This window comes from Microcebus murinus, chromosome X (assembly GCF_040939455.1).
Source record: "Microcebus murinus isolate Inina chromosome X, M.murinus_Inina_mat1.0, whole genome shotgun sequence".
Classification (NCBI taxonomy): domain Eukaryota; kingdom Metazoa; phylum Chordata; class Mammalia; order Primates; family Cheirogaleidae; genus Microcebus; species Microcebus murinus.
Genome location: NC_134136.1, coordinates 118,007,379 through 118,079,467, shown reverse-complemented (window position 1 = coordinate 118,079,467; position 72,089 = coordinate 118,007,379). Strand labels below are relative to the sequence as shown.

The 72,089-nt window shown below is 39.4% G+C and overlaps 1 protein-coding gene and 1 long non-coding RNA gene across 2 annotated transcripts; one reads left to right on the top strand and one right to left on the bottom strand.

The window, feature by feature from the left end:
* The first annotated feature begins 40,354 nt into the window (after nt 1-40,354).
* On the top strand, nt 40,355-66,692 carry NDP (norrin cystine knot growth factor NDP). Its single transcript, XM_012754059.2, has 3 exons — nt 40,355-40,721; nt 55,719-56,099; nt 64,601-66,692. Exons 2-3 carry the CDS (start codon nt 55,926-55,928, stop codon nt 64,826-64,828), a joined length of 402 nt encoding a protein of 133 aa, XP_012609513.1. The 5' UTR covers nt 40,355-40,721; nt 55,719-55,925; the 3' UTR covers nt 64,829-66,692.
* Nucleotides 42,465-64,895, bottom strand: LOC142865914 (uncharacterized). The gene is made up of 6 exons (XR_012916003.1): nt 64,547-64,895; nt 61,153-61,239; nt 59,981-60,013; nt 53,475-53,584; nt 44,356-44,516; nt 42,465-42,570 (listed from the first exon to the last, which is right to left on the bottom strand). It is a non-coding gene; the product is annotated as an uncharacterized LOC142865914 (long non-coding RNA).
* Nucleotides 66,693-72,089: the final 5,397 nt, after the last annotated feature.

Sequence of the window (72,089 nt, the reverse complement as noted above, 5' to 3'; positions counted from 1 at the left end):
CCTTACTAGATGCCCGCACCATGCTCTTGGACTTCCAGCCTCCAGAACCATAAGTCAAATAAATTTCTATTATTTATAAATTACCCAGACTGGGCTATTCTGTTATAGCAACAGAAAATAGACTAAGACAGACCTTAATAATATCATGTCTGTTGATTTATTGGCTTATTTTCTGTCTATCCTGCTAGAGTGTAAGGTGCAGGGGGCCTTGTCTGTACAGGCTGTCACTGTATAGCTCTATAACAGTGCCTGGTACAGCCATAACAGGTACTCAGTATATATTTGCTAGATTTGAAGTTGGCCTACCAAAGAAGTAATTTATTTATGTGCCTGGGCAAAGACTTTGTAAGCTTTATAATAGAAGCTGTGAGAAATTATTTTTGACAGAAAGTTTTAGACACAGGTAGATAAAGAAATTTGAGTCCTTCTCAGAAGTTTCCTGAAAGAGGTAGCTGGGCCTGGTTGGATTATCTATCTTCCATATACCTTACTGATCTGAGACCACCTAGAAAACAACATTTATTTCCGATGGCCACATTTGGTAAAGAAAAGGAGTCCATTGTCTTGTGGCTAAGTGTAGTTAGCCAATAGGCTGCAGTTACTGCATCTTGGGGATCCAATGCTGAATTCATGCTCTGCAATGACTGAGCTTACGTGGCTGCTAGAACTAAGCCATTTTGGCCTAACATAGAACTTCTCTTATGGGCAATCTTTATTCTAGTGCTTTCCACCTGCTGAGACTTCCTCAGAGCTACACTGTGGTCTGAGGCTCCTTCTACCCAATCCTCCTTTCCTTCCTCTCTACCTTCTTAGGTGTCAAACCTGCATCTTGGCCTAAGTCTCTCCCCACCTACTCTTGTTCCCTTTTCTCTTTCTCCTTCACACAAATTTTCCTCAAAAAATATCTTACACGTTGAATCCTACCTACAGAAACATCTGTTTCCTGGAGTACTCAAACTGACATTAAAAGCACAACTCTTATCTTATCTAAAGAATATATTGATATTGAGTATGGAATCATCTGTAGAGTTGAAAACATCCACTCACTTTCTTTTTCTGGGTCAGGAAAAGTACACTAATATTAAAATCCTTGAAAACTGAGTCCTGGAATCCATTTATTTTCCTCCTATCTGGGATCCAAATAAAGTAGAATTGTTGTATAGTAATTCAATGGGGATTGATGGTTGTTTGGCTCATAGAAAAAGTTAGTTCAATCTGGGAGTCATAAAAATGATTCATACAGTTCTTAAACATTTAATTATAACTCAAAATATGTTAATTTGCATTAATCTTCCAATCCTTTGATGAAGAGCCAAGGTTTTTCTTTGAGTATGTTTTTCTTGAGCATTTTTTGTGGGTGAAATAGAGAACATTGGTTAGTCTGGCCAGTCTGTTAAGGAGTGATTGGTCAAGAGGACTTTTACTATATGATACTTGAAAATGCTTTAAATTATTAAGAATATTACTTCTGTAGTTCCTTTGGCTCTCCAAGCTGCCTCCACCAGTGGACAGCAATAATTGATGTTGACTCTCTAGCAATGGAACATTCTTCTATTCTAGTTGGTTTTATCCTTTTTTGGCTCATGGATTCTGTTGAAAATCTGATATAGTATAGACCCTCCTATCAGAAAGATGTATACTCACATACACACAAACAAAACTGTAGGTTCTTTTTAAATCCATGAATCTCATTTGTAGATTCCTTATCCACAAACCTCATGTTACATTATTAAAGTGTACAGAGTAAAATGTAAATAAGCAGTACACTAGCTTGTCATTTTCTAACCAAGAAAATAAAGTGAAGCATGGACTATATTTGTCTAATAAAATTGATCATAAATGCCACTATCTGATTCTTGGGAAAAGAAACACCCTCAAAGACACAACCACACTCATACTCACATTTGCTTAGTTCCTTGCAGAGAATGGCAAGAATCATGTCAGTCTGATTCATCTTTCAGGAAGGAAGAGGGAAGTGCAGCATAAAACCACAACCCAGGCCACAGAGAGGACTTGGTCCCAGAGTGCATCAGAGTTTGGGGCCATTCAAGGGCAGGGCAGTAGCTGAGTAAGGACTGTGTCACCAACCCCCAGATGGGCACAGCTTGATGGTGTCTTGGCCATCATCCAGGCCAACTCATTTCACTACTCAGTCCCATCAGATGTAAACTATTACAGAATAGTTTCAGAAGCAAGAGACCATTCTCTCATATCTATTCTCAACACTAGGAGGAGCAGGAATTGCCTTCCTGGCCTTGATTAGCAGGCAGGTGGTTGGCGCCAAGTGTCTTCCTCCTTGTCCTGAAGATGATAAAACTTGAACTCATCATGGTTAGTGCCTACAAGTTGACAATAATAGCTGGGTGGGAATTCAGCCCTTCTACTGCTCTTCCCATGTTCTTGCTACCAAATACCACTGCACCAGGCCTTGGTGATGTTTTTGCAGTTTGGCTAATTCTATTAAAATGATTTGAATATATAGACATTTCAAGAATATTGTCATTCTGCCCCAACTCTCCTCTCTTCTTCTCTTTAGGAACAGCTTTGAAGGCTCAGACATTAACTTCAAAAATTAATGGTATTAATATTAGTGCTTCTATTTCCCAGGTTTCACAAATCATTCTGAGTGAGGTTGAGTTCCCTTTCTTAAGAGCTGCTACTAAACTTTGTACAGAGTGTGCTAAGCCCAAAGTCAAGTGGTTAGAACTTGCAATCAAGTACAAGGCAGCTTAAAAGTATTGGTTAGGATTGCCTCCTTATTTTGCTAGCTTTTTGAGGGTACCAAATGGTGGCTCATTCATTTATAGAATAACTTAAAATAATCAGGTTACTATGTACAAAGTAAGGCGATAATGGTAGAAAGCTTTTCTCTCAAGTACCAATCCTTAAACTGGATAATGACCTGACTTGGAAGTAGGAGTGGAAAAAGTCCCAGAAGAAAAGGAAAAAGAGATTTTTATTTGTGCTTCTAGCCATAACAGAAGGAGAATAAAAATGGGGGTTATAGTAGACAGGATGATGCCCCGCAAGATGTCCATGTCCTAATCCCTGGAACCTGTGAATATATTATGTTACATGGCAAAGGGGAATAAAGTTTGCAGATGGAATTAAGGTTGCTGATCAGCTGCTAGGGAGATTGTCTTGGATTATCTGGTCAGCCCAATGTGATTACAAGTTTCCTTAAAAATGGAAGAGTGAAGCAGAAGAGGAGAGTCAGAGGGAGATGTGACTATGGAAGAGGTCAGAGTGAAGTGATATGACAAGGACTGGAACTGTTGTTGTTGGCTTTAAAGATGGAGAAAGGGGGTCCTGAGCCAAGGAATGTGGGTGGCTTCTACAAAGTGGAAAAGGCAAGGAAATATATTCTCTCCTACAGTCTCCAGAAGGAATGTGGGTTTGTAAATTTTAGCCCAGTGAGACCAGTGTCAGACTTCTAACCTGCAGAAATGTAAGATAATGCATTGGTGCTCTTTTAAACCTCTAAGTCTGTGATCATCTGTAATAGCAGCAAATAGAAAAGAAATGGTCAGGAATAATAAAAGTAAGGACTAAGGAGATGTTCCTGTTTTCGGTGTGTTTCAGGCCCGTTATTGCTGGCAAGGGAACTGAGGAAGACATATCAAGAATTGAGAACACACAGGAGAAGGTGGATGTGAAGCTGGAAAACTAGAAGCTGAGACACAAGAAAGGATTGAGAGAGGGAACAAAACCTAGAGATTCAAGGACCTTAATCACAAGTGACGTCAAATTAGCAAAGGACAGCTACACTGAGCTATGGAAACCAGCAGACGTGATGATTTTTATGTGTTGCTAGTTCATTCCTTTCTCTCTCTTTGATTAAGAATAGACACATAAAATAGAACTAGCCCTGGCCTTAATATTCTTTTTCCAAAGAACCACACAAGACAAAACCAATATACTTTTACAAGCATAAAAAACATGAATCAACATAAATGAGGAGTATCAGTTACACAGCATAGAAGACATGGCTAATTTTGCCTCCATATTTGTTTTCCTCTTCTACCATCCCAATAGAATTTTTAGGCTGGTAAGGGCTACCCAGCCTCATTTGCTTAGAGGTGTGGTCATATGAATAGGTCCCAGCCAATGGCGTATGAATTGGGATAACGTGTAGAAACTTTTAAAGGGAGGAGTTATACCTGTCACATTTCCTCCTGTCCACAGCCTGGAACGAGTATGTGGTGTGAGCTGTCTTGGCTCCAGCAATGAGGACACTACCTGGGAATCATGAGACAACAAGACAATGTTGCCTTGGGCTGCTGATGGCTTCTCAGGGAGACCCCCATATGTACTTAGGTTTTATATGAGAGAAAAATAAAATTGCTTCTTGTTGATTCCACTGTTATTGTGGGTCTCAATTTCCATGTCATAAACAATATTGACTATTTCCCCAGATAAGTGGGGTATAAGCTCTTTTAAGTAAAAATAATTGTGATTCTCCCTGCTTTGTCCAAAAGTGACTCAGGATTTTGTAGGCTTTGACTTGACAACAGGGTTTTTGTCATTGTGTTAGTTGTCTATGGATGTTGTAAGAAATCATCACAAACAGTGGCTTAAAACCATACACATTTATTACCTTAATGTAGGTGAGAAGTCCAACACACATCTCACTGGGCTCAAATGAAGATGTTGGCAGGGCTATATTATTTTCTGGAGGATCTAGAGGAAAATTTTATTTCTTGCCTTTCCAGCAGATAGAGGCCACCTGTTTTCTTTGGCTCATAGGACCCTTCCTCCATCTTCAAAGCCAGCAAGGCCAGGCCAAGTTCTTCTCATGCTGCCATCTCTCTTCTGTTTCCCTCTTCCACTTTTAAGGACCCTTGTGATTATACTGGGCCCACCTGCATAATCCAGAATCATCTCCCCATTTAAAAGTCAGTTGATTAGCAACCTTAATTCTATTTATAACCTTAATTTTCCTTTGCCATGTAATGTAATATAGTCACACTTTCTGAAGATTAGGACACGATGTTGGAGGCCATTATTCTGTTTACCTCAGTCACTTGTTTCCTTTTATCTTCTGTGCATTGTCCACACTCCCAAAATTGTGTTTTGTGCACATATATGCATGTGTGTATGTATATACATATATCTTTTTGCTATCTCTTTCCAATGAGAATACCTGGAAGCAATGACACCCTTGTAGCAATTAAGCACACTTAGGACCTTGATTTGGTTTCTATCTCCAAAAAAGAAACCCGAACTCCTTGGAGAAATGGGTGATTCAAGGGATTGGGCACGGAAAGTACAAAATGAGCCCGTAGCATCTCTTTATGCCAGAAAGTCAGGAAATGCTCAAAGAAGAATGAAGGCATTTCAAGAGGACACAAAAACCACCTTGAAAAGGCTAGCACTGGCTAATCTGAGATAATTTGAGGCTAAAATAAACAATGATAGTAAAGGATTATAACCCACTAAATAAAATAAGAATCCATATGTCCATGGTAATATAAATATATAAATAAATAAATGCAGGAGAAGAGAAGGTTCTTTTCTACAATAGAAATGTCACAAATAAAATTAGAAAAAATCACAGAAATGGAAAATCACCATTTGACATTATCACAATAATTGATTTAGGCAAGAATCACCAATGAATAAAACTAGTCAGAAGTATCCCATCCAGGCAGACCACAGTGGGACACCCCACATTGTTTTATGCATAAAGTAGCATGCATGACTCATTATTGTTCTTTATAAATAGCATCCAGATGCAATTGCTCTTTCCACCTTTGTGCAAGTACCTGTGAGGACATAGTTAATCCTCTCTGTGGATTATCAAGGTCAAGAGTTTAGCATCCAGCAAGACTTGGGACATAGAAGGTGTTCAAGGAATCTGTGTTAATTGCACAAGTTTGTGGTGTCAAAATATGTCTATTCTCATTTGTATTTCAAAGGAACAATCATTTCTTTTTCTTATTTTTAATTGATAAATCATAATTTATACATTTATGGGGTATAATGTGTTTTTATATATGTATGCAACGTGCAATTAAACCAAGCTAATTAATTATTCAGCACCTCACATATTTAACATTTTTGTGGTGTTACATTTGAAAAGTACTTTCTTAGTTATTTTGAAATGTACTATACATTATTATTGACTATAGTTACACTGCTGTGCAACAGATCTTAAAGCTTGTTCCTCTTGTCTAACAGAAATTTTGTACCTTCTGACCAACATCTCCCCACTTCCACCCTCTCCTTTCCCCCCTACTCCCTAGCTTCTGATAACCACCACTCTACTATTTCTGTGAGTTCTGCTTGTTTAGATTTCACATATGAATGAGATCATATGGTATTTGTCTTTCTGGGCCTAGCTTATTTCACTTAGCATGAGGTCCTCCAGATTCATCCACATTGTTGCAAATAATACAATTGCCTTCATTTTTAGGGCTGAGTAGTATTCCATTGTGTATATATGGCACATTTTCTTTATCCATTCATTTGTTGACGTATACTTAAGTTGATTTCATACTTTGACTAGTGTGAGTAATGCTGCAAAGAACGTGAGAGTGTAAATATGCCTTTGACATATTTATTTCAGTTCCTTTGAATAAATATCCAGAAATTGGATTGCTAGATCATATGTAGTTTTATTTTTAGTTTTTGCCAGGAACTTCCATACTGTTATTCATAATGGTTGTACCAATTTATATTCCCACCAACAGTATATAAGGGTTCCCTTTTCTCCACATCCTCACAAACACTTGTCTTTCATCTTTTTGATAATAGCCATTCTACTAGGTATGAGATGATGTCTCATTGTGGTTTTAATTTGCATTTCTCTAATGATAAGTGATGTTGAACATTTATTATAAACCTTTTGCCACTTGTGTGCCTTTCTTTGAGCAATATCTGTTCAGGTCTTAGTCCATTTTGTGTTACTATAACAGAATAACTTCAACTGGATAATTTATAAAGAACAAAAATTTATTGGCTCAAGGTTCTGAAGGCTGGAATGTCCAAGATGAAGGGGCTGCATCTGGTGAGGGCCTTCTTGCTGTGTCATCACATGGGTGAGAGAGAAAGTAAGAGAGGACTGAACTTACTTTTATAATAAACCCATTCCCAAGATAATAGCATTAAAATTCTCATGAAGACAGAACTCTCATGACCTAATCACCTCTTAAAGTTCACACCTCTCAACACTGTTGCATTGGAGTTTTAAGTTTCCAACACAGGAACTTTGGGAGACACGGTCAAACCATAACAAGGCCCTTTGCCCATTTTTAAATCGGGTTATTTGTTTTCTTATTATTGAGTTGTTTGAGTTCTTTATTTATTTTAGATATTAACCCCTTATCAGATGTATGGTTTGCAAATATTTTCTCCCACTCTGTGGGTTGTTTCTTTACTTTGTCATTTGTTTTCTTTGCTGTAAAGAAGCTTTTTAGTTTGGAGCAATCCCACTTATTTTTGCTTATTTTTTACCTGTGGTTTTGGGGTCATATCCAAAAATATTGTTGCCCAGACCAACATTGTGGAGCTTTCTCCCCATGATTTCTTCTAGTAGTTTTAGTTTCACGTCTTATATTTAAGTTTTTAATCCATTTTGAGTTGACTTTTGTATACAGTATAAGAAAAGGTTCCAATGCCATTCTTCTGCATGTGGAGATCCAGGTTTCCCAGCATCATTTATTAAAGAGACTATTCTTCCCCCTATATGTTTTTGACAACTTTGCCAAAAATCAATTGACAATAAATGTGTAGGTTTATTTCTGGGCTTTCTATTTTCTTCCATTGGTTGATGTGTCTGTTTTCATGCCAATACTGTGCTGTTTTGATTACAATAGCTTTATAATATATTTTGAAATCAGCTTTATTCTTTTTACTCAAGATTGTTTTGACTATTCTGAGTTTTTCATGGTTTCATATGAATTTGAGAATTTTTTTTATGTCTTTGAAAAATGACATTAGAATTTTGATAAAAATTGCATTGAATCTATAGATTGCTTTGGATAGAATGGGATATTTTAACAGTATTAATATTCTAATCCATGAACACAGGATCTTTTTCTATTTATTTGTGTTTTCTTTAATTTTTTCTCAGTATTTTATAGTTTTCAGTCTTTCACCTCCTCAGTTAAATTTATACCTAAGTATTTTATTTTATTTTTGTTGCAATTGTAAATGATGTAGTTTTCTTAAATTTCCTTTTTGATAGTTCATTATTAGTGCATAGAAATGTTACTGATTTTTGTATATTGATTTTGTATCCTGCAACTTTACTGAATTCATTTTTTAGTTTCACAATTTGGGGGGAAGTCCTCAGGGTTTTCTATATATACAATCTTATCATCAAGAAACAGAGACAATTTGAATCAGTAGATATTTTGTAATATTTACAATACTTCTGTCTTTGGTAATTTTGGACATTTGAGAATGATGTGCAAAGCTTATTGGAAGGAACATTCTCATTGTAATTACAGTAATTGTTCAACAGTGGCCTTGAACAATCCATACTTTCTTGTATTTTTGCTCTGTGTAGTCCATTTCCAGTGACCCTGGGCTGCATCATATGACTTGCATTGGCTAATGGGACATTGCCAAGCTCCACACAGAGGTTGATAAACGTTTGCATAGATGCTTCAAAAGTGCACAATAAGAAGCCAACCATGTAAGACTGCAGCCCCCAATCCCCGGGCCTCTGATGGGTACTGGTCTGCAGCCTGTTAGCAATTTGGCACAGAGCTCTGCTATGCCCCCACACCCGCAACCCAGTCGGTGGAAAAATTATCTTCCATGAAACTTAGGAAGGGGGAGTGGCCTACTCAGGAGGAGGTGAGCAGCAGGCAAGAGCAAAGCTCCATCCATATTTACAGCCACTCCCCTCCCCATTGCTAGCATCACTGTCTGAGCTCCACTTGCCTCTCCTCCTCCATCCGTGGAAAAATTGTCTTCCATGTAATGCCAAAAAGGTTGGGGACCTCTGAGTAAGAGACTTGACTATCCTGAGATCATCATATCAGGAAGCTAACAGGAGAAGAGGAGCAAGCCATAAGGATGAGAACCAAGATATTCCTGCTGTGTTAAACAGAATAATGGCCCACTGAGGACATCCACATCCTAATCCCTGGAACCTGTAAATATGTAATGATATATGTCACATTACATGTTATGTTACACATTAATTTTGTGCAGTGTTTCCACTTTTCTGGTAAGAACAAAATATGTATACATATAACAAGCTGTGAAATATGAATTGAATAATATTGGTGATTTCACATATTAGTTAAATGCTCTTATATGTGCATTTAAAACTGGTATTGCACAATGTAAATGGTAAATTTCATACAAATAACTGAAAATAATTTTTCTTTACTTACAATGACATTGAATAACAAATAAAAAACACCATGGCAACTCAAGAGAGAAACCACATAAGAAAGAAAACACTTCATTTTTTAGTAACTTTAATGACATACCCTCCCAACTTTTTGAACAAAGGGCCTCGCATTTTCATTTTGCACTTGGTCTTGCAAATTATGTAGCAGGTCCTGATATAACAGAATTAAGATTGAAGATGAAATTGAGGTTGCTAATTAGCCAACCTTGAGATGGAGAGGTGATCCTGGATTATTTAAGTAGACCCAAAGTAATTACGAGGATTGCTTTAAGGTAAAGAGAGAGGAAGGAGATTCTGTCAGAATCAGAGAGTGAGATGGCTTCATGAGAAAGACTTACCCAGCCATTGCTGGTTTGGAAGATGGAAAAGTGGCCATGAGCCAAGGAATACGAGCAGCGTCAAGAAACTGAAAAAGGCAAGAAAACAAATTCTTTCCTGAGAAGGGAAGGCCACCTTGCTGACACCTTGATTTCAGACCAGTGATACCTGTGTCAGACTTCTGACTTCCAGAACTGTAAGATGGTAATTTGTGTTGTTTTAAGCCACTAAGTTTATGGTAATTTGTTACAAGAGGATTGTAGAATTAATACAACAGTCAACAACCCCAGCCTAATCATGAGCTACAAGTAGTTGACATCACAGAACAGAAAACCACCCAGCTGATCCACAGAATCTTGAGAATTAATAAATTGGCATTATCATGGGGGAACTTATTTGATGAAAAACAAATGTATGTATATCTAAGCGACAGATCTTTTGACTGTAAGTAACAGAAAAACACATGAGCTATTTTAGGTTAAAACCAAAAATATTTTGGGAGGATTTATTATAATACCTAAGTGTCTCAGAAACTAGGAAATGAAGGGAGAATATAAAAAGGCATTGAACTAGGACCCGAAAAGCCATCAGACACACAAAGGGGCTTCTCTGCCTTTCTAGGGACACATGCTCTCTTGAAGCTGCCTTATTCTAAGAATGTTTAACTCTTCTCCCTCCACCTTCCTCTTCTTTCTGTCTAGGATGACTTTCTCTGCTTTTGGGGGCCTTCATGGTCAAACAGGATATTCCCAGACCAACCTTTCCTTAATTTGCAATCTAAGCTCCGAGCATATGACCATTGATTCGGAGACTCAATTCTAAATTCCTCGGAGAAAGAAAGTGGAAGCTGGCTAGCACAAACATAGCCAACAGAGCCTGTGTGTGTGTGTGTGTGTGTGTGTGTGTGTGTATGCAAGCATGTTGACATTTTGAAGCAGATAGACATACTAGCAATGTTCTTATAACCTGGCTCTTTGAGGCAATAATAACCTGTTTGTTCTGGGTGCCATAACTTTGAGGAAAGTCAAAAGAGCAGGACAGGTAGTTCCAGATGCCAAAAGCAGCAATTCTGGGAGTATAGAGCCAGATACTCCTCCAGGGAAAGCCTGAGTCAGAGCATGGGCTCCGAGGATGCTGCTTCTTGGAACTCTCACACCCTACCCACTCACACTCTCATCGGGGAAGTCCAGACTGTTGGGACATTTGGGGCATGGACATTCAGGAAACTGAATATGTGGTGTGGGTGGTGAAGAAATAGACAGCTTGTCTGGGTTTAATCTGTCTCTAGACAACATGCCTCTTCATGCTTCTCCACCTTTCCTGATGCATGTCACCGTTTGAGGAATGTAAAATCCCACGCCTGCTTCATTGTACATCTTCAAAGTGAATTAATTATTGTGACTGAAATCAAATCTCTAATTATAATATTGATAATTAATTTTCAAATAAACATGCCTCCAAAAGATTCTGATCATGTGATATATCTCTCTGGGAGAAGGGAGTGCGTTTTCCTCTGTTCCACACCTATTTTATCCCACTCCTGGTTGAGAATAACTTATTTCAATCCTAAAATCATCAATTCCTTTTTACACATATTCTTATTGGTATTAATTATTACTAAATCAAGACTTTAATATCTAAGAAAAGGCCCAAGTGAAGATTCATGAGGATACATTTACTTGCAATGAAGAAATAGCCTTGGACCATTTCATTTTATTAAATTGCCATTGTACTGGACATCTTTATATATGCTATTAAAAAGTCAGCTATTTTATATGTGCCCACATACTGTGCCATACTTTCTGAAGTCTATAGAAAATGCAATTTGTGCAAATGAATAAAATCTCAAACTCTATGGCTAGCTGATCTATGCATAGCTAAGATAATAAGTTTTCCTAGTGTGCTACTCCTGCCTCCAAACTAAGTGGTAGTCAAGAGATGTATTATGTTTTTATTACTCTAACATTTCATCATTCATTTAAAATTGGGCTCACTTAGGCCACCTATTGTCGTCTTGAACATTATCAAAGGACCTCATCAGAAATCATATTTCTACTTGAAGGATAAGTTGTTTTCGACAAATATCAAGAGAAAGTTGCTGTGTAAAAACCTTTTTCCTGGAACAGTTAAAATAAGATGGATTGGGGTTTTCTTTTCTTGGAAAAATCTAGAAGAGTATTTCCCAAAATGTGTTCTGTATGATGTTATCTGGTATGATGCAGAGGGTGGGTGGCAAGGACCTTTGTTTAAACAAAAGCAAAGAGCTTTACTGCACGACCACTGAATTAGTCAGAGTTCTCTAGAGAAACAGAACCAATAGGAGATATATAGAGATATATAGATATATAGATATATATATAGAGAGAGATTTACTATGAAGAATTGGCTCATGCAATTATGGAGGCTACGAAGTCCCATGATCTGCCATCTGCAAACTGGAGACCCCAGAAAAACCAGTGATGTAATCTCAATGAGTCTGAAGACCTGAGAAACAGGGGAGCCAATGGTGTAAATCCTAATCAGAGAGCAGGAGAAAATGAGATAAGATGTCCCAGCTCGTGCAATGAGACAGAAAAGGGGTGAATTCCTCCTTCTTCAGTCTTCTGTTCTATTCAGCCATTCAAGGGACTAAATAATGCCCAATCATACTGGAAAGGACCAGCTACTTCACTGAGTTCATGGATTTAAATACTAATTTCATCCTGAAACACCCTCACAGACACACCCAGAAACAATGTTTAATCTGGAACACCCAGTCAAGTTGACACATAAAATTAACTATCATAACCACTCAGAGCCTTTAGTCTACTAATGCAAAGAAAGTACATCCAAGAAGATACATCAGCACTGCTTCAAAACAAATTGGATCACAAGAGTCTTTTCTTGAGGACCACATTGGTAGACTATACTTCCTTATAATGTATTTTTGAAGAAGTTCACCTATTGTATGGTGGCTTTTTAAAAATTGACCATTTTAATGTCAACAATTAAGTGGCATATGGTGCAATGGTGTGCAACCACCCCCTCAATCTAGGTCCAAAACATATTCATAACTCCAAAATAAAACTCTGTTCCCATTAAGCAACCCCCATATGAATATCCCCCAAGTCCCTGGCAGCCACCAATCTGCTTTCTGTCTCTATGAATTTAGTATGTTTTTTTTTTTTAAATAGACTTTATTTTTTAAGCAGTACTAGATTCATAGAAAATTTGAGTGGAATGTACAGAGAATTCCCATATACCTCCTGCTCCTGCTCCCACATATGCACAGCCTCCCCCACTATCAACATCCAGCACCAGAGTGGTACATTTGTTCAAATCCTGTGTTGGCTTTTTAATGGGACCTTTTTAAAGGCTCTTCAAAAGCCTTGTTTTCATAACTGAGATAATTTATGTAGGCAGAGTATCCATGGCAAATTTCTAAAGAATTGTTCTTATAGTTTCATTTTTAGCTCTATTGTTCTCTATTCCCCAAAAGATTTCTACATGAACTTTTTCCCTTTCCCCCCAAGCCCTCTACTTCATAACGTTCTGCTTCATGACTGAATAGGTTTCTTCACAGGTGTTCAGATAACCCCTTTGGTGTTGGGTCCCTTCCTCTCTCCAAGATTTACATTATCACTTTCATGAAAGTAGAAGGCATTACTAAGCATACATTATATCTCTTTACCTCTTTGAAACACAAAATCTGTTTTTCGGGGATGAATAATGAATGTGTTGTGGGAAAAAGAGAGATTCCAGTTTTTAAATGTAACCCCCCATCTTTGAGTAAAATGTTTAACTTCAGGCCATTGTTTCTTTAATCTTAAATAAGCCACTAATATAAAGCTCCAAATTAATTAATTGATTGGTTGTTTGATCATAAAAAAGATAGCTGTCTTATGTCTTAGTGGGGAGATAAGGCATAATAGTGAGTAAAGTTCCTTAGGGTTAAAACATGCAACTTGTATTTATTTTCTAGTACAGTTTTCTAAAACTATTTCCCATAACTGGTTATCTCTCACTACCATCTTGCTTAGAAAGAAAAAAAGCTTAACTGTAGTTAGTTCCACATAAATTTACTTAATCCAAGGTTTTCTTAATCACTTCAAAGCTTCCTTTCTGCCCATGTCTCTGGGGTGGTAGCCAAGTTCCAACAGGCTCTGCATGAGGCAAGTTTTGGGGAAAGAGCTTCAGCAGAGGAGCCAGTGTGGACCTGCTCACACTGGTCTCTATATGACATTGGCATTTGTGCTCACTGGTATCTGCCCAGGTATTTCCATCTGATTTTTGACCATCGGCCTCTGCTGGTCACTTGTATCATCCTTATCTAAACTCAGAATTCTCAAGCTCCACCGTTGTTCTCTTGGCTACAGTTATGCTTGAGAAGGCCTTGGGTTGTTTCTTTTGCCATGCTGGAGCACAGGGAGGCTCTCAGAGTCTCCCCTTAGTTTCTTCTGCCTGGACATACCCAACTTTCACAAGCCACTGTCACTCATCTGTCCTCACTCCACAGAGAAAGGCACAGGGAGCTTGCTTGCTGTAGCTTACTCTACCTGGAAAGGGAGCACAGATTCCTGTCCTCATCTCACAACCCCTGAAGAAACCCTTCTCCACTCTCTCTCCTTCTCTCTGCCTAGCCAAGGTCATCGTTATCTCCTCCTCAAGCCAATCATACACCCATACCTCTTTTTTTTCTTTTAACATAAACTTTGTGCCTGTGTCTCTTTGGCTCTTAAAACTAAAAGAAGACTATACTCTTGGAACTTGAATCCTTTTGTTCTCAACCTATTGTATTGTCTTTGCCACAAGATTAAAAGCGGATTTTGAAGTCCATAAAGCAAAACTGAGTAGATATTTTCCCTTTACTCTGCTCTAACAATTCTCTCTTCCCTGAGTTGATGGTACCTGTGACTGGAAGCTGTAAAGAGCAGTATGTACAAGGAAGAGCTAGGATAAGGGCCCTTGAGATATGACTAACTCAAATTATTGACATCTCTTTCTCTCTCCCCCCCACACCCCGCCTCTCAGAAGAGTTAAGAAAAGTGTAAGAATTAACTAAAATATAAGGCTATATTACAAGAAATGTCACAGAGGAGTATTTGATTATTGCCCAAAATGGTACAAACACTGTCTAGTCAGTGGCAGATCAGTTTGAAATGAGATGATCTGAGGACTTTTCAAAGAGGAAGGGACATTGAATTTATTTGTAATATGTACATTGGTGGAAAGAAACATCTAGTGAATTCCATGTTGAACGACAGAAATAGGAATACACAAAGTGTGGCCATGGAGGGGATGTTCATGATTGTAGAAGGATGGCTGCAGTAACATGGTGTTATAGAAACTGGAGGAGGAAAGAGTTTCAAGGAGGAAATGGTCAACTGTATTAAATCTTAGAAGATGTTGGCAAAACCCTATCAGATATTGGTCTAGGCAAAGAATTTTTGAGGAAGACCCCTAAGGCAATCACTGCCGCATCAAAAATAAACACATGGGATCTGATCAAATTAAAAAGTTTCTGCACAGCCAAGGAAACTATCATTAGAGCAAATAGACAACCCACAGAGTGGTAGAAAATATTTGCTCTCTACACTTCTGATAAAGGTCTAATAACAAGAATCTATCTAGAACTTAAAAGAATAAACAAGAAAAAAATCAAACAACCCCATCAAGAAATGGGCAATGGAAATGAACAGAAACTTCTCCAAAGAAGACAGAATAATGGCCTGCAAATATATACAAAAATGCTCAACATCTCTAATCATTAGAGAAATCCAAATCAAAACCACAATGAGATACCACTTAACCCCAGTGAGAATGGCCTATATCAAGAAATCCCAAAACAACAAATGCTGGCGAGGATGTGGAGAGACAGGAACACTCTTACACTGCTGATGGGACTGCAAATTAGTGCAACCTTTGTGGAAAAGAATTTGGAGATACCTCAAACAGCTAGAAATAGAAATACCATTCCACCCAGCAATAGCATTGTTGGGCATCTACCCAGAAGAACACAAGACATTCTATTATAAAGACATCTGCACCTGAATGTTTATGGCAGCACAAATCACTATTGCACAGTCATGGAAACTACCCAAGTGCCCATCAATTCATGAGTGGATAACTAAAATTTGGTATATGCTCACAATGGAATATTACTCAATCCTAAGAAATGACAGTGAGCTAGCACCATTTATGCTATCCTGGATTAAGCTTAAGCCCATTATCCAAAGCGAGGCAACACAAGATCTGGAAAATGGGCTACACATCTACTTGCCATCAAATTGGTACTGACTGATTAAAACTATGGTGGTCAAATAGTGGTAGTGTTCACCAGGGATTCGGGGGCGGGGGGGCGGGAGACCCACATCTTAGGGATGTGGCAAGCATTGTGGGGAGGAAGGATTACCTCTAACCCTTTTTAGGGAGAGGCAAAGATATACAATGTAACCAAAGTGTCTAAGAAAAACCCTGTTATCAGGAGGTGGCAGGTGGGGGGGGAGGGAAAGGGTGTGTACTTACATAATGGGTGCAGTGGGCACCACCTGGGGGTTGGACACGCTTGAAGCTCTGGCATGGCGGGGTGGGGGAGTGGTGGCAGGGGCAAGATATGTAACCCTAACAATATTTGTACCCCCATAATATGAGGAAATAAAAGGAAAAATTATTTTTTTAAAAAAGCTATAGGGAAGTAAAAGCAAATAAATACCAATTGAGGAAAGGCTACTGTGTTAGTTGGAAAGTTCCTATGCTGTTGGTGTTGGGAGGCATCCACTAACACCCCTGCATATTTCAAACTTTATTGACTTCTTAAGAGAGCTGACTTATAGTACAATGGGGATTGTAGGAGTGGACAGAGAAAGGTAACACATGCCGGAGTCATGTTGGAAAATGTCACTGATCCAGAAAACTTCTGGAGAACACTTCCACCTCCCATGGTTACTGGTCCCCAACGCTCTGTGCCCATAACTATACCTGGAGGTGGGGAGCTATTGATTCTGAATAAGCATGCAAATGAGAAATAGTAATGATTGTACCATCCTATTACAAACTGGCAAGGTATCATGTTCAAAATCAACTTTACTTTAATCTACACTTATAACTGGTAGTTGTATCAGCTGTGCTTAACCATTATTTATTGGTATTTCCAGATGGGCTCTCAAGGCTATATGTCTATAGTAGAAATGCACAAAAGGATTAGCAGAGAATCTAGCTGCAATATTACATTTTAAATTGCATAGCATATTCATAATATTCTTAGATCAGTGTTTCTCTTTTTAAAGAATTCCTTCCTGTTCAACTTATTTGAAAAGCGACTTGCACTAGATGATTAAAAAATGAGCTTTAACTAGAATGAATGTCTTGAAGCCATTTTAGTCTCATCTTTGTACTGTATATAAAGTGAATATAGAAATCTGTTCAAAATCAAGAGTTATACAAATCTATAGCTTTAAAGAGTCCAATCTATTTTAATTTACTTACGGAATGATCAGTTCGATACATGATAGAATCTTAAATAACATCAATTTTGATAACTGCTTGGTGGGCATTTGCTGCTAACCAAGTAAGCATTTGAGAGACTTGGTGGTGAGAATAAAATCTTGCTCTGAGTCAGAAGACAGTGTTAGAGCTGAGTTAAGTTTCTATCTGGCCAAGAGTTGGATACCATCTCCATGGGGTAATTGGGATACAGACCTCAGAAAAAACAAGAGGGTGAGTTCTCAGTGACAAAAAGAGGGGCTGTTTATAATTGAATGTGTGCACCCTATTGATTAATGGATGACTGTAGGGGCACAAGAAGAATAAAATTTGTTTAAAGAAGCTCCCAGATGCAAACCTCCATCCACCCATCACCATGGGGTCACAGTCTTTCTGCTTGCTCTCCTTATGCTAAAAGCTGAGTTGGTGACCATCACACCTTCAGGCATTTCACCAGAATCCAGCTGCAATCTAGAAGTTTTAGAGATACTAGGAAGAGCAAGAGTTTTTAGGGAGGGGAAAGGAGTTATACAGAGGATGAATATCATGGTGCACACTCTTACCAAAATTAAGAATGAATTCTGTTGATTTTCTTGAGTTCTTTGTAATTTCTGGTCATTGGCCCTTTATTGGATGTATAGCATATAAATATTTTCTACCGTTCTATAGGTTGTCTATTTACTCTATTGATTGTTTCCTTGGCTATGCAGAAAATCAAACAACCCCATTAAAAAGTGGGCAAAAGACATGAGCAGAAGCTTTTCAAAAGAAGATAGACTAATGGCCAATAAACGTGTGAAAAAATGCTCAATGTCTCTAGTCAGCAGGGAATTGCAAATCAAAACCACAATGAGATATCACCTAACTCCAATGAGAATGGCTTTTATTAAAAAGTCCCAAGACAACAGATGCTGTCATGGATGTGGAGAGATAGGAACACTCCTACACTGCTGGTGTGACTGCAAACTAGTACAACCTCTATGGAAAGTAATATGGAGATACTTCAAAGAATTAAAGGTAGACCTACCATTTGATCTAGCAATCCCATTACTGGTTATTTACCCAAAGGAAAAAAGCTATTCTATAAAAAAGACATTTGGACTTAAATGTTTATCACAGCACAATTCACAATCACAAAGATGTGGAAACAACCCAAGTGCTCATCAGGACATGAGCGAATTAATAAAATGTGGTATGTGTATGCCATGGAGTACTACTCAGCCATAAAAACATGGATTAATACCTTTTGTAACAACCTGGATGGAACTAGAGACCACCCTCCTAAGTTAAGTATCACAAAAATGGAAAAACAAATGCCACATGTACTCACTATTAAATTGGAACCAATGGATCAGCTCTTATGTGCACACATGGAAGTAAAACTCAATAGAAATCAAGCAGGCGGGAGGGGATGGAGGGGAATAGGTGAAATCATACCTAACGGGTACAGTGTACACTATCTGGGTGATGGATACTTATAACTTTGACTCAAACTGTACAAAAGTAATTCATGTAACCAAAACATTTGTACCCCCATAATATTCTGAAATAAACAATAAAAAAAATGAATTCTGAAAGAAGGTTTTTCTATTCTTATCATCAAAATTTCTGGTTCATCCGTGATTGGAAAGATTTTCTATAATGGGGCACTTTATTAAGAAATCGAGTTAATAATGAATAACAGAGCACACATTCGGTACCGAGGACTCATTACACTTCACCACCCTTTTTATCAAAGGGTTCAAACTGCATATTATCTTATAATTTTTAAAATTAAACTATATGTTATGCACATTTCCCATGTTAAAAAATATTATTTTTAAAATATTTTAATAGCTTCTATGTATTTCATTATATAAAGGCATTTATTTATTGAGCCAATCATTTATTATTATATATTTAGTTTGTTTCCCAAGATTGACTGCTATAAGAAATGATGCAATGCAACATATTTATAGATAAATCTTTGGAAAAATTTGTAAGTATTTCCTTAGGAAAAATTCCCAGAAGACCAAAGGTCAAAATTTGAAGGTTTTGGTATGAATTAACACTTTTTGATATAGAACACTATAAAATGCATACTCTGGCCAGCCAGCTGTGTTTGTGGGTACCAGTTGCTTGCACATTTACCAACACTTATTGTACCATAATCTTATTTAATTCTTTTCAGTTTGATACACAAAAGGTGATGTATATGTCATCTTTATTTTAGTGTGCATTTTATTACTAAAGAAGTTAAACTTTCTTAAAAGTAAAATAATTGGCTCTGTAATTTTGTGAATTACCCTTTATGGCCTTTGCCAATTTTAATTTTGTTATTTTTTTATTTGTGAAAACTCTTTATTATATTTATTTTTTCACTTCATATGTACTAATAATATTTTCCCAATTTTGTTTGTGGTCTTCTGATAGAAGACTACAATATGACTAAGATTTTTTATAGATTTTTTTATGTACTTGAACTTAAAAATTTTTATATAGTCAAGTAGAACAGTATTTTTCTTTATGATTGCTATGGTTTGAATGTCTCCCCCAAAGTTCATGTATTGGAAACTTAATCCCCAATGCAACAATGTTGAGGTGTGGGGCTTAATAAGAGGTGATTGGTCATGAAGGCTTTGCCCTCATGAATGAATTAATGTCACTATGCTGAGGTGAGTTAGTTATTGCTAGAGTGGACTTGTTATAAAATTGAGTTTGAGTCCCCCTTATTCTCCTGAACTCTCTCACACTCTCTTGCCCTTCTGCCTTCTGCCATGAGATGAGGCAACAAAGAAGGCCCTAGCCAGATGCCAGCCCTTCAACCTTGGACTTCTCAGCCTCTAGAACTGTAAGAAACAAATTTCTTTCCTTTATAAATTACCCAGTCTGTGGTATTCCATTATAACAGTACAAAACAGACTAAGACAATGACAATTCTCTGGATATCATGATTAGAAAAGCCTACCTCACCCTTATATAAATGTGTATTTATATTCTCTCTAGAATGTTCTTGATTTTTTTCTTAAAAATTTACATTTTTAGCCCAGCCAAAATTTATTCTGGAATATAATGAGGTTAATTAAATTTTCCCACAAATATTTAGTCACATTATATAATAAATATTTCAAATGCCATAACTACCCTATACTAAATTTTTAAACATTCTCATCAATAGAAAGTCTGTTCTGGACTTTCTATTTTTGTTACTCTGATTTGTTTATCTAGTCCTGAACCAGTACCACATTGTTCGAATTATTGTGGCTTTAGGATATATTTCTTTTTTTTATTTCCTTTTCTTTTTAGCCTAGTCAAGTGAAGCAGTGGGAATGGAGAAGGAACAAAGGAATCTGTAACTGGTTGTGAGCAATTAGTTGTAAACAACACAGCACTTGGACCAGCCACTTTATGATATATTTCAACATTTGGTTTCAAGTCTGTTCTTATTTTTCTTTTGAAAATTTTGTTGGTTCTTATTGCATATTTATTCCTTTGGATAAACTTTAAAAGCATTTGTCAAGTTGCAAAAATGTTCAATTGGTATTGAATTAGATTAGAAATGTAACACATTTATAAAAACAAACTGCAGAGAGTTAATGCTTTAACAATAATGGACTTTCCTATCAAGAAATATGGTGTCTTTCTCTATTTTAAACTCTTTTTTTGTTTTTAGTATTTTTGGGTTTTCACAGCACAGTATTGGACATTTCTTGTTAAGATCATTTGTAAATATGTTATATTTTTATTAATTTTGTGAATGAAATAATATTTATTTTTTACTATTTGAAAATTATTGATACTTGTGTATTTACATTGTTATCTGCCACTTCCTAGTAGTTATATTTTCATGGATAATCTACTGGAGGTTTTGAGGTAGGTTAAAAAAATGAAAAATGCATTAATTTTGCCTCCTTTTCAATATTTATACCTTCTATTTCTTTTCTTGTTTTATTGTATTGTTCAGAGCTCACAATAAATAAAAAAGAATAGTTATGATTTTATCAGTCCTTAATTTATTCCTGATTTCAGTGGAAAAGCTCATCAGAATGATATAAGTTGTTGGTTTGCAAAATACGCCATTTGTCATGTTAAGTTTTTTTCCTGTCCCAGTTTAGTACATATACTCTATTTACAATTAATGGATATTTAATTTTATCATCTATTAATGAATTAATTTGGAGACATTCTGGCTTTTTTCCCTTTATGTGATAAATTATATTAGTAGATTTTAAAATAGTAAATAACCCTTGCATTCCTGCTATAAACTCTTTTTCATTGTGGCGTATTATTCTTTTATTTTCATGCTGGATTCAGTTTGCCAATGCTGTGGTCAGGATTTTTATTTCTATATAGTCACTAGACTATTTAATAAACTTTCTCTTTAAGTGCTTATTCTTTATCAGGTTTTGATATTATGGTTTGGCCAACTTTATAAAATAAGTTGAGAGCTTTCCATCATTTTCTCTATTTTGAGATTATTTAAATAGGATTGGAGTATTATAAAATGAAAATTACCCAGTAATTTTTCCACAAATTTTGCAATTTCTTCCATGGTTTCTAGTCTATTCTAATATCTTACTTTTTCTTGAACCAGTTCATAGGCTTCTTTCTCAGAAAATGTTTCTGGGACTCTAATGTACACACATGTCTCTTAGGGACCTCATTAATGTGTAGATTCTGATTTAGTAGAACGACACCATTTATTCCGAGTAGTCTACTCTCTAATGTTCTACCCTAATTCAGTGAAAGATATTAGAATATCTAAGGATATAGACATATCTTAGGTTATGTTCTCCAGAAGCAGACTCTAATTTAATGATTAATGTTCATGTGATTTATTTTAAAAGTGCTTCCAGGAAAAACTGGCAAAGGAGAGAGTGACGCGAGATAGAGGAGGGGAAGAAGCCAAGTGAAAAATTGAAAATTTTTCAAAAGTGAAAATTCAGGTGACATCCTAGCCTCAGCCTGATCCTGCAGGGAGATCTGGGGAATAAATTACAACTCAGAGTTTGTTCTGACTTAGGGCAAAAGAACTGGGCTTTATTCTTTGGCACCCATCAGTCATTGGCTAAGTGCTGTGAGGTCCAGGAGCAAGTAGAAGTGAGATAAAGTCCCAGGTACTTCCTGTTCCAGTGCCTGTGAGCTAAGTGGCTCCAGTAGCCTATGGTTAATCTTCCCACAACTAGTTGCCAAAGTTGAGGGAGGGTATACACTGGTAAAAGGGATCCAAGGTGTATTTGTCAGGGTTCTCCACAATCAATAGAGAGAGGGGTGGGAGAAAAAGAGAGAGAAGTGGATGAGAAGGGGTTATTAGGGGAATTGGTTCTCATGATTATGGAGGCTGAGAAGTCCCACAATAGGCCACCAGCAAAATGGATACCCTGGGATGCTAGCTGTGTGGCTCAGTCCAAATTCAAAGGCCTCAGAACCAGGGAAGCCAATGGTGTAACTATCAGTCTGAGACTGAAGACCTGAGAACCAGGGGCCACTGGTATAAGTCCCAGAGTCCAGAGGCTGTAAAGGCTATGGAGCCTAGAGTTCTGATGTCCAAGGACAGGGGAGGAAGAGTATGTCCTGGTTCCTGCAGATAAATCAACACCTTAGTCTTTTCTCTGTTTTGTTCTCTCTGGGCACCTAGCGGATTGAATGGTGTCTGCCCACACTGAGGGTGGATCTTCTTCTCCAGTCCACTCACATGCTAATCTCCTCTGGAAACACCCTCACAGACACATCCAAAAATAATGCTTTACCAGGTTTCTAGGTATTTCTTAATCCAGTCAAGTTGACACCTAAAATTAACCATCACACAAGAGGATCTGGGCAGAGCAATGACAATGCTGGCTACAAAGTGGATTCTATATCCCTCAAGTAATCTTCCCTGGGCGTTATTTGTTTCAAACAAACATTAAATTAAAAATAGGGCAACAGGGAGTTCAAGATTGCACTAACTGATGACTTCCAACAGTCAATCCTATGTTGGAATATTTTTGCAGAAGATCAATGGCGTGGGAGTAGGGTTAATATCTGACATCACATCCTTTTGTGAAAGCAGAGGAACCACATAACAAGGGTGTATGACTGAATAAAGATCCATATTACCTCTTCTTTAAGGTGAAAGCATGAGAAAACTATGGATGAGGCTAAGATTCTCCTAGAAAATTGTTTTTTCGTTTACTGCATACACACATGGGGGAAAAGGCCTGAAGCTTTACTCCATATAATATAGCAAAACCAGCCTTAGCCTAGAATTTTTCAAGGCTTTAGACCATTAAAAATATCTCAGTAAAGGACCCAAAGTAAGTTATTTCCAACAGTACAAGATAACTAGATAAAATAATATATATGGGAATTTTATCTATATACTAGTTTGTAACTTGAGGAAGCCCTACCCAAAAAATTCCTCTAATTTTAGGAATATTTATGCATACCTCTTCTTTTGTGCAATTATTGGCTGGAGTTTCAGTAATTTGTTTAAAGCATAATACCTGTATATAAAAATATTTTTTATTCTCATCTCTATAGTAGGAGAGCATACATTCAAATTGTCCAAAAATGGTACCAGATCCTTAAGAAACAAATTACCCACTTGCACGGTGGCAGATTGCATTGTAAAAAGATGATTGCAGGCTGGGCATGGTGGCTCACGTCTGTAATCCTAGTGCTCTGGGGGGCCGAGGCGGGTGGATTGCTCAAGGTCAGGAGTTTGAAACCAGCCTGAGCAAGAGCGAGACCCCGTCTCTACTATAAATAGAAAGAAATTGATTGGCACTAATATGTATAGAAAAAATTAGCCGGGAGTGGTGGCACATGCCTGTATTCCCAGCTACTTGGGAGGCTGAGGCAGTAGGATCACTTGAGCCCAGGAGTTTGAGGTTGCTGTGAGCTAGGCTGACGCCACGGCACTCACTCTAGCCTGGGCAACAAAGCAAGACTCTGTCTAAATAAAAAAAAAGATGGTTCCATGTATATTCCATTTCTCATTCCCTTCCTACAATATGACATTGACACTTCTCCATTGAGAGGTGGAGTCTGTGTTCCCTTCCTTAAACTTGGGTGGACATATGTAACTGCCTTGATCAAAAGAATATAACCAAAGTGATGGTGCGTGACTTTGGGGGCTAGGTCATGAAAGGCAATTTGGCTCCCTCCTGGCTCTCTTTCTTGCTACTTTCACCCTTAAAACTCAGCCACCATTTTGTGAGGATGTCTAGGCTGTGCAGAGAGGCCATGTGTGGGTGTTTCAACTGACATCTCCAGCTAGGCCCCCAGCCAATGGCCAGTATCAGCTTCAGATATGTGAGTGAATGAGGGTTCAGCCTCTAGCCTTTGATCTGTCTCAGACGTGGTGATATGGAGACAAGCTATTTCTACTGTGCCCTGTCTGAATTTCTGACCCACTGAATCCCTGAGATAATAAATGATTATTGTCATTTTGAATCACTAAGTTTAGAGTTAATTTGCTAACTGAGACAAGCACCAGTAATCTTTCTCCACTGATTAAGATATCATTGTCATATACTAAGCTTCCAAATGTACATAGGTTGATTTATGAATCCTTTTATATTTCATTAATCTGTTTAGTATTCTCTATTGAGGAAAGTTTGCTTTTATATTAGTATATGCACAAGTAATGGTAAAACACAAAATTCCAAATCTCTGTAGCTTAATACAACAAAGACTTATTTGACAGTCACATGAATTTCACCATGGGTCATTTGACTCTCCAGGCCAGTTGTCTTCCATGTAGAGATTCAGTGATGTGGGCTTCTTCTGTTAACAAACCCACAAGGCAGGGTTCTCTATGTCGCTCGCTGCATAGAAATTCAATTACTGAAATAATGAGGATTGCCAAGACAGAAAGGAGATTTATTGTAGAGGATGCATCAACCAAGAGGTGGAAGGAATGGACTGCCTCAAATCCACCTACCTGGTCAAGGGCATCAGGGATTTTTCTAGAGGTGAAGTGAATAATGTATGAAGTGAGTGAGCATCAATACATGTTTGGGGGGGGAGTGGAGGGCACAGAAGCACAGTGAGAAATAATGTTAGTACATATATCCCATGATCAAAAAATGGTGGATAAGTCCCTCCCAAGGCAGGGATTTTAGTAGTATAATGAGCTAAGGATTATTATTGATCACTTTTTTAGTCTTGTGTGTAGATAGTATGTGGGGAGTAGGCTGCTCAGCAGGTCCTTGGGCATGATCTGTGGTGGAGTGTCACTTATCATGTCTTCTCTGGATAAACAGGTGGTATAAGTTTTTGTAATTATATCGCTGCTGCAAGGAGGTTCTGTTGTTTCTGGGGGGAAAAAACTCTAAAGGGAATGCATCAGTGCAACAGAAAGTTATAAAGTTCTGATCAGCCAATCTCACTGGCCTGGGGATAAGAGAACTATAAAATAGCATCTTTGTTTATGGAGCTCGTTATACTTCCATGCTATAAGGCCACAATTTTCATATACAGCTTTCAGGTCACTGAAGTGTAGGATAAAGAGCTAGAGAATTTGTGCCCAGAATCTTAAATAGTTTGACCCAGAATTCACACCTTTTGTTCTCACTGGCCAGAGCAGGTCCCCCTGTACTGTCCACTACAAGAGGGCTAAGCAACATGGAGGAGAACGTGAATATTGGGTGAGCAGTAAATGTTTTCATCACATCCTTCATTATTCATTGTTTATGTTTCCAGAACTTTCTCAGTTGTTCTTCTCACCTATATATTGGTCCTGACAAATTTTAGAATCCAATATATTAGATTTTAATTGTTTTTATTATTTTTTTATTTCGGCATATTATGGGGGTACAGATTTTAAGGTTTCAATAAATGCCCATTTCCCCCCCTCCCCCCAAAAGTCTGAGTCTCCATCATGACCATCCCCAGATGGTGCACATCTCACTCATTATGTATGTATATACCCTCCTGTTTTTATTTTTTAAAAAAACATAGATCTTTCTGTTTGGGGAGGAGAGCAGGAAATAAGCTAAGACAAAGATGGACATGAGTGAATTTCTATTTGTTACTGTTGGACATTTTTATTTGTTGCACCATCCCCTTCAACCAAGACGCTTTTGGTTCCTGATTAAGTATTACAAATCATGATTTAATGCCTAGTCCATTTAGCTTAGGCTATAACCAATTCCTGGCTCTAGACCCAAAAGCTGAGGAAAGGTCAATGGCATTTTCAAATTTCCTTGATGATTTCTCCTCAGGGTAATGAAGAACATAACAGTGATCTGTAATGGAATAACCAGATCTGAAGCATCATTGCTCTCTACTTGAAATATTGATCTGAGAAACCTAGACTTGAAGCAGAAAATAAACATACTGTGTGAGGGGAATGTCCAATAATTTAAGAGTTCTGTAGTTTGAGGGGAAGGAATACTAAAATATAGTGCTATTATCTATGGGATAAAATGTTGCATTGAAAAAAACAAGTCCTGTGCAAAAAGCTTTGAAATAGGCTGGGCATAGTCTGCCTGTAATCCTAGCACTCTGGGAGGCTGAGGCAGGAGGATTGCTTGAGGTCAGAGTTCTAGACCAGCCAGAGCAGGAGTGAGACCCCATCTCTACCAAAAACAGAAAAAAATTAGCTGGGTGTGGTGGTGCATGCCTGTAGACCCAGCTACTCAAGAGGCTGAGGCAGGAGGATCACTTGAGTCGGGAGTTTGAGGTTGCTGTGAGCTATGATGATGCCACTGCACTCTACCTGGGGCAATGGAGTAAGACTCTGTCTCAAAATAAATAAATTAATCAATAAGTTTTGAAATAATATATAAGTTTAACTGAAATCTCTGAAAGAGCAGGAAAAGTATGGTCTTTTGTCAATTTCTTGGTGAGTTGACAGGGAATTCTTTTTAGAGGAGTGAGGAGAAAGCTATACTTTTAATTTTTGTGTCTTTGTCATCTTCTGTGTCTATGTTTGTAGAAATATTCTCTCATTGCCTTGGAACATGATGCATTAGGTGTATCTCAAGCCTGCCTTAAGCAGTAAATCATGAGCATCATTTTGAGAGTATGTTGTGTTTGAATGTCCCTCTTTTCTTAGTGTGGGCAGCCAAGAGTCTGCCTGGAATAGAAGTGGGCACTGGGTCTGCTCCAGACTTCTAAATATTGACACACCTGGGCAAGAGTTAGTTTATAGCCCTTTTATCTTTTATATTTGCTCCTAAGATGATCTAGTTTCATGGATTTCAAAGGCACCTACATGTGATGACTCCAAAATTTGTATCTGCAGCCCAGATCTCTCTCTAAATTCCAGGTGCTGTCTACCTTTCTACTTGGGTGGCTATTAAGCTTTTCTAAATCAGAACTCCTGATTCCACCTCTACCCCCACTGTCAATGACAACACTATTAAATAAGTTATTCAGAACAAATAACCTATACATCCTCCTTGACTCCTCCCCCTCAAATCCTAAAGCCAGCTCATCAGCAAGATTTTTAGGAAATCTACATTCATAGCATTTCCAGAACTCAATCACATTGCACCACTCTACCACTTCCAATACAATCCAAGTTTTTACTAAGAAGGAAGTGTTAATTTGTTCATGAACTATTCCCTGCAGAGAGGGAACTGGCCTTCTGCAAATCTCCATAGAAACTGGCCAAGGCCAGTACTTAACGCAATCAATCCTGGTCAATGATGGGACTTGGACTTGAGCTCTTCAAGCATGCCCAGATAAAGGCTGGTTTTTCTGCAATCATAAACTCCAATGTGGCACATCCTGCTATTAGGTTTCTGTGTCATACAGCTGCAACATAGAACTTGGATCCTTCCCTTACTTCTGTAACATGAGAAGAGGAGCTGGCAGGATAGGGGTAGGACAAGGTTATGCTTTCTCATATTCTTATTATATTCTAGTCCCTGATCATATAAGAGAAGGGACTGGCAGGATAGTGATGGAGCATGGTTCTACTGTTCATATTGCTATTACATCCTGGCCCTTCAAAGCCCCACATCTCAAAAGTCCTGTCCCTCTTCCACATCTGGCATCTGGGGTAAAGCTACCCCAGAGGGTGATGGGCAATAGGGAACTTGAATATCTGCAATGAATGGTGTTCCAGTGGGTCTGATCTATTCACCATCAGAGCATTTGTCCTTGTTGCACAATAGATGTTCTATTATGTCTAAATCACAGCTCTTTATTTTGCCTCCAACATCCACTGCACTCATCTTCTAATCTTTCCCATCTCAATGAAATGGGAACGCCAATTAATCACCAGTTGTTCATACCAAAAACCTAAGTGTCATCGCCAATTCCTTTTCTTCACCTAAGCTGTAAATTCAATCCATCAGCAAGTTCTGCAAGAGCTCTGCTTTCAAAATATCGTCAGAATTCCACCACATTTTATTGTATTGGCCTCCTACCCAGACTGCCCTTATTACCACAAAAGATCCAGGATAATCTTTTACAAACATGAATCAGGTCATGTCATCTTCTAGTTCAAAACTCCCCAGTGGTTTCCCATCACATTAGAATCTGCTCAAAATGCCCTACCTCAGTCATAGGCTTGATATGATCCAGGCATTGGCTCATTTTCTTCTATTCTTGTTCTTGTTCACTCTTCTCTAGCCATAGTGACCTCCTTTCTTCATCTTGAACATGCCAAGTTTGCTCCCCTTCCAGGGATTTCTCCTCTGCCTGGAATGGTCTTCTTCTAGTCCTTGCATGGCTCTTTTACTTCACCCATGTCTGTGTTCAAATACCATCTCTTTCTGGGTACATTTCCTGATCACCCAATCTAAAATAGCATTCCCCTCACTCTGGATTCCCGTATCCTTTATTATTTCCTTCATTGCACTTATCATCACCTAAAAGTATACTCTATATTTGCTTATGAGCTTGCTATCTATCCCCCTAATGGAATGTCAGCTTCATGATAACTAGGACCTTGTCTGTCTTGTTTGCTACTCTGACCCTAAGGCCTAAAACAGAGCTTGACACTGCTCAAAAATCATTTGTTGCCAGGCATGTTGGCTCATGCCTGTAATTTCAGCATTTAGGGAGACTGAGGCAGGAAGATCACTTGAGGTCAGGAGTTCAAGACCAGCCTGAGCAAGAGCGAGATTCCATTTCTACAAAAAACTAGAAAAAATAGCCAGGTGTGGTGGTATGAGCCTGTAGTCCCAGCTACTGGGGAGGCTGAGGCAGGAAGATGGCTTGAGCCCAGGAGTTGGAGGTTGCCAGTGAGCTATGATCGCACTCTAGCTCAGGGGACAGAATAAGACTCTGTGTCAAAAAATATATATATATTTGTTGAGTGAATGAATGAGTGGGACGAAAAAAGATTAGTAAATCATTTTTTATGTAGAGGAAAAAATCAGGGAATATTTCTAAAAATCTAATTATTCATCAATTTTGTAAGAAAAGCAAGGTTTTCTGCACTTAATAGATGCTTAGTAAATACAAACTGAATAAATGAATGCATAAAATGAAGCTGCCTCTATTCATCATATACAAGAACTGTGGACTACCTCTAAGCCTGTTCTTTCTTCTTGACTCAAACCACCAAATATGTTTTTTAAGATTAAGTTTTAATTGAAAAAGTCATAAATTGGGGGCAGAGAAATTGTTCAGTATGGAAAAAAATTCTTTTGGGAAAAATAAAGAAGTATCAAATATAATGACTGGATTTTTTTTCCACTGGGGGGAGATCAAGAAATATAGTCATTCTTTGAATATTTATTCAATGACTATTCATTGTTTCAAAAATATACATTAATTATAAGCTGTTAGCACAAACTCTAGCAATAACTCTTTCTATGTGAGATTGATTTTAAGTAAGATTAAAACTGACCTTACATGAGTTTGTTCAGCTACTAGTGAAAGTAGTGATCCTGAGACATACAAAGTTAATTAAAAATATATTTCTAAATAAATGTTACTTTTTATATTAACACAAAAGGAAGTGAATATTTCTTAATATTATGAAATTTAAGAATTTGAGAAAGTAAGATTTGATACTTAAGTCTATTATTTTATAGCAAGAACATAAGAAATTGAAGTTCAAATATGACTGAAATTGTTCTGTCTCATTCTGTGGAGAAAGTTATTACTTCCTAGCCTGCCAGTAGTTTTACAAACATTGTAATATGGGAGTCAAAGACCTTGGGTCTGCTTATAGCTAGGACTGAGTTCACCATTTCCTTAGGTGTTCTCCAGCAGGGTCTTATCTATTAACACACAGCAATAATGCCTGAAATCTATACCAGTGGCAGTTCGATGTCTCAAATAACCTTCACACTGGGCCTCTTAAATCGGTTTTCTTTACCCATAAAACAGATGAAGTAACTGAGGATGTAAGATGTTAATAACTTTCCCCAAATTGCAGAACTAACTAACAAGTTTCCAGGCTGGGATAACTGCAATGCAATTGAGTTAAGGATACAAAAAATTTAGCAGCATTAGAGGAATAAATAATCAGCCTGAGTGTCTACCACAGTGAGAGTTGCCAGTGGGATATTTAAATGGAGGAAGGAAGAGAAATTCTTGTTTTGGAGTTCAGAAAATGAGCTAGGAACAGAAATTGACATTGAGCTAACATTTCAACCATGAACTAGATAAATGCTTAAGTGAGTGTGAGTAGAGAAGATAATTGAGGCCTCAAAGGAAAAGAATGCCAGGGTAGGAATGGATCCTATAGCATAATGAAGACTAAAGGAAGAGGGAATTTTAAGGAGGAGTTGCCCATTTGCATCAGATACTATTAAGAAGTCCTTTGAGGGTGAGGAATAAGATCTTTGAAATGAAGTGGACATTGGGGATCTTACCTTTAGCATGGAGCCCCCTAGCAGATTGGCAAAGTACTAAGTGATGATTTTAATAACCCTATTTCTCACCTAAATAAGGCAGGGCTAATTTCGGAACCATGTGAAGCAATATGACACACTCAGTTAGAGAATTCATTTCCTCCTTTAAAATGAGTCTTTTTATTCTCAAATGTTCTTTGGACTGTCCTGAATCCTTACATTTGGTAATTTTGTGTATAAAATAATTTTTCATTATCTTTATGGAGTAACTCACAGACAATTTATTAAAAAGAAATGGGCTAGATAAAAATCTTAACTTTTCTATCACACTAACAATGTTGTTCTTAAAATGATCTTTACAAAGTTCAAAAGGTGCTTAAATTTAGAGTGGAGAGTCGTTTTTCTTTTGTCATCTTTTTATAAACCTATGATTATCCCTTATTTATGCCTTAGATGAGATGTACAGTATGTCATAAGAAAAGATGTCCTCTCAGTGCTTTGAAGACACTCATAAAATGGTGGAAAAGATGCCAAAAGAGATTATTAATTAAAATTAGTGCATACCTAGTGGTTCATTAGCTTGAATTTACACTATGAAATTATTTATTAAATTGACTGTGTACATTGATAATCACTAAAGACTGGAGACAATTATAATGGCTAAAGGTTGTTCTTTAGAATCAACTGGGGAGTTTTTGTTTTGTTTCATTTTTTTTTTCCCGAGGCTGTCTCTTTAATCAGGTAACATTTGGGGAGAGGGGAGAGAGCTTGCCATGATTTTTATGTTTTTGAAAACAGACTTTATTTTTTTAAAGCCGTTTTAGGTTCACAGCAAAACTCAGTGGAAAGTAGAGTTCCCATGTATCCCCTGTGCCCACACATGCACAACCTCCCCCACTGCCGACATGCAGCACCAGAGTGGTATGAACTACATTGACACATCATTATCACCCAGAATCCATAGTTTGTGTTAGGGTTCACTCTTGGTGTTGTACATTCTCTGTGTATAATGACAAGCACAGAGTAGTTTCACTGCCCTAAAATTCCTCTGTGTTCTATCTACTCATCCCTTCTTTCCCTCTAACCCTTGGTAACCACTGATCTTTTTACTGTCTCTGTACTTTTGCCTTTTTCAGAATGTCATGTAGTCGGAATCATACAGCATGTAGCCTTTATGGATTGGCTGTTTTTCCTTAGTAATAGGCACTTAAGTTTCCTCTGGGTCTTTTCATGGCTTAATAGCTCATTTCCTTTTAGTGCTAAATAATATTCCATTGTCTGGATGTACCACAGTTTATTTATCCCTTCACCCACTGAAGAACATCTTGGTTGCTTCCAAGTTTTGACAATTATGAATAAAGCTGCTATAAACATCATGTGCAGACATAGTGTGTGTAGACATAAGTTATCAATTCATTTGGGTAAATACCAAGAAGCGCAACTGCTGGATCATATGGTAAGAATCTTTAATTTTGTAAGAAACTGCCCATCTCTTCCAAAGTGGCTGTACCATTTTTCATTCCCACCAGTAATGGATAAGAGTTCCTGTTGCTCCACACCCTCTCTAGTAGTTGGTGGTGTGGTATTGTCAATGTTGAAGATTTTGGCCATTCTAATAGGTGTGTGGTGGAATGTCATTGTTGTTTTAATTTGCAATTCCCTAGTAACAGGATGTGGAACATATTTTTATATGTTTATTTGCCATCTGTATATCTCCTTTGGTGAGGTGTCTGTTCGGACATTGAGCTCATTTTATTAACTAGATTATTCATTTTCTTATTGTTGAGTTTAAGATTTCTTTGTATATTTTGAATATCAGTCCTTTATCGGATGTATCTTTTGCAAATATTTTCTCCCAGTCTGTGGCTTTTCCTCTCATTCTTTTGATATTGTCTTTAACAGAGCAGAGGTTTTTAGTTTTAATAAGGTCCAACTTTTCAATTATGTCTTTCATGAATATTGCTTTTGGTGTTGTAAGGGGAGCTTTTAAAAATACCAAATACCCAGACCCCACCCTTAGACGTTCTGTTTTAATTAGCCTGGATGAGGCCTGGACCTCAGCATTTTTACAGCTCTCCATTCAATTCTAAAGTTGAGAAGCACAAGTCTAAAGCCATAACATCCTTTCTCTAGTTTCTGGCAATAGTTTTCTATAATTAAAAAGCAAAACCCAAACAATTATTTGTTTTTCTGATGACAGTCCGCTCTCCTGGTTTTCCTCCTACCTCTTTGACATCTTTTCAATCTCACTCAATGTAAGGAGCTCCAGGGCTTCATCCTATCTCCCCATCTTTTCTTTAGCTAGATTCTCTCTCTAGATAATCTCTGTCACATAGCTTTAAATACCCTCCATAGGTTGACAACCTCCAAATGTATAGCTCTAGCTCCAAAATTGGCCCTGAAATCCAGACCTGTAGACCAAACCACCTTCTTTACATTTCAACTTGGATGTCTTATAAGAATCTCAAAATGAACCTGTTCCAAACTGAATTAATGATTCCAACTCCACCCTTCACCAAATTCATGCTGCCCTCACTCCAGCATGGGGTGGGAATCACCCTTGATGTTCCTTCTTTTTTTACCTCCTGCATCCAATCCAGAAGGAAGTCTTTCATATTCTACTCAGAAAACATATTCAAAATCTGTCCACTTCACTCTGTCTCCATTACTTCAACCTTGGTGCAAATTGCCACCTTGTCTTGCCTATGAGACTTCAATGACTTCTCTCCTGCCACTCTTTGTCCCTTCCCATCTCCTTATCTCCCATGATCCATTTCTACATATGAGCCAGAATAAGCTTCTAAAAATGTAAACCTTTAGGAGGCCAAAGCAGGAGGATCACTGGAAACCAGGATTTCAAGATCAGCCTGGGAAACATAGTGAGACCCTGTCTCTACAAAAAGTTTAAAAATTAGCTGGGAATGATGGCAAATACCTGTAGTCCCAGCTACTCAGGAGGCTGAGGCAGGAGGATTGCTTGAGCCCCGGAGTTTGAGGCTGCAGTGAACTACGATGATGCCACAACACTCTAGCCTGGGTGATAGAGTGAGATCCTGTCTCAAAAAAAAAAATGTAAACCATTTTTTTAAACCCACCAGTGAATTGCCATCCTACTGCACACAAAACTATATTAATTTCCTAGGGCTGCTTTATTAAAATACCAAAAAGCGAGTGGTTTAAAACAGCAAAAGTTTTCTGTCCTCAGCTCTAGAGACTAGAAGCCTGCAGTCAAAGGCCATTGTTCTCTCTGAGGGCTCTAAGGGACACTTCTTGCAGCTTCTAGTTTCTGGTATTTAGTGGCAATCCTTGGTATTTCTTGGCTTGCAGATGCATCAATCCAGTGATATGGCTGTCTTCTCCCTGTGTGTCTTCACATCATATTCCCTCTGTGCATATCTATCTCTGTGTCTAAAAGTCTCTTTTTCACCAGGACACTGGTCATATTGGATTAGGCTTTATCCTAATGACGTCATTTGAACTTGATCCATGTCTGCAAAAACCCTACTTCCGAATAAGGTCACACTCTTACCAAATAAGGTCATACTCTAGGTATGAAGAGATTAGGACTACAGTATATATTTGGGGCGGGGGGTACACAATTCAATCCATAACAAAAACCCAAACTCCCTATACTGGCCTATACAGTTTTATATGCTATATACAGTCTCTTTTTCCATTTATGACCACACCTCTTACCACTTGCCCCTCTTACTCTGTTCCAGCCATCCTGGCATTTCTGCTCACCAATCTTCCTCTTAGCATTTAAATGCAAATATCACCTTCACAGAAGACCAATTCTGATCAGCTTATTAACTCACTCCCCTTCCTGCACTACCATAGATGCTCGAACTCATCACTATTTCATTTCCCTCATTAGCATTTGTCACACTCTGAAGTTATCTTATATATATATATATATTGTGTCTGTCACTGGGGCAGATGCTACTGGTTCTCTACCCAACTATCATTCATCCTCTCATTGCTAAGAGAGATGTGCCTCTTTAGCCTGCTGTGCACCCAGCCCCAAGAAATCAATGGTGATTGGGCCAGGCCAGTGATGGTATTTGTATTTCCCTTAGCAGAGATAGCTGTTGGGCTGGGTATGTAATTAGGTTCTAGTCAATAAAATAGAAGGGGAATCCTTTGAGGTTTTCTGGAAAGATTTTCCTCACGATTGAAGAAGCAGACAAAAAACAAATTCTTCTCTCTTTCCCTCCTGACTCCTGAATTTCAATATGCTTTCTAGAGTTCCACCAGCTACCTTGTGTCAATAAACTGACCCACCAGAGGAGAATAGAAGCCAATAATACTGAGCATGATGGAAGTAGAAGGAGCTTGGGCTTGGATGATATCATGGAACCACTATATAAACTCCAGAACTGCCCACTTCCTGACCGGGCATCATAAATAGCCTTACATTTTGAGCCATTGAAACACGAGGTTTTTGGTATTTGTCTTTAATGTGTCTTTACTGACATGCTCCTCCACCATACTCATAGAAACTTTGTCCGATCCAATGCTAGGATAAGAAAAGCATCGGGCAGTTAGGAGGCACTGTAAACATTTTTTTTCTGTATTTCAAAGTTTATTTCCAGTTATTTACTATGGCTTTGTGACAATGACTTTTAAATGATCTTGCTTTTTGAAAGACAGTTCTTGTCATAGAGGAGTATTTGTTGAATGAATGCATGGATGAATGAAGGTACCTGTTTGCATACCTGCCATGTAATTTGTCTTTGCTCCTCTGACTCAGTCTTCTTCTTCCACTTATATAAGCTCTCCTTTGTCTCAGTCTGGCTTTCCACCCTATCCTCTCCTTTCTACCCTCTTCTGACCCCAGCTCCCTAACCTGGCTCCACTTTGCTCACCACATCCTCCTGGCTCATCACAGCATGAGTTTAGGCCTGGCCAAAATGTCTGACTGGCATGTCACTCCACAAACGCACCTTCGTCCTCTGGTTCCCACTCTCTGCCTTCAAAGCCCAGACCCAGTGGAGTTCTCTTGGAAGCACTACTTCCTCTTATTGTAGTTTTTGCTTTTTTTCTTTTTTGCTTTTTTTGTGTGTGTGTGGCACTGATCAAGTTCTACCATGCCGTGTCTTCATAAGCGAACATTTCTCTCTCCACTATAGTATCACAAATGCCTTTAAAAACTAGATGCATGTCCTACCTTTATTTGTCTCCCCCACAGCAGCATTACTATGTAGGTGCTGCTCAGGGAAATTTTGTTGAACGGAGGCAGCACAGCATAGTAGTTAGGCCGTGGGCTTTGGAAACAGGAAAGCCAGAGTTCCTATCTGCCATTTGCGTGTTGTGTCAACAACAGGCAAGTCACTTAACTTCTCAGAGCCTCAGTTTCTCCATTTGTAAAGTTGAGACAATAATAAGATCTACTTTATAGAATTGTGTATCTCTCCAAAAGAGACAATGCATATAAAACATTTGGCACAAAGCCCAGCAGACAGTAAATAGACATTAAGTAATAGTTATTATTATTATTAGCAAGTATTTTTGAATGAGTGAATATTCATAAGGACAATAAAGATTAGCATTCTCTTATACATTCTTATAGACATCGGCCTAGGCAAAGAATTGATAAAGAAGACCCCAAAAGCAATCACAGCATTAAAAAGCTTCTGCACAGCCAAGGAAACGATCAATAGAGCAAATAGACAACCTTCAGAATGGGAGAAAATAGTCACATGCTACACATCCAATAAAGGGCTAATAATCAGGATCTACAAAGAACTCCAGCAAATCAGCAAGAAAAAATTCAAACAACTCCATATTAAAAAGTGGGCAAAAGACATGAACAGAAACTTTTCAAAAGAAGATAGACTAATGGTCAACAAACATATAATAAAAATGCTTAACATCTCTAACCATCAGGGAAATGCAAATCAAAATCAAAATGAGCTATCACCTAACTCCATTGCAAATGGCTTTTATCAGAAAATCCCAAAACAACAAATGCTGGCATGGACGAGGAGAGATAAGAACACTTATACACTGTTAGTGGGACTATAGACTAGTACAATCTCTATGGAAAATAATATGGAGATACCTCAAAGAACTAAAAGTAGACCTATCATTTGATCCAGCAATCTCATTACTGGGTCTTTGCCCAAAGGGAAAAAAGAACATTTTATAAAAAAGACACCTGCACCTGAATGTTTGGAGCAGCACAATTCACAACTGCAAAGATGTGGAAACAACCCAAGTGCCCATCAATACATGAGTGAATTAATAAAATGTGGTATCTGTATACCATGAAGTACTACTTAACCATAAAAAAATGGTGAACTAATACCTCTTGTATTAACCTGGATGGAACTGGAGACCATTCTTTTAAGTGAAATATCATAAGAATGGAAAAGCAATCACCACATGCACTCACCATTAAATTGGAACTAATCAAACAACACTTATGTGTACATATGGAAATAAAACTCATTGGAAATCAAGCAGGTTGCAGGAGGAGGAGGAAATGAATAAATTCACACCTAATAGTACAATACACACCATCTGGGCAATGGGCACACTTATAATTTTGACTCAAACTGTCCAAAAGCAATTTATGTAACCAAAATGTTTGTACCCCAATAATACTCTGAAAATAAAAAAAATTAACATTCTCACAGAAAATTGTAAACTGTGCCTAGTAGGCTATGCCAGTATGTTGGGATTAAACGCATGAATTTTCTACTTTTGAAATGTTATAACAGACACTATGGTAGACTGACAATGAATCTAAAACCAGTTATCTGTTGGGAAAGTAACTAGGAGAAAGTGGAGGCTGTATTTCCATTTGTATGTTAATGATGGTAGTTTGCCTAAATTTGGAAAATGTAGTGTTTGGGTCAGGACTCCTGGTTGCCAACCTCAAAAAAACTGTCTCTAGCTAATTAAAGCAGAAAGGAATTTATTGGCAGGGTCTTGGCAGGGGTGGGGATTGGGTGCAATTCACAGAATCACCAGAAAAGCTGGAGCTCCAGGGTCATAAAATGGTGGCGAACACGGATGTAGCCAAAGAGACCAGACTGCTAAGGATGCCATCACCGTGAGCCCTGTGTCTCCAGGACGCCCGCCGTCATATTGCTGGGCTCTGTTGCCCTTGACACTAGTTGCTGCAGCCTCTGGGCTCTCGATTCCAGTGGGACCACAGAGAGAATAACCTCTGAATGTAGGTATGCCTTGACCACTCCTCCCGGATGGTTCATCTGGGGAGCCAGACTTGATCACACCTGGCTCCTCCACCTGCCCTGAGGAAGGGAGAGGAAACACCTGCTCCTTAAGGTTCTGCAACAAGGAGACAGGTCCTGTTTCCCACCTGCTTTGGGACTACTCATTCCCCAGGGGGTGTTTGGATGCTAGGTGACTCCTATTAAATGTCCACTGGGACCACCAAGAAAGAGAGAGGCAACCTGAAAACAGAACCAGAAATAAAAGGCTCAGAAGTGGTCCCTTAAAGGATTTCCCATCCAGCTGATAGACATCTTTTTCTGCAAATTCTTCTTTCCCTGAGTGCATATGAAATAACAGCAGGGGTCTTTTCATCCTTTTTGCATTAATGGAAAGTTAAAGGGAGCCCTTCTTTCCCAGCAACTTTAATGATGGCCAGTAAAGAAACCATGCATGGCACAGTGACCTTTCTAAAAAGCATGGTGATGTGATGAAAGAGTTGCTGTTGCCAGATACCTATTGACAGCCTTAGAAACCAGTCCTTTGCATCCCAGTGGACAGAGGCAAAGCCTCCCTCTTGAATGGGGCAGCAGATGGTATTCTTTGCCACCCCTGACAGAATAATGGTTGGAGGAAGCAGTGGGGCTCCATCTGGGAGAAAGCCTGTCTTCTGCAGCCAAGTAGTCAATGTGTTTGCAATCTTTATGCTTTCTGGAAAATTCCACCCAGGAAGAACTGTACCTTTTCATGTTGCTTCACAGCAGATAGGGTGACCATGACAACCCGAAGGTGAAAGATGGCAGGGTGGAGAGGAGAGCATATGTTGAGAAAGCCACAAATTATTTCAAATGAAAAGGTGGATGGATGTCAAGCTCTGATATTTGAAAATGTTCATGGCCAAAGAGTTCATTCTCCCTCCCAATCTGACCCACAAAATTGAGCCAGAAAATGTATTCCTGACTGTTTCCACGGCTCTTACTCAGCTACAAGTCATTTCCCCTTTCAGATTATTTCCAGTTTTAAGGTCCAATTTCCATTTGCATTTTGATCTTCTGCTTTTAAGATATTTAGCCAATATCATTATCAGCCAAGTGCCAGGTTTCCCTTAATGGCTTTGAACTTGTCACTTATCCTTTATCTTTGCAGGTGGATTCTGTTTGTGACTGGCTGGTCCAAGGTAGACAGGGTTTTTTCCCAGGTAGAACAAAAGAAAAGGGATTTTTTAATAAGGATGGCAGTAAAACTAAAAATTTTAAGGTGTCTCTTGTAAACATCAGTGACGGGAGTAAAGATTCTGTGGAAAAGTATTAATGTGATTATCAATTTATTAATGAATAATAAATGGTTTGGTAGAGCAGAGCACGACAGTTTCAGCATGAATAATTATAATAAGCTCCCAAGAAAAATTTCTTCTTAAGTTTTATGATGTATTTACTTTCTGTGAAATATTGTTTTTTTTAAAAAAATCCTCAGTTTAATTCTTCATCAGTATTAATAAAATAAATTATTCTGAGGCTGAGTATACCCAGTGTAAAAAAATTATAAAGGATTCTTTGTATTTTTCACTAAAATTGCTGACAGTTTTCTGTCTTAATTTTCAGATTTTTAAGGGTAGGGATTATAAAATATTTCCCTTTGTAGTCCCACAGCTCACAACACAGTGTTATTCAGGTGCAAGTACTTAATCCACACACGTAGTTATCTTTGTCACTTTTCTACTAGTTGTGGCATGGTGAGTTGGCCTTACCTGTTAGTCAAGTTCTCATTGTTTCTAAATCAGATCTAAAGTTTTATTTTTAATGATGCCGATGAGGTGCTTATTAAAGTGCCACTGTAAATTTAATCATGTATATGCTGCTAAAAATCATTTAATGGATGAACAACGCTGGGGGAAAAAAAAGAATTCTCACCACCCACACACATCGTGATAAAATAGGGCAGCGTTTTGCACTTGCTTCAACAGCATCGCCTGAGAAAGATTTCTGATTCCCATCTTTCTCCTCTCTTGCTTAGAATTTCAACTTCATCCCAGTCAGCTGCCGAATCTTTCAACAGAATGCCCCTCTATCTTTGTATTTCCAAAACTATGCGTCTCTCTTGAAGACTGCACATCTTTATGGTAGCCACATGCTCGCAAAAGAATTACATTCAGAATATTCATTTGGCCTCTTATTATTTCCACAATACGAGAGAGACAGAGAGAGAGAGAGAGAGAGAGAGAGAGAGAGAGAGAGAGAGAGAAACTTCCTCGCCCTTGTTCTTCTACGCTGTTCCCATCACAAGATGCTCCGTGGAAGGGAGCCGAGCGGTGGGCAGCGGCTGAGTCCCCGATAACGAGCGCCTCACATTTCCGTGGCATTCCCATTTGCTAGTGCGCTGCTGCGGCCGCACGCCTGATTGATATATGACTGCAATGGCACTTTTCCATTTGACATTCTCTCTCTCTCTCTCCGTGTCTCTCTCTCTCTCTCTCCCTCTCACTCTCCCTCTCTCTCTCTCTCCCTGTGTCGCTTAAACAACAGTCCTAACTTTTGTGTGTTGCAAATATAAAAGGCAAGCCATGTGACAGAGGGACAGAAGAACAAAAGCATTTGGAAGTCACAGGACCTCTTTCTAGCTCTCAGAAAAGTCTGAGAAGAAAGGAGCCCTGCGTTTCCCTCAAGGTAAGCAGGAAAACAAGCGCTGCCGGCTTGCCTAGGAAATCGCTTCTTTCCAAACCGAGCATTTCATCCTCCTCTCAGACAAAGAGACAACCTTTAAATATCACTTAAATTTGCATTACTTTAATTTGCATTAATCTGTAGCATGCTAGCATTGTGTTTTTTTAAATGAACGGGTCTTTGAAGTCTGTGACAGAGCAGGGAGCCTCTCAGAGAAGCTCGAAAATGTCTTTTGGTTTGACTTAAGAGATTTTCTTTTCAAACTCTGCGTAGTTCGATGTAACTTTGTGATGGTTCTTATAGTTGACCCTGTGAAAGGGGGCTGAGAAGCAGCAACTCGCCAACATGGATTCGTGGAGCCCAGTATCTTCCCCACCGCCCTCATCCCACTCACAATGGGGGTACTATTAACACAGGCAAGCCTGCGAGTTTGAAAACGCACTGTTTACTTTTATTACTACTTATGTATGCTGCTGATCTCCTGCCAGGGCTCTGCCAGAGAGCTCAGAATGACTTCAAACAATAGGCAACATTTATTTCTAGCTTTCTGTGTCACACTTTGCAGGAATCCTGCTCCTTTGCACTCTTCTCCCAACCCGCAGGACTTCGCTTCCGTAGATGCCTGCGGGAGCATTGGGAGAGCTGAGGATGGGTTTACTGTATGATTTTGATTGGGCAAAAAGTCCGAGGAAATGCGTGCTGTTTGCCTTGGACTTATTGCACGGGGTTATTTTTAGTCGTCAGCTCGTCCCTGCAGCATGATGTCCAAGGAGTGACTGGGAAAGGATGCTCCCACCAGCACAGGGACCAGGACCTGTAGGAATGGCTCCTACAGATACCTGAGGAATATTCAAAAGGTTCTTTCAAACTCCTGAATACAAGTTCGCTATTTAAATGAACAATTGAGCTGTAGGAGGCCTGGGCATAACTCTTTCTTGGGGGACGGGAAGTTTGATTGTGTACAGAATGTTAATGACTCAGAACGCCCAGTAACTGAGGCTCATTGTAATGGACAAGCCTAGATAAGCCTCCATGAAAGAGGCAGACGCCCATCTCTACTGAGATTCACGTGCGGAAACGAAGCTATTTAGCAAGATTGGAGTCCCATGCACAGTTCTTTATAATTGTCGTTAATAACAGATATGGCTGCTGCAAAACATGCCTGTTTTCTTTTCTAATATTAATGTATTTTAATTATAAGGAGCTGGCATCTGCAAATTGCTTTAACACATAACATTAAATACCAGGTGCATTTGAAAGCATAGAGATGCCTAAAATGCAGTGTCTGCTGTGGATGTCAACCAAATACAGCCAGGACTGCAGAATACTTCTCAGCTGAGCATTTAGACCATGCAAATATCTACTTATTTTCTTCTTGCCAGTCTTGTTTCTGCAAGTAAACTGTAGGGTCCCATTGACCAGTTTTCATTGTAGAGCAGGACATAGTTTATCGGGAACATTTCTGATTTTCGCTAATTACTAGCCTAACAAGCATTGTTGAATGAAAATCTGACTTTTGAATGAGTTAATTTACAACTCTGGAATATTCACTATTCAAAAAATCCTATATGGGTTCTATCACTGTAAAATTTAACTGTGATTTCTTTTAAACAGCTGTTAGCAAAGCATTTAGCTGAATCAAAACAATTTTCTTAAACTATTATTCAGATCATTACATGAGAGTGTTTGAACACAAAATGCAATGTTTTGCATCATTTATTTTAAAATACATTTGGTTCAGGTAATGGGAGAACTGGCTGAGGCCTTCTTACGACTGTGTACCAAGCAGCTGACACCCACAGATGGAAATGTGCCTGTGGAGTTTTCAATCTTAATTTGAGTTCCAATGACACTGTCAAGGGAAAAATAAATCATTTTTCAATACATTTAACAATTTCCAACTCATTTATTTTCTTGGACCCTTGAAAAATGTGGTGAGTTTCTTGGAATTATAGCCACCAATGGTGGCTGGCAATCTGTACTCTATTTTAAGAACTCGCAATTCAAGTACTATTATTCTTATTGGTTAATTATTTGTTTCATCACTATTTTTAATAAATATTTATTAAGCATTTTCTATGTGCACAGTGCTATGCTACTCCTGACGGATGCAAAGATGAATGAGACATTGTCCCCTACCCTAATTCTCAGTCCATATTGTGTCTCCAGGACTAAAATGGACTTTGCCATTGGGTAAACTGGACAATAACTTTCTTGCTATAAAGAACCATTTAAAATAGCTGCTGGTTTCTAGATTTACTTGAAATGAATCTCCCTCATTAATAGATTTTCTTTCCATTTATGATTAAGGGGTTCCCTGAGGCCTTTTTCATCAGATCCTGGGCACACGTCACTTGCACAGCTAACACAGCCTGGATCTTTCCAGTGTGGGTAGAAGATGCCTGGAAAAAAAGCAGTTGATCCTTTCTCTGCTCTCTGGAGCACCCTTTGAAAAGGACCACGTGCTGTCTCTCTATCGGGGCTGGGCGTGAGTCACCTACTCAGCAGCTGATATCAGGGCTACTTGATGAATCATTGAATTAGAAATTCACCGCTTACTTGTTCCATCCCCAGGATTGAAACTAATGACCTCTGGGCCTGGCCTATATTCAAGAGGCCCCTGGGAAGAAGCTGCTGGAAGCTATTCCCCAAACCCAAGTCTTGGTCAGAGCCACACACAGTGTTGCTTTCAAATAATTCAGTATTGTGTTTTATCACGTGGTTAGGTTACTGGGGAAAAAACTCTGAAGACAACATCACCAGGGTCTTTGACTTAGTCCTTATCAGTAAATAATCCCCCATGGTGGGATTAAAATGCCTCTGACTCCCTGGGGTGCCTGACTCACCCTAGCCAGCCCTCAGCTTCTTAGCCAGTGACCTTGGAGTCCATCCTCACCTCTTCCCATGACAGTTGGTCAATGCTACTTTGTCCAGGCCCTCTTGGCTAGGCCAGCAGCCAGCGGGTGCAGAGGGGATGGGGAAGCAGGTGGAAGGACTGAGAAGTGCTAACACAGAGGGGGTAGCAGGGCCATGAGAGGGTGGGTGAGCTCCAGGGCCGGGATTGCTGTGGCCTGCCCTGGCTGTGATCAGCTGTCATTTCCTCTTCGTGTATGACACTGTGGAACATATTAAAATTTCTCTGGGATGGTATGTTTGGAATTCCTCTGATGCCCCACCTCACCAACTTACTCGGACAATAAAAGCAAGGTTGTAAGCCTTTGAACAGCTGGCCGGCTATATATTTCCCCTCTTTCACATAATCTAATTCAGAAAAGAATCCAGCTAGATTGGCAGTGCCATGTCTGGGTACTTGCTTCCTGCAAGTCCTTCCTCTGCCACCTCCTCTCGCCCGCCTTGGAATCTTCCTGGGTGGCATGTGACTTTTCTTTTCTTTTGCTCGCCACTGCTCCCAGCCTGCCCCCTTTTCCCTTCGCCTGAGCTCCTTCCATTGTGAGCTGGCTCTTGGCTCTGCCTGTTTTCCAGACAGCCTGGATCCTGTTCCATCCAGAGAGAACAGCCCATGAGGTCTCCCCATCTTCATAGTATTCCCAGGATGTCATTCTTGGCACCAGCTCTGCTGGGGCTGGGCTGATAGGACTGGGGGGCTTTTCGTAGCCCCGAGCCTGAACCCACTTGCAGAGAGGAATAGCCACATGGCTCGGCTGCCCTTTAGGCTGCCAAGAGCAGGGCTGGAGTGACTGGGTTGGCAGGGACAAGCATACCATCACAGTGACCCGAACATCCCCGGCAAAGGCCTGGGGACAGGAGCACTATGGGGATGGCTGGATGCACTTCGGCCTACATTAAGAGAAATGTGGTTATTCTCTGTTTGGGGGAGGGGGTAGAGGAGACAAGTGACTTGAAACAAAGCTCCCTGGATCCTTGGGCCCTGCCCTACCCCCTTTCCTCATCTGTCCTTTCCACATCCCTGCCTCCCCAAACAGAAAGAAGGAGAGACAGGACTTTTAATTTGGCTAGCACAGGCCTGAATGTCTTCATGAAACCCGCTTGATGAAAAAGAGAGGGGAGAAATAGATCACGGGTTAAGCCGAACTAAAAATGCATGAGACTTTAGAAATGGAGACGGATTTTTTTCTTTCTTTCATTCTTTCTCTTAACAGCAGAACAACAGTTTGGTTGATGTGTTGCAAATGGAAGGAAGTGGACCTCTCAATTAGAGATTCCCATTTAAGAGAGCCTCATATAAACCTCCCTGTGCAGCATCCTTAAAAGATGCTGCTAAGGTCCTTGGGACCAAAAGGTATTAAAGAGCAAGCCACAAGGCGGCTTCCTATTCTTTTTTTTTTTTTTTTCCCCCTGGGGGCTTTGGTTGTCCTTTCTGAATTAGCTAAAGTTCATTAAAAGACCCAAAAGGAAAAATTTAACACAGCTGAATTAAAATGAGCCTTTCCCTGTTAGTTTGACAAGAAGGAAAAAAGAAAGGAAGAGAACAAAGAAATGAAAGAGAAGAAAGAACCAACTCCCCTCCACTGCTACTTCTTGGGGTTTAATATGAATTATTCCATACAAGTCCCTAGGCTAGAGGATCTATTTAAAGACGCCTGGCAGCATGAAGAGAGAGGGTAAAAATACAACCACTCTTTTGTCCATCAAAGGTTTTCTTTGGGAGGACATTAAGAGCATTCCTGTTTTCTTGTCTGCCCCTGCCAGTGGCAACATTCCAGCTGGTAGTACCCACTCCTCGCCCATCAGGTCAGCAACCATGAACTTCTGTGTTTGATTTCAGGAGAAAACATAGGGTGGGGAATCCTTCCAAAAACCCCATGTGTGCAGCGAGGAAGGGGAGGCTGGTACTGAAATGAGTGCTCGTTTGATTGTGCAGGTTGCACGCTGCAAATTCACACACCCACACAGTTGAGTTTTTGAGGAAGATTGTGCTGATGGCATTATTTCTGATGCCAGCTTCCCCCGCATCTGCAAAGCTTTTTTCCCCCATATCTCTGGCAGTCATTTGCTTGGCACTATTTATGCTTACTGTCCCCTTCCTCAGTGGTTCTTAAAGCCTGATGGTTGAGCACATATCCTCTAAGAGTCACACCCCTAGACCCATTTTCAATAGTCAGAATGTAACACCCTGGATGGGGTTCACAGTCTGGAACAACTACTTTCTTGTTAGAAAGAGTGCTGACTCAGAAGATTCAAAGAATGGGTAACTTCAGTTGGTGACATATCCCCCAGTGCTCATAATCAGGAATTCATCTAGTTGGGGTCCATTTCACCCCCATGGCAAAATGTGGACATGAACATTTGACTAGCAGCTTTACAACAGGTATAAGATTTGCAATAGATATATTTTTCTCTTTTCTCTTTTTTTTTCCACAAAAGCTAAGAATTTTTCAGACAATTTGCTCTCTTCCAAGACCTGGCTAAATCCCAACTTCCTCTTTTAAGCCATGATCCAACCAATTGCAGCATCTTTTAAAAATGAAAGGGCTACAAGTTAAGACATTTATGAAAGTTGATGAGCTGTCAAAAAATGCTCAGGGGTGGCCTTTCTACGGGGCCACAAACCAACAACAGCCCTAAACGTGGAGTCTTCTTCCATCTTTCATCAATAGAGAATTAAAAATAGGAAAAGAGCAGGTCATGGGAGAAATAACAAAAGAGAAGGAGGAAGGATTATTTTATTTTTGATGTTCAAAATCTGCCACTGCCCTTTCAATTTTTTCAAATAGCACAATTTCAGAAAGGGAAGGATCCCTTCATTTCACCCACTCTCTCCCAGGAAGGAGTTTGAAGTTGCCTTCTTTACCTGAAAAGCAGGTCAATTCCTCAAGTGAAAAAAACATCCCCCATCTTCAACTCTAAGTACAATGTAGGCACACACATTGCTAACATGGATATGAAAATAAAAGAAAAGAAATCCAATCCTTAATCGAAATCCAATTTTTCTTTAAAACCCAAGGGGATATTTTAGGTCTCAATACCTTCCTATGATTTCCCCCCCCCCCTTTATGAAAAATTACTCCTTTTCAGAGTTTAAATTTTTCTTTTGAGATTTGGAATCCAAAGGTTGCAGGATTGAGCTGAGAAGGAAAAGATGTAGGATGCAAGTTTTAAGCAAAGCAACATACAAACAGAGAACCACCAGATCAACAAGTTTGGAGTTATTAGCAATATAATGAAATGTACTTTTGTGTGATTTTTAAATTAACCTTGCTCCTTTGATATATGTCTGCATCCAGGAGTATTCTAGATTGCAACAGGATTGAATTAAGTATTAAAATCCCACCATTGTGCAGAAAAGGCAAATTGAATAGGGAATGGAAAGACTAAGTCGCTCCTATTGTTTATACCCCTTTCTTAACGAAGGGCTCTACAGCTGTTAGCTTAGATCACTGCCCACCATTCCAAAATATTGTGGGTGAGGAGATTCAAATGCATCTTTGGAAACACTTTGCTAGACACTTTGAAGAAAAGCCAATATCCTCATTCATCGCTAAGGTAAAAGGGAGTCTACTCTGAGCTGATGTTGGTCACCTCTCTTCTCCTAAGGCCATACCACAGCCAGCAGTGCAATGGCAGAGCAAGTGTGGAGTTATTTTAGCATGAGGGTCCCCAGAATACCTGGCCACCTTTTTTTTTCCCCACAGGGAGAGTGTACCTTTATGTGCATTGGCAGGACTGAGTCCTCTGAGTTGGGTTTCTCAGAACACTTCTGCTTTCTTTCCAAAGGTTCTTATGCAAGGTGGGCAGTAGAGTGTGTCTCATTCCTCATGTAAAACCTCCCTTTCTGAGATGGAGTGGGTGAAATGAAGGGATCCTTCTCTTTCTGAAATTGTGCTATTTGAAAAAATTGAAAGGGCAGTGACAGATTTTGAACATCAAAAATAATCCTTCCTTCTTTTCTTTTTATACTTCTTCTGTGGCTTCTTCTCTCCGTACTTTTATTCCCTATTGATGAAAGGATGGAAGGGGAGTCTGTGCTCGGGGCTACCATTGATTTGTGGCACACTAGAAAGGCCACTCCTAAGTACTTCCTGACAGTTCATCACCATATCAGTCACAGCTTTTAGTCAGGTGGCTAGATTTACAGAAATGATCCAAACTCCTGGAGGAAAAGACTTCAACAGAAAAGTGCTTCCTGACACTTGAGTAATCAGACTTGGTCATTTCCAATTTATGCAAGGTTTATATTCTAAAGTCAATTAGTTATGTCAACTGTTAAGAACTCAGAATGAGTCTTTCCACAGAAACTACAGAAGCCCACAGATGCTCGGCGCAGGATCTAAGAACCATACCCAATGGTCAACTCTTTTAGAGCCAAGTCCTAGCTCAGGACTTCAAGAATGTACCTCTCCTAGCACGGAGGCTCTGTGGATACTTTACCAAGCAGAGTGCCTTGCTCTTGACCTCTAGGACATTATTAATTCTACATCTGCAGAGAAGACAATCGTTCTCTTCTGTCCTGAACTAGAGCATCACAGATGACTCCTCTAGGGCATGAGGATCTATAACTTAAGCTTAGTTTAAGAATAAGAGCCATTCATAAGAAAGGTGCAGGAGGGTTGAACTCAGCCTATGTTGTCGTCATTAAATAAAAGAAGTCTAATTCTAGCATTGACTACTATTAACCTTTCTATTCTCCCCATTTATGCTTTGGTAGAGACTGGACAGAAACATCACAAATTTTAAGACAGCTTTAAGAGAAACAGGAACTGGTTAAACATTCTTGCTAACCACTTCCTATTATTAATAGGACATTATAAATTTATAAACTACATTTAGTACATTGCAAACACCAAATCAATTGGTTATTAAGGGCTGTTTTTATTCCAGGCGACCAATATGGCCTCATCAAGGGGCAAGTTCTTACAGTGCGACCTTCAATGTTAGCTCAGGCACCAAATTAGACCTTTTTTGGACTCTTCTGCAATCATTAACTCCTTGAGTAAGGAAGGAACTCTTTTTGTAGGATTGCTTTGGGGTCTATGTAGCCCCAAAGCAGATGCTGTGCTCCGAAAAGCTTGGGTAGAGTTAGAGACTGTTAAAAATAGATAGAGCCATAGAAACATCTAGACCAATCTATTCATTTTGTAGATGAGGAAACAGTCCCAGAGAAGGCAAGTGACTTGCTCAAGATCACACAGCCAATGATGGGAGGATAGGACTGATGGATTGAAGATTGTTAAGAGCAACCTGCCTTCCACCAGATCAGGCAACAGTAGAATGCTCTTTAGTTTTCAGAATGCAGAGAAATTGTTATCCAATATTTCTGATAAATCAGTGCAAAATACCTGGACACAGGACACTAACAACGTAGGCTGGCAATGGGTCTGGGAAAGAAAAGATGAAAGCTGTAGGTAACTGGGAGCTTGGATAACAATGAGAGGTTTTTCTGGATTTCCTGATAATGCCTCAAAATCAAGATTTTTAAGTTCCAGTCAGGCTCAAGGCCGAGTCCTCCCACTCCAGTCCTTCCCTAGATAGTAAAACTATTCAATCCAAGGACACACACACAGGCGGGGCTGCTTGACAGTTGGCTCATCCCCCCAAACCATTTCTATTCCCAATCATTCATTTTAGCACTCCTGTTTACCCCAGAATTGTGATTTATTGCCTCTTTCCCCAGCTATACTCCTTCTTTCCTTTTGCTTCTCCCATCTCTTTTCTTCCTCCATCACCCCCAGTGCTGAGTTTGGCCACACTTGGCTAGTAGTGCAGGTTGGGAGAACACAGAGTCTTATCAGAGACTGGAGGACTGTTGTTTAACCCCAAGGATGTTGTCTTCTCTCTCCTGAGGTAGCACTATGGGGGCAGTCATTTCCTCCCACGCACTCTCACCCCCCACCACCCCCACACTGTAGAATAGACACACGAAATGTGTTTATCTCTGAGATAAAAAGGGCAGGAGCCACTCCCTCCCCACTGACCTTGTGGCTGCTCATCCTTGGAGATACCTGGGGTTGGCAGGCTGGAGCCTGGCAGTGTTTGTGGTCAGTACTGCTGCCTCTGGGTCAGCCCAGGCCTGACTTCTTGGCTACTACTGATGTGCTTCCAGATAAGAATAATACAAAAAACCATTCATTGAGTGCATGGGATGCTTTATAAAATCCAACATGCTGTTTACAGTTTATAAATTAAGTGCCTTGGGAAGAGGCATCTGATTTATTCTCCAAGGCTTCCAGTTGACTGGACCCAATTGGAATTCTTTTGAGTTCTTGGGGAGGGGCTACTTAGCACTTCGGACTCTCAGAATTAGACCTAGAGTTTCTTGTTTTTCCAATCCTAGTACTGCATGAAGTGTTATCTAGCAAGCTTTCTTCCACAGTTATAAATCTTTGATTTTTTGTTTTGTTTTTGGTAATTACTTTGAGAGAGGCTGTATGTTCTGCCATTTTTACCTTGTTCATGCCTCATATCATAATATTTAGAAATTACAATAAATAACAATTCTGGCTGATACACTCACTCAATTCCAAAGTCATTATATTCAGCAGATGACTACTTAACTTGATCTTCTCAGAAATGATGCAGTGCATGTTGGGTACAAATTATATGCTAAGGAAATTTATCAATGTGTCCAAAAATTCACTAACAAAAACAACGGGCCAAGACTCTGCAGTGAGCTGAGCTAGAAGAGCCATCTAAGATAGAACCTATTTTTTTCTCTGACCCTCATCTCTTATCTGTTAGAGCAAAAGGAGATACATAGTGGGTGCTCAATGAATATGCGTTAAAAAGTACTTGTTGAAAGAACTCACAGGAGGGAATACCTGCATATATTAATATTAAAAACAGCCAAGGTGGAGGTGGGGAGAATATGAATACCAAAGCACTGCCCTCCTGTGCCTGGCAAGCAGGGCAAGAATTAGGCCTTTCTTGGCACATGCCACTTGTCTTAGCCTGTTGCTGGAATAACTTGCATGAAACCAGTACTTTACCCTCTGCCAGGCAGAAGGTCAGCCCAAGAGTGAACTGATCTGTGGGCACAACACCATCTCTCACCCAGGAGGCTGGGCCCGCTGTAAGCTCTGCTATATTATTTCGCTGAGGATGACAGGTGGGGAAATCTGGGCACCAGTTGTTCTTTTCCACTGGTATCGTTTAGAGGGTAGCTCCAAAGTTGGGCACGCCAGCCTACGTGCCTCTCCTGCCGGCAGAGGCTCCACATTGAAGCTATTAGAATGTGGGCCCTGTAAATCGGCCAAGTCCATGTTTCAGAGACTATACCTGGAACAGAGAGTGGCCACAGGGCTAGTGAGTTCAGTAAAAAGAGTCATTCTCTCATTCAATTCATTATTGCCTAGGCTAAAGTTCTAAGTCTTGATCGGCAGCATTTGATTTTATGAGACACAGCTTGAAAAAATTAAGGCAAACTGGAATTAATTTACTTTTGAGAAAATGACAAAAGCTCCTACAAGGCAGAGATGCCCCTAGGCTGCCAGAAAGTGGGAATATTGGTGGTGTAAATTTCCTTAGTTCCTGATTTTCCTCTTTCTGAGGTCTCACCCCTGCTCTACAACCACACTCTGCACATTTTCAGCTATGTACGCTCTGACCAGCACTATGTTAAGACAGTGTGACATAACATTGCTTTTTTCTTGAGCTTTGTTTTTATTTATTCTTCAACACAACAGTGTTGGTTCATTCAATTTGAACATTTAAGGCAAAAAAAAAAATCTTGGCGTTATGTTACAAGAATCTTACTTTTGGTTTTGAAGTTTCTATGAGTTCTGTGGCCTATTTACATTGTTATTTGCATTATTATTTCAAAGTTAAGATAAAAGCTGGACAAAAAGTATCATGTTTGTGAGTGTGTTAGAATGAGAAATCTATTTCTTAGAATTAGTGGTGAAGCAACATTTCTTCTTAATCTTTTATTCTTAATTACTACTTCTAGGTTTAGCTTATCATCTCTAAAGAGAAAAATATATGATAAAGTTACATTGTATCTGACATTAACTATCTCTTTATCTGTGTAAACTTCATGATAATTGCTTGCAAAGTGTTTTATTCACTTTTCAGGAAAACAAAACTTAACTGTGCTTGCAATTCAGGATGTTGCTACTAGGTGGCAGTAGTGTACAAGAACTAAATGATCTACCTGAAAGACTATTTGACTAAAAAAGACTAGCATTTCTTCCCATATTCATAAGAAATAAAACTATAATATTTAAATACTCAAAATGGCATGAACATTAGATATCCATTAACTTAGCTACCAGTATTTTTTTTTAATTAAGAGAGGGAATGGGGCCGGGCGCTGTGGCTCACGCCTGTAATCCTAGCTCTTGGGAGGCCGAGGCAGGCGGATTGCTCAAGGTCAGGAGTTCGAAACCAGCCTGAGCAAGAGCGAGACCCCGTCTCTACTATAAATAGAAAGAAATTAATTGGCCAACTGATATATATATAAAAAATTAGCCGGGCATGGTGGCGCATGCCTGTAGTCCCAGCTACTCGGGAGGCTGAGGCAGAAGGATCACTCAAGCCCAGGAGTTTGAGGTTGCTGTGAGCTAGGCTGACGCCACGGCACTCACTCTAGCCTGGACAACAAAGTGACACTCTGTCTCAAAAAAAAAAAAAAAAAAAAAAAAAAAAAAAAGAGAGGGAATGGGAGATCAGATCACATAGGGCCTTCTGGACCATTATAAAGACACTTGTTTTTTTGTTTTTGAGAGACAAGAGTCTTACTCTGTCATCCAGGCTGGAGTGCAGTGGTATAATCATAGTTCACTGCAGCCTTGAACTCCTGGGCTCAAGTGATCCTCCTAATTAGCTGGGACTACATGTGTGTGCTACCATGCCCAGCTAGTTTTTTTTGTTTTGTTTTGTTTTTCCGGACATGAGGTCTCATGTTGCCCAGGCTGGTCTCAAACTCCTGGCCTCAAGTAAGCTTTCTTCAAGTAAGCTTTCTGCCTCAGCCTCCCAAGTCCCTTGGATTATAGGCATGAGCTACCATGCCCAGCAAGTTACCAGTTTTAAGCTGAGCTTTTAAAAGAGAAAGCATTATTTTTAAATTAAATTTTAAATAGGTAATACACTCACAAGTTCAAAAATCTAGAACTATGAAAAGGTATACAGTAAAAAATCTTTCTCCTGTGCCTTTCCCTCAACTCCCACAGGTAACTAATTTTATTAGTTTCTTGGATATTCTTCCATGGCTTCTCTATGCAAATACAAATATATATTCTTATTCCTCCCCATTTTAAGACAAATCAGTACATAGAGTTTCTGCATCCTTCTTTATATAGTTGCCCAGTATTTCATTGTATGAATGTTGTATAATATGAGTAATCAGTCCCCATTGATGGATATTTTGTGCTGTTTCCAATTTCATGCTATATGTTCATGTGATTTTTACATGTAGGATACTTCACAGAAGTGAAATTACTGGGTCTGAATTATATACATTTTCATTTTTAAGAGATATTGCCAAATTGGCCTCTACAGAGTTTGGACCAATTTATACTGAACTGTCTCCAAAATGGGCCTGTTTTTCCACAGCCTTGCCAATAGGATGCATGATCAGATGGAATCTTTATAAATCTGATTGGTTGAGCAAAGTATCTCAATGTACTTTAATTTTTTTATTTCCCTTAAATAAGTGAGGGTGCCTATCTTCCATGTTTAAGGGGTCTTTATATTTCCTTCTCTGGGGAGAAAGTGGAAATGCCAACAAATACAACCATACATGAATATATGTAGGATTTTGTTATTAATGTTGTGGCTTGTTTTTGCCATCACGCTACAAATGTGTTTTGTTTTTTATTTGCTTTGCCCATTTAACCATACCTCCTGTCCTTGGCTTTGAAGAGAAGTTGCTGGCAGTGGAGAAGGAGGGCCAGGACTGGAATGTCTGCTTTTTCCTTCATCCTTTTGCCATTAACTCCTGAGGAAAATATCTGTAGACTGGAGCAATGAATGGAGATGTCTAATCAATTCTCTTTCTGAGGCTAATTCAGGCTTCAAAGAGACAGATAACCACTTGGGATAATTTAGTCACATTAAAACTCAGGAAATGGTCAGTAATATTGCATCCTCCAAGCATAGACCCTAAGAAATTTCTGGCTCTTTGAGCTGGAGTCATAGTGAGTTTCAGGGTAATGTGTATAAGGAAAGCCTAGAATATGCAGCTGAAAAGAAAGCAAAACATGCTCTTCTCTATCCTTTGCTGATTTGGAACTTTGGACGCAGGTTTGATCCATTTTAACAAGATATTGCCATTAGCATGCACATAAAGGAAAATGGTACAAAGTGGGTGGAAATATGGTCTCCTCAACTTCAGGATTATCTTCTGCATCTGGAGATGGAGGTAGCTGAATCCATAGCTATCACATGGTGATATTTTAGAACAAAAAGAGATAGCAGATGCTGTCTCTGCCAACTCCTCTACTATATAGATGAGGAAACTGGGGCTGAAAGAGTTTAAATGACCTGTATAAGGTCCCCCAGCTAATAAATGGCAGGACTCAAGTCCAGGTGGGTCCCCTCATTACTGGTCCCTGCCCTTCCTGAAATTTCTAAGACTTTCTTGAAACACATGAGGTGAGTCTTTGCTGTTGCCAAGGATATCCTGCTCTGAAACAGCGATACCTCACATACTGCTTTCTGCTGAGGATGCCCTGCCCCACACTTGCAAAACAGTTGACTGAGGCTAAATGGGTCTGAGGCTATTCTTTTGGGGCAAAACAAATTGGCTTATACTGACTTGAATTTGTAATCTTGATTTTTATCAACACTTTGCCTTGTTTATTCAGAGTGTTCATGAATAGGAAGTTAAAAAAAATGCTGTCCTGTGAATAAAATGATCTAACTTTTATCTGAAATACCTTTGAAAGTTTTTCTGAAGCTTGAATTATCATGTTCCTTTTGTTTTGGATGTAATGTCAGCTCCCCCCCAACTTTCCTAAATGTCTGAAAATATTTTGGATACTCTCTGTCTTCTGCTATGATAAAAAGCATTGGGGTTGGCCATGCCTGGGGTGTTAGTGAGGTAATTGGGGAAGATCTCTGGACTCCAGTCCCTTGTTTAAGAGGTATGGTTAAAAGAACAAAGCAAATTTCAGTAAAACCTGTATAATGTGATCCCATTTTAATGGTAAGTCTGTGCTCCAATGACTGCTTCCTTTTTCAGATTACACCATGTGCCAAGCCTACAAAGGCTCTACAGCAGGCGTCCTCAAACTACGGCCCGCAGGCCACATGTGGGTGTTTTTGCCCGTTTGTTTTTTTACTTCAAAATAAGATATGTGCAGTGTGCATAGGAATTTGTTCATAATTTTTTAAAACTATAGTCCGGCCTCCAGTGGTCTGAGGGACAGTGAACTGCCCCCTGTTTAAAAAGTTTGAGGACCCTGCTCTACAGAAATGTGTGACTCTGTTGGCAAATACACATGTGCTGCCTTAGCCATGCTGGAGGCCAGTTAGCATAATGTGTGTATTTCAGATGCAGCTTGTCACTGATGCTAGGTGGCACAGGGCTTAAAACAAAAACAGGATAAGCTCAGAGCACAGAAGTGGAAAACTGGATGGGTGGTTGGGTATGGACTTGGAAATGGGAAATGTGCTTCCCCATGAGATATGGCCTGTGTTCATTATCACTGACCTGCCTGCTCTCTAGCCCTGTAAGCTGGCATTGACACCAAAGCTTACTGAGAAACTGAATAGACCTTTCTGCCCCCACACCCAAGGATAAAGGGGAGACCACCCAATTCAGTTATATTGTCACAAGAACCACGTGTTTAATCTTTAGTATGGGTTCAAACTATTCTTGCCCCTAGGAACATGGACTCCAGCAATTAAAGTCAACATGTGCTTCCATTAAACCATTGTGTCCATTTCCAAATGGTTATAAATATGTAGCATAAGCTAAACGGGCGGTGGGGGGAATGGATGACAGCTTATGCTAATGACACTCTAGAAACCAATATTCTCCACTCAAAATGACATGGAAAAATTCTACTCAATACCTCCTGGGTTCTATTAGTGGTTCTGGGTAAATATTTCTGGGGAAAATAATTTCTGTTTTCATTCCAGCTGTGCTGCAGATACTATGATGATGGATTGCAAGTGCAAAGAGTAAGACAAAACTCAGGCATACAAAGGACAATGACAACCAGAAAGCTTCAGCGGGATCCTGCCCTTTCCTTGAAAGGGACTGGATCCTAGGAGGCGAAAACATTTCCAAATTTTTGTCCTCTGCCTCCCTCTGCTGTTCTTCTGGAGAAGTTTTTCCTTACAACAATGAGAAATCATGTACTAGCTGCATCCTTTTCTATGCTCTCCCTGCTGGTGATAATGGGAGATACAGACAGCAAAAGGGACAGCTCATTCATGATGGATTCGGACCCTCGACGCTGCATGAGGCATCACTATGTGGATTCTATCAGTCACCCATTGTACAAGTGTAGCTCAAAGGTAAGACCAAGGTCTCTGTAGGGGAACATCTTCTCCTCCTTCAAAACAGGAGGGAAACCATATTTCTTTGTTAGGGGATGGAGAACTATGATCATAGCCCAAACTTGAGCTATGTGGCTGGCTCACAGGGCTTGTGGGAGAATCATGCCTTTAGAGTTTCCCACTATACTTTGCATTTTTGTCAGTAATACTGCTTAATCAACTGTGCACACACTCATCCAGTGAGGAAGTGTCTTTTGTTTCTGGTTGTGAAATTTATGAGTGGTAGTGTCCTTTTTCAAGAAAGAAAAATTTTATCTTAATTTCTTCAACTTCCACAAGCAATAAAGAAGAAAGAAATGCAAAAAAAAAAAATATGATGGAGCACTGAAACATACTTCTTGGAGGGCTTTTCAAAGAGTTTTCTAGTGAAATAGTTAGTAACTGGCTTTATGTTCTGAGCCTTTCTCCATGTGCCATATTTATGTTAAAATGATCCCAAAGATAAGATGGAAATTTGATCATTTATCATTTTTACATTGGTTATCCAAATTATTCTCCCTTAGAATAGGTTGTGTGTTTCTTGCAGAGGCAACCCATGCCCCAGTGGTGTGCAAAGGAATATCATGCTTAAAAGGCCACCAAGAGTGGCCAGATGCATGGACCACCCAGAAGGGAGGAATACTGTAGGGAGAAACATATTCCTAATGAATTCTCATGACTGTCACTGACCCCAAACAGGCACATGAATGAAATTTATCCACACTTGGTAAATAAAATTTTTTTTAGCTCAACCTCAGAGATTGTCCTGAGACTAAAACCATTTAAACATTCTCATATGACAAGTATTTTTTAAATTACCAGTATAATTAAGACTTTTTGGTAGTATCAACCACTAGAATTAAGACCATATAAGTCAATCTCTCCACTCTCCATTTAAAAACATTATGACTTCTGTCTGCCTTTAAAATTTCCATTAACTTCTCCGATTATAGCTCAATGATGATGACTTGTTTTGGTTTGGGGGATCAGAATTTGAGTTAAATCACTTTAACCATTATATTAACAAGACCTATGATTGTGGGAAAAAAGAGAGATTTTCCATTTAAGAAAAACTTTCTGTCTCTTATTTGTACTTATAGAATTTAAAAAAAGGAGTAAATAGATGAACATAAATTTTTGCAGGCCTACAAGCCCTTCTTAGGAAAAGAAAACTAAAACAAATTGAGAAAAAAAATGAGAAGTGCTTTTACAACTGTGATTGCTCAGAAAATGTAGGCCCAAGTAAGGCAGACTATAGCAATTACTAGTTTTTCCTTCGCTCCCTCTGCAGAAACAGACAGCATTAATATTTGGTGTTTCTTATTCCATGGATAATTTCTCCCTTTGTTGCATTGTCCTTCATAATCAAGATTCTTTTAAAAAAAGGAATTAAAATTATTTCAAAGAAAGTGTCGGTCATTGTGATAATAGAAAGTAAGAAAGAAATAGTAGCATCTATAAAAACTAGAGAACAATCTGGAAAAATTTGATGAAATGATGCAGGAATGCCTTAGCTACTATCACATTAACCTAGGAAGGGTCAAAGAAGAGATGCCGTTATCTGAAATCCAACAAACTCATGGTACTTAGGCATGAATCTTAGAAACAGACTTCAGTCTAATATTGTTCACCTTTGTTTCTTCCAGAAAGCCATGGTAAATAACAGCACAAGATTGTGATAATAGGAGAAATGTTTGTAATTTCATGGGAACAATCTGTTTTCAAATATCCCAAATGATCCCAAATATAGCAATAGTTTTATGTAAATGGTGCTTATAATTATAAACTTTTCTTCCTTGGCCATAAAATATGCCTGGCAAAATCTCAACTACCCAGACCTTTTCTGGATTCGATTTTCTCCATGTATCCAGGAACAAAACTGCTTTTCATTTGGAAATATTCTATAATTTTTAATTCTCATAGACTCAGACTGATCTTCTCTCCAATGGGTCTTATTTAATGAAATTGTTTGCCTTTAGAAACTTGAGATAGAACATTCAGCCCGTGTCTAGAAAAAAAGCCAACAATAATCTACCTTAGTCTCTTTTACAAAGAAGACACTTACAGTAGATTTTTCCCCTCCACATAAATATTCCCTCAGTATCATGTCCAAGGGCCATTATTTACTAGACACATGCCTACTGTTTGCCTGTCAATTGTTAGTGCTTCCTGATTTACATTTATTCGGTGTCTGGCCTCGTGAAGACAAATGAAGGGGAGCATGTGACCCAAGCTCAAGGAAGGGAGGGCACCTTCTTAAACACCTAACATGTGTCAGGCACCTCATACTATATGCTCTAATCATTGGCAATAAACCTGTGATGGTAGGTGTTATCATGCCCATTCTACCAATAAGGAAAACTGAAACTTGAAAGAAGTAGGTTGCTTGATGTCATATAATATAACCAGGGAGTGGCAATATCTGCCTCAGATCATTCATCTTTCTGCTATTTGGAGGAAAGCAAGTAGAATGTAGGAGCCATTATTTGCAAGTCTGGGCTCAACTTCTAATCTGCCATCAATAATGATTTATACTCAGCAATTTTTTCTGGAAAAATGAAATAGAAGTGAAAGCTTCTCTGGGAGCCTTCAGTGAGACTGCCTGTTCATCCTAGCCCTGAACTTGCAGCTAGACAGTTCCAGGGTCCTATCACCCATCTCTTAGCAATTCAAGAAGGGACTGAGATGAAGTCAGGGGGAAAAGACTAGCCACAGTGGCCCACCAAGGAGAACAACGTGGCTACAGATTAGGATGTACCTGGTGGTTTTAGGTGGTTGTACCTCCTGGGTGCGAAGGATCCTGGGAATGGTAGGTTCACTTATAATCTAAGTAGGAGACCATGTTTCTCTGAAATTCTGAGTAAGTAAAGGCTATATAGCAAACAGGTAAAAGGTTAGTGGTTAGTGGCAACAGGCTGCCTGGGGAATCTTTAAGGGAACCGAGGCATCCCAGGCTTTGAAGTGATAGAGACTTGGTTTTTAATTCCAGCTCCACATTTGATGCCTTAATTTCTTCCCGTGCAAAATGGAGCTGTCTACCTGAGGGAGTGGGTATGGGTGCTGGTGATAATATTTGTAAAGCATCCAGCACAGTGCCCAGCATATGATAAGACATTAATAAATGATATTATGATCTCGATGATGAAGTTATAAACAGGACAGGTGTTTAGACTCATTTTTCTATTTCAGTCACTATTGAGATCTCAATAACTGTTGGGATCTCCTATAGTCTTAAAGGATTAGGAAAATGAGCCACATTGTGGTTCTTGTTAAACCACAGGGTGGGGCAGAAGAGCAAAGACAACGTAAGCCACTGTGCTGGGTGCTGAGAGAGGATAAAAGCAAAAGAGAAACAGCCCTCACTGTCTGGGCTGACCTCCCTTCCCAGGTGAGGGGTGGAAGGTGGGGCTGGAGAGGCATAAGTTCTGGACTCCAGGTCAGGAAAGGGTCTTCAGGAATGGGGCTGGCAGGGCAGGCTTGTGAAGCTTGAGTTGAATGAGGAGTGTAAGATGGTGGTCCCAGGCCAAGGCATGGAACCAGGGCACCATTGTCTGAGCTCTCAAGGACCACAGGAGCAGATGGGGAGCCCAAGGGGCAGCAACAAAAGAGAAGGAGGAGGGTTCAGGGATAAAGCCTGGGGAAATTTCTAGAGGAAAAGGGACCTGGCACACTAAAAGCTGACTCTTGGTGTTGGGAGGGAGCAGTCAGGACCCCCGGGCCATCTCCTACAGCTGCTTACCAAGCTCATAGTGTGGTAGGAGAAGTGACAGGAGTCAGAAATGTCACATTTATAACACAATTGACTACTTAGACATATAACTTGATTTCTTAAAAGGAGCACACTTATACTGAATGCTTACTATGTTCAGGTGCTATGGAAAGTTCTGGAGACACTAAAATGGAAAGAAAGAAAAAAGAGACAAAGTTTTTGCCCTCATAATGTTTACATGTAAATAGGGGAGAGAGGGAAGAGAGGTGTTTTGTGTACAAAGGCACCACTTTGTGTTACTTTGATCTGTAACCTGAGTGATGGGACCAGATTCTAGTTGGAGTGAGCTGAGTGCCCACCCACCTCTCCAAAGCCCCCACCAGCCCCATGCTGCTCTGTTCCCCTGATTGCAATTTTGTTGGTGCCCTCCTCCTGGCACAGACCCTTTGGAGGTTGATCTGGGTCCCTGGAGATAAGCTGAGCTGTTGTTTACGTAGGTTGCTGGTGTAGAAAGGAACGGGAGAAGCAGCATGGGTGAGTCTTACTCCTGAAGAGAAAAGGGATGCTTCAAGGGCCACAGAAACAGAGGTGCACAGTGTTCAGTGCAGTGAAAAAGGCGAAATATGTTTCCCACTTGGTTGGGGTAAAATAGCCAAAACACTGTTCTAGGACAGGACAGATGGGTCTCTATTCTGATGCTAATGGAGACACCTGGTCAGTCAGGCTCTTGGAAGATTCAGTTCCGCATGAGCTCGGGGGCGGTGAAGTTATGTCCCAAGAAAACCATAAGACAAAGGTTATACTTGTATGTCTATGGAGATGACATGGTCAGGGATCCCAGAGGCAGGTCAATATAGATTAGAGAAAAGTATGAATTGGCTAATGAATCATGAAAACATCTTAGTAACGGTATTAGGAGGCAGGTATTATAATGGCTTGGGTCAGGGGTTTGGTTTCAGACAGACCTGGGTTTGATTCCAACTCTGCCTTTTACTAGAAATGTGAAAATTTGGACAAATTACTGAAACTCTTTAAAGCCTGAGTTTCTTCATCTTTTGTAATAGTACAGATCATAATAATACCTTTCTTATAGTGTTGCTGAAGATTAAATGAGATAACTCATAAGCACTCAATAAATGTTCTTGTTAGTGAAATGATTGCTATCTAGTAATCCTCAAACTTTAGCAGAGCCCTGACATTTTAATAGCTCCCGAGCCTTGCTACTCAAAGTGTGGCTACCCAGCAGTACCCATATCAATTACTAATAGAATCTTATAAGAAATGCAGAATCTTGGGCCCACCCTAGAACTACTCAGAACCTGCCTTTTAACAAGATCCCAGCTGATTCAATTGTACATTCCTGTTTGAGAAGCTCTGGTCTGGAAGAGATCAGGAGATGTTCATTAAGAGCTAAAATACAGGTGAGGCGTGACAGAGGCTAACATGTGGAGTATTAAGAGTAAACCCAGAAAGCAGATGGTTATCCTCCCTTCATTTTTTAAAGACACCCATTTACGGATCTTATCTTCCAAACTTCTGCTTCACCCCTCCAACACACATGCAAAAACAGAAGTAGATTTCCATATAGTTTCCAGCTTTTGAGCTAGGAACTATATACTTAGATCTCCTGGAGAAGGGATTTGTGTGTGTGTGTGTGTTTGTATGTAACATCAAGAGTCCAATAATTGTTTCATGGTCTCTTCTTCAAGGAGGGGGAAATTTTTGGCCACAGAGAAGATAGGAGGGATTTCATTAGGCAGAGCCAGATGGAAAAGACATTCCTGGGCAAGGGAAGATATAGCAAAGGCAAGAGGCAGGGGAATTCGGGGCAGTTCCATGGACTCCTAAGTAGATAAGCTTGATCGGAGTAGGGAGTGAGTGGTGAGAACCGTTGCAAATAAGACTGGAAAGATATGTGAAACTCAGGTCATGGAGGGCCTTGACACCTGTACAAAATGAGGGATTTTATTCTGACGACCAGGGGCAGCCACTGAAGGTGCTCATTGTACATATCTGTGCATTCTCCTTGTGCAGAAAGTCCAGCTCTTGAGGAAGAGGAGCCTGGTTCTCTTCCATTGGAGGTGGCCCTAGGTCCTTCAGTGCCTAGAGTTCTTGCCCTTTAGAGTGGGCTGGGGTGGAGCTTGACATCCTGAAAACTTCTGGTGCAATCACAATCAGGTTAGCTTATCTACAAATGGCTGACTTGGTCATTTTACACTTATCTACATTGCTGACTTGGTCATTTTACGGCCATTGCTAATGGACTGGTCAGTTAGGTCTATGTTTGGTTCACCTGCATGTGTATCCTTTGGATTTGATGCCCTACATTGTCTTTGGCCCTTCTGAATTAAGTCTGTTGGTGCAGGTTTGCTATAGCCACTCAGACCAAAACTGGACCTCTAAAGACTCCATTTTGGAAGGGGATTCTTTGAATAACTGTTTAATCAACCTAATAGATGATTTAAATTAGAGATCAGCAAATTTAACACGATTCCAAGGTGAGGTGTCAAACAGCTCTTCCCATGTACTGGCAGGTATGGAGAGAAAAGACTAGGGATGATCTTGGACTCTCTCCCTCTCATTAGAGAGATGCGGTTGGACACCAGAGACCTATGGCATAATCCTCAAAGCTTGTTCCAGAGCTGGCTGCAGTGCACATGCCTGTAGTCCCAGCCACTCGGGAGGCTGAAGTAGGAGGATCCCTTGAGCCCGGGAGTTTGAGGCTACAGAGAGCTGTGATCACTCTTGTGAAAAGCCACTGCACTCCAGCCTGGGGAACCTAGCAAGATACTCTCTCTAAAAACAAAACAAACAAACAAATAAGAGACTTGTTTTAGATCATGTTTAATTTTGCCTGTCAATATGAAGAGCAGGCAGGATAGAATCAAAAGCTTTAATAAAATCAAAACAGCTTACAGCTGCCGTTTGCTCTTTGCCTCTGTGATCTTTCAGAGAAAATGAATCAGTTGGTCTAGTCCAACTTATTCTTCCCCAAGCCCTGCTATTTTTATTCTAGTATCTCATATTGCCTTGGTGATTGCTAAGTGATTGTTGGATTTACCCCCAGCATCTTCTCAGATAATGATGTTAATGATCTATAATTACCATAAGTCATCTTTTCCCCCTTTTGGAAAGATGGACTGGCTATTTCCTTCTTTTAATCCTTGAGTATTTAATTCTGCCTTATAGGATGATGTCAGAGATAATAGCTGATGGGTCTTTAATAAAAATTGCTAATTCCCAAAATATCATAAGGCAAATGTCAAAAGGTTTTATGCATATAGATGTATCTTTTAATCTTTCATTTGAACAGTTCCACTTTGTATGATCTTGTTGACTCTGGAATTATAGGACAACTTTTTCTTCATCATTTAACATGAAATTCACCAAGCAAGACCCTCTCACATAAACATGGACCAATAATCTCAGGTTCTTTACCCCCGCTCTCCACCCCAGTATAAAGGGTTATGTAGCTTAATGAATCGAGCTGCTTCACCCTACCCCACCCAAGACTTCTACTCCCAGGATACCAGGATTTCTGTATGGGATACATAAATTAGCCTTTTGTCCAGTCCCTTAAGCTGTACGCAAAATATTGAATGTGTGCTTATATACATTTTTCTGAAGATAACTTTGGTAGTATTCATCAGATTCTTAAAATAACTGTTTACTAAAGCCGGATTAAGAGCCACTATAAAGAACACACAGCCTCTGTTACCCCAGCCAAACTTTTGGAAATGGTGAATGATCAGAATGAATGCATCCTAATATTTGCCTTAAATGACTCTGAAGATGCAGATGTGATTGCACAGACCTCAGGCTCCTTCACTGTATACACCAAGAAATGTGATTCTCTTGTCCCAAGTTGCAGCAACTAGAACATTTCACTGAGGTTATCCCTTCTTCTTCAGAAACTATATGCTTTTTCTTTAGCTATTCCCTGTACAAGCCAATTCCTTTTCTCTGTAGTCATTCTTTTAATTGTTTTTTTTTGTTTGTTTTTTTGAGACAGAGTCTCACTTTGTTACCCAGGCTAGAGTGAGTGCCATGGTGTCAGCCTAGCTCACAGCAACCTCAAACTCCTGGGCTCAGGTGATCCTCCTGCCTCAGCTTCCCGAGTAGCTGGGACTACAGGCATGTGCCACCGTGCCTGGCTAATTTTTTGTATATATAGTTTTAGTTGGTCAATTAATTTCTTTCTATTTTTAGTAGAGACAGGGTCTTGCTCAGGCTGGTTTTGAACTCCTGACCTGGAGTGATCTGCCCGCCTCGGCCTCCCAAAGTGCTAGGATTACAGGCATGAGCCACCGCCCTGTAGTCATTCTTTGTTTACTCTTTGATTTCAATTTGAAATGACTTTCTGCATTTTGCTACAGGTAGAATTGCAATACATTGGACCCATGGTAGACCAACACTTATCAGGAAAATTGTTTTGTTTGTTTGTTCTTTGATTTTTACCTGCACAGAACGGTGATGGGCCTCGTCCAGTGGTTCTATACCCTTTGAAATCACCTAAGAAGCTTTGAAAACCACAAAAGCCTGGCCTTACCCTAAAGGATTTTAATTCAATTGGCTTGAAATGGGGCCTCGGTGTTGACATTTTTTAAAAAAAGTTTACCAGGTGATTCCAACATGCAACCAGGGCTGAGAGACCATTGGTCTAATCCAGCAGGAACTACCAAGGAGTGTTAGGGCCTTTCAAAGGATGCTGTGGTACCTGGCTGAGGTTTTGGCATCCCTACAGGGTAACTACCTCCTCTTCTCTCCCCAGATGGTGCTCCTGGCCAGGTGCGAGGGGCACTGCAGCCAGGCGTCACGCTCCGAGCCCTTGGTGTCCTTCAGCACTGTCCTCAAGCAACCCTTCCGTTCCACCTGTCACTGCTGCCGGCCCCAGACCTCCAAGCTGAAGGCGTTGCGGCTGCGATGCTCAGGAGGCATGCGACTCACTGCCACCTACCGGTACATCCTCTCCTGTCACTGCGAGGAATGCAGCTCCTGAGGCCTGCTGCTGAGTGTGGCTTCAGGATGGGACAACCACAGGGGCAGTTCAACTAGCCAGGGAAGGACTGGCAAGAAAAGAGTTAAAGCAAAAACAGATGCAGCAATTCCGATGGGACTCTGAATATTCTAGTAATAAAGACTCTACATGCTTGTTGACAGAGAGAGACACTATGGGAACTTGTTTTCAGTTCCCATCTCCTTTCCCTGGTACAATTTCTTTTGGTTCCTTTTCAGATTCAGGCATTTCCCCCCTTGGCTCTGAACATTGTCTGAGTTTCCAACAATTCAGCATTAGTGGGAAAACATGGGCCCCCATGCAGGAGTGTGTCAGGCTGTCACTGTTAAGAATTTGCTTTGGAAAGTAGGAAAGCCCCACTCTTTCCGGGACATTTTCTGTTTTTGTTTTGTTTTGTTTTGTTTTGTTTTGTTTTGTTTTCTCTTGTCATTTTGATCTAAGGTTGCCATTGCTGCTAAAGGCTACCAATTTCAAATTCCAGACACCAAGCATGTGGATATGTTTAGCCAGGTTTACTCACAGCCAGCTAACTGACATTAAAATAACTAACAAACGGATTCTCTTAAGTGATGCTGGAACTCTTGACAGCCATAATTATTATTCAGAAATGACTTTTGGGAAGTACAGGCGGCAGAAAGAATTTGTCACCGGAAGACTGTCTCAGTTAAATTATGGTAAAATTTTGTAAGGGAGCAGACTTTTAAAAACTTGCACAAATACGGATCCTGCACTGACTTTGAGAAAGGCATATATGTACTAGTGGCATGGAGAATGCAACATACTCATGCATGCAAATTAGACAACCAAATATGAGTCTATTTGTGAGTGTGCTATAGCTTTAGCTGTGTCGCGGGCATCATTCTCTAATATCCACGTGTCCATGTGAAGCTTGTTGCCAAAATGATGGCCTGGCTCATCTTCTGAACATTTGGTTCAAATACGTTTTGGTTCTTGAGGCTCAAATTTTGAGTTATCCCCATGTTTTTAAATAAAAAGAGAGGATCTTCGAACTTTTGACTGTGCAAGTATTATTTTTTCCCATTCAATATCCTACTATGATGTGAACTATAAGATACGTGTAGCTAGTGCTTGACCATCTCCTGTGATGTAAGGGAAGTGACCAAGAAAAAGAGAGAGATAAGGTTCCAGAATGCACAGTGGGGGCATTTTTGGAAATCAATGTACTAAAGTGGTGGGGGCTTATGAAATTTGACTGTTAGTCTCAGGATTTAGCCTATTGAAGTAACACAAAATCTAATACCTTCTGGCTTCCTCAGATGCTATGGAATGAAATAGAGAAATCATCTCCTTTTTAATCTCTTCACTTTTCTCAGACGAAAACAAATATTCATAAGCGAAGTCTGAAGAACCAGCAGGACAAATAATTCACAATGGTGTCTGTGCCATTGACTGTCTAGTGCTCCAGATCCGATGATACTACTGAGCATTATAAGAATACTCATGACATTAGCATAGTGCTATGTCCACTTAGGCATCTAAATATTAACTCACACTTGGCAGCTGAGTTTCCAAGGCGACCGTGACACCACGCTGTCCTGGTTAACCAGAGTTGACAGTACCCCCCACTGTTAGTACAGCCAAAGTGTGAATTACTTTTACTGTAGAGATGATGATTTTGTACACTCTTTCACACAGCTCTCACACATTTTTTAGAAAGCCAGCAGGGTTAAATTTGTACCCATGGCTTTGAAACAGAGTGAAACTAATACTATTAAATTTTGACCTTGATCTTAACCTTCATGGTGACAGAGCCAACCAGTCCACTAAATTGAAGGTTCTTTCCATTCCGAAGGCAAATGTGAAATGGTAATTTGGACTATTATACAAAGAGAAATTTTGTCAAAAAATAATTAAATTTAATACTGAAAGTTAAATGGTTATAATTCTTAACTGATAACCAAAATATTAACTGCTGGCCACATTTATGGCTATTCTTTCATGTTGCTAATCACAAAGTGAAAATAATACTTCTACCCTTAAAATGTCTTTCCTTGGCTTTGAAAACTCAATTTGCTTTGAGAATCTAGAATATATGCCCCAAACTCCAATCTTTATTTCCTTCCTACCAATTTGGGACTGGAGAGGGGAGTTCTATGACTCATATTTTCCAAATTCTCTGGAAACCATAGAAAATAGCCCCTTCAAATCCTATTACTTGGTCTATTGTCAGGGCTTCCCCCATAAAAATGAGCATAATATGCTTGGAGCATTAGAGAATCACAGGACAGTGGCATTGGGAGAACAATTAGAAAGCATTCCTTTCCGGATCTTGGATGTTGAATACAGTGAATGGACTGGAAAAGAGTGTGGTGAGACAGGGAAAAGTTTATTGGTGGAATACCAAGGCTGAGAAAGTAGAAGAAGACTAATATTTTCCCTAAAGACCTAAAAATAGCCCTGGGAACTGAAAGAATTCAGACATCGTTGGATATTAAGTTACTATGGAATTTGTATTATAGCTTCTAAAAACGTAAACATATTTAGCCTTATTTTGGTGCCTACCCCTAAGGATTGAGAGAGAACTAAATTAAAACATTGATCAGTTTAAAACACTAACTCCTGGAATGCCTAAGGAATGTTCCCTTGCCTTTCCTATTTACTGTGCATGAAAAAAAAGAAAAATTAAAATATTATGATCTTAGTAGTTTTCATCTTAGAAATCTATATGATAAACCAGAATGGTCGAGGCAAGCCTCTTGTAAACTGATCTTACCCTCATCATTTATAAGCATTTAATAATAATGAGTTAATAGTGCACTGGAAGATAGAGGGGTTTATGAACTTTATTGATTTTCTTGAGATTCCAGCTTTCCAGACCAATCCTTTTAAGTCTTCTACACATAAGCCCTTGAACTTTCTCCAGAAGCTTAAAATGAAGGACAAATCAATCCTTCTTGGTTCTGAGGAAATAGTGGCTGATTTTTTCTAAACTCAAGTGTTTGCTAATCTGCCCAACACATTGTTTTGTACTAGGTAGAGCAGGCTGCATGCACATTATGACTGAGGAATTGTTTGAGTACATTGATTTCTTCATAGTCAGCTTGAAAAAGTGACAGGTTTGCTTTTGATCACTTCTTTGGGCACTGTTGAAACATCCACAGTTGAGCAAGAGAGCTGCCCCAAATGAAACATAAAATGTGTGGGGCCCAGGCGGTGTTGTAAGGAAGGCTTACAACAGAAAGGGAAGCCAGATCCTGCTGTCGATGCCCTCTTCATGACTCCAGGGTACAGACACATCCTGGTGGACAAACGTGCCTGTTCCTTTCTGAAGTTAGAACAGTGGAGAGGCTTGGATCTGGAAAAAGTTCTTCCTGCAGCTGTATCATTACACCCCAGGAGGAGCTCTTTACTTAGTAATGCCTGTTCCAATGCAGAAACAGGTACGCAGCAACACTTGCCAAATGATAGCATTTCATGAGAAATTGACATCATGTGCAAACAAATAAATGTTAGAACCCTTGGTTTTCCTGTAAGTCTTCACTATATTAATTATAATACATGTTTTGATATATTCTACCTTAAACCTATGAGCACATAGGCCTTTTCTTTTATTCAATTGTGAATGTAATTTAAAATGTCCCATTGATTAAAGTTATTCTGTACCCTCAAATATCAATGCCATCTTCTCATGTGGTAGATAGAACATTTTAGATTTGATGACTATGGTGAACATAGAGATGTATCAACCAGGTCTCCCTTCAAGGGAGGATTTGTTGCCTTTGTTGCCAACCACTTCAGGGACTGCCTCAGCTGCAGAGAGTCACCTTGCCCAAGGACATGCTCTTCCAGAATGACTCATATCCAGTGACTGAGGGAGGCCAGTGTATAAAGGCCTGGCTATCCTAGCCTGATGTAGAGCAACTCTAATGAGCACTCCTCTTTCTACCTGATCTTCTCCCCTTTTCTTCCATGGGTGCTGATCCCTAATAAATATCCTGCCACCACAAACTCCACCTAAGCATCTGAATCTTGAGATCTGAGCCTGCAATAGTAACTTTTACATATTTATTGGCCTGTAAAAGGAAAGAAGTACATTATTTTTTAATCTAAGCCATCTAGTTTCGTTATATGATCCATAATATTTAAGGGTTCCGATCAATGTTTCTGCTTCCTTTAAATGCATAGTTTTTAAAAATATGTGACAGCACCTACTGTGTGTCAGCTAGAATACTAAATGCTGGAGATATTTAGATGAAAAAGTCATGGCCTTGCTTTTAATGTATGCACAGACTAGAGAGGGTGAGAGATCACTATAAGTGCACTAAAGACATATAGAGATAATCCACAAAGAGATAATCTGATGTGCTTGGTTTTAAAGCCACTATTTAAACATTACCATTTGTATAGCACTTGCACAGACAATATCTCATTCCGTTCTGAAAATATCCTTATGGGGTAAGTTAATTATTACAAAAGTTTCACAGATAAGAAACCAGAGGTCATCTTCTGACTTCAAAGTCTATGTTTTCTTTGCTGTTTCCAAACCCATCGTTTTCTTTTTTCAAAAGCATGTGGACAGAAGAAAAGGACTATCAAACCATCTTGTGCTGTCATCTGTCAGTTCTCATTAGCAAACTATGATCCCAAAATGTGAAGAGCTTATTGATCCAAAGCATACAGGGCCCTTAACCCAACAGAACTTTATAGAATAAACTATTCTAATATGAATTTCTGGAGAAAATAAATACATTCAAAATTATATATGAAACAGCACTGTGTTTACAAGTTTAAAACTCTACCATAGGCAGGCCACAGTGGTGTGGTGTAGTTTCAGCTACTTGAGATGCTGAGGTGGAAGGAAAGCTTGAGCCCAGAGGTTCAAGGCCAACCTGGGCAAGATGGCGAGACCCTGTCTCAAAAAAATCCCTAAACTCTATATTTGGCTGTAATCTTTTAGATAGCTTCAATGTCCTAGTGTTATAACATGTATAATGTGAATGTTTTAGGTAAAAATTGTTGAGAGTTGGACATGGGTCCCGAGATGCAGGTTGATTTGTGTGGCATATAATCATCATTATCATTGTCATTAATGTTAACCTGGATTAATAGGATATAATGGAATAGACATTGTGCTTAGCTCTTTCCCTGCTTTCTCTCATTTAATCTTCCCAAAAGCCCTTGAGGTTAATATTATCCCCACTTTACAGACAGTATGAATAAGTGCATATGGTTCCTAATCATTCTAGCTTTTTTTTGTATCCCAGAGTTCTTCGTTATCTTCAAAACGATCACCAAATCTAATATTGCCATCTTCATTACAAAGTGTAGAAATCTGTGCATGCATATGTGCTCTGAAAATAAATTTAAAGAGGTAATTCTCTCTTGTAAGAGCTGACATTCTAAACCCTGCTTGTGGTTTTAAATAACGAAATTCTTAAGAATGTGTTCTCTTCAATCTTTAGTCTACTGTAGCAGTGTGTTTTTCTCCACAATCCTAACATATCTAATTATTTCCCCTTTTGCACTGGGACAGTCTCCTTCTCTTTCCCTTATTAGGTTCCATAACTTCACTTGCAATTCATGACTCTTTAGATAGCCGTTGTTGGAGGAAGCCATGAGAAACCACAGCACTAACAGAATTGCTGGTTTGAAGAGGAATATGGAGGGCATGTAGCCCAACTTTCTCATTTTATAGAGGTTTTTGATCCTCTGTCTCCTGACTTCCCAACCAGTGTTCACTCCATTGGCCAATGCTCCGTTCTTGATTCTTCTTGCTGGCAATTTCTAATGGACAACACACAAAAAATGCTTTACTGTTGTTGAAATCAACACACTGTGAATTTCTCTGACTCTTTGTCTACCCTTACCTGCCAATTCATAGTGTTAATCATTGTATGTTAAGCGCATGAACTCTGGGGCCAGACTACCTGGGTTCACAGGCCCCTGTTCCACTGTTTATTAGCCATGTGACTTTGAGAAAAAATTTGGCCTATGTATACCTCAGATTCCACATCTGTAAGGCAGGGATGAAGATAACATACATATATTGTACTTCATGTTCATATTTTGAGGATTAAATGAGTCAATACATGATGTGTAGAGACCTAGAACCATGCCTGGCACCTGGTAAGTACTCATGAGTATTAGCTGTCATTCCCCTTATGCATCCATAGTTTGAACAAATTGTAACTTCTGAACTACAGCTTTTGTTAAACTGAACATTATTTTTGCCCTAATTTATTTCCCTGCAAAAATTATGCATTCTTGAGATTTCTTGTTATATTACTCTACAGTAAAATGCTTTTATTTTTTAAAGCTATAATTGATAGAAAAAATTAGAGCTGGTTGTTGTTTGATAGCTTGATTTTTAGCTGTGTAATCCACCTTCAGATTACATTTATACTAGTGACAAAAAATGCCTATGAGATCATTTTATGTGCCCACCTACACTTCAGGATCAGGCTTAGATTAGAATAACAAAAGTAATGAAATGTGCAAGTTTCTCAACACTTTTCCTGGGAAATTATTTTGCTCTTAAATAAGTATATAGCCTTCACTTCCTCTCATCATTCAATTATTCTCAACAACACAACTTAACAATTCCTCTTAAAGTTGTGAGTTAATTAGCCAATTCTGAAATATGTTCTGGTGGTGTTCTGATAGAAGACCCTCATGAAGGTAAATCTTTTGGTCAATTTTAAACTTAAGAATACCAGAGCTGCAGTGTTCTTGGAGGGGGAAGTGATCCACATTAAAAAGCTTCTGCACAGCCAAGGAAACTATTGTTAGAGTGAGTAGACAACCTGTAGAATGGGAGAACATATTTGCTATCTACATATCTGATAAAGGGCTGATAACAAGAATCTAGATAGAACTTAAGAAAATCAACAAGAAAAAATCAAAGAACCCCATCAATGAATGGGCAATGGACATGAACAGAAACTTTTCAAAAGAAGGTAGACTAATGGCCAGTAAATGTATAAAAAATGCTCAACATCTCTAATCAATTAGGGAAATGCAAATCAAAACCACAATGAGATATCACCCAATTCCAGTGAGAATGGCCTTTATCAAAAAGTCCTAAAACAACAAATGTTGGTATGCATGTGGAGAGACAGGAACACTCTTACACTGCTGGTGGGACTGCAAATTAGTACAAACCCTGTGGAAAGTAATTTGGAGATACCTCAAAGAACTAAAAATAGAAATACCATTTGATCCAGCAATAGAACTACTAGGCATCTACCCAAAGGAAAAAAAGACATTCTATAATAAAGACATG

What these genes read in the sequence shown, in the direction of transcription:
- NDP (XM_012754059.2), top strand. Translation starts at nt 55,926, where the DNA reads ATGAGAAATCATGTACTAGCTGCATCCTTTTCTATGCTCTCCCTGCTG. An exon ending in TGTACAAGTGTAGCTCAAAG is followed by an intron (nt 56,100 to 64,600) that starts GTAAGACCAAGG and finishes TTCTCTCCCCAG; the next exon opens with ATGGTGCTCCTGGCCAGGTG.